Source organism: Oryza brachyantha, chromosome 8 (assembly GCF_000231095.2).
Source record: "Oryza brachyantha chromosome 8, ObraRS2, whole genome shotgun sequence".
Taxonomy (NCBI): Eukaryota; Viridiplantae; Streptophyta; class Magnoliopsida; order Poales; family Poaceae; genus Oryza; species Oryza brachyantha.
In genome coordinates this window covers 6,212,018-6,283,808 of record NC_023170.2, presented here as the reverse complement: position 1 = coordinate 6,283,808, position 71,791 = coordinate 6,212,018, and the positions used below count along the sequence as shown (strand labels likewise).

Sequence of the window (71,791 nt, the reverse complement as noted above, 5' to 3'; positions counted from 1 at the left end):
GATTTATTTATCTTGAAACAAAATCTTGCATCCATTGATTCTAAATCCTTATGTTCTTTAGATGGCCAAACACCCCTTGTTTTATCGAGGACTTGGAATGGCTGGATTTGTGGCAGAGTTGGCAAGTGTCCTTCACGGCAGGATACCCCTATGAGCCAGAGTACATCACGATCCACCCTCTCGAAGGCGAGTTCCCCCACCGTGTCAGGTTGGAGCTATACGGAATCCCCGGTTACCTTCCAAACATGGAAGAAAAAGGAGCCGGAGGCTCGCATGAGCATGCCTGCCAGGAGGCCGCCTACAGTCTGATGACAACGCTTAGGGCCTGGCACAACCTAACGTTTCGGCACTCGGCATACCGGTATCACCCTGGTCATGGACTCAATTCCATGGTCAGTAGGTTTCGGTCTGCTCAGTAGGTTTCGGTCTGCTCGGAGTGAGCAAGACCCTACCTTCGGTAGGATGTGCACGGTGCTGCAAGGCCTCGACCAGATGCATCACGACCTCCATGAAGCGTCCAAGGCCTTGAACGATGCCAAGCTCACTCAGATCGTCCGTCTGCAGGATGAGATCGACCGTTTGAGAAGGAGAACGCCAGGCTCAAAGGACTCCCAGAGCCCGGTGGTGCAAGGCTTCACACCACGGCAAGTAAGCGAACCCGTGGGCCACCAAGAGTTCAGTCTTACCCTGGTGCCTCGGATGAACCAAGACCACTAACGCAGATGGTGCCGACGTCTCCGACCCCGGTTCCCGAGGAAGGTGTCTCCCCTTTCAACACTGCAAGAAACCGCAATGGTACCGTCACAGTCTCTAGCAGCAGTGAGTCCTGCTCTGGTCAAGATGAAGACGGCGTCCCCAACAACTCTAGGAGCCCGAAGACAAGGAAGAAGATCCGTCCCCTGCCGTCGATCGTCGCTCCCCTTCCGTGCACTAGACGTCACCTTTAACTTCGTTCTTAGTCGTTATGTGCTAGTTTTGGTGTGTTAGGTTTGCTTCGCTTGGGGATAGTGGTGAACCATAGCAGTAGTGGGGTTATGGTTGTACCACCAGGAGTTGTGTGGTTGTTAAGCGTGTTTCTTAAGCAAGACAATTACAGTTCATTAATTAAATAAAGCCCCTGTTTGCTTAGCCGTTTCTTTTTCTTCTTTCTCTTTCTGTTCCCTCCCGCCCCTACAGATGGTGAGCACCCGCAACGGTAACCGCGACACCGACCAGTCCAGCACCGAAGCACCACCTCTACCTCCTCCACCAGAGAACCCATCACTCGCTAAGATCCTCGCTAGCCAGACACAGATGCTCACCCTCATGATGCAGCAGATGCAGCAACAGCAACAGCAGCACCAGCAAGTGCTACAACAGCTCTTGAACCAGCACCAGAACAACCAACAGCAGCATGGACCACCCCTTGTGCAGTCAAAGTTACTAGGGTTCCTCCGCGTCCGTCCCCCAACCTTCTCAAGCACCACCAACCCCATGGAGGCAAATGATTGGCTCCATGCCATTGAGAAGAAGCTCAACTTACTATAGTGCACTGACCAGGAGAAAGTCTCATTTGCTACGCATCAACTGATGGGTCCCGCCTCTGCTTGGTGGGATAACTTCCTGGTTACCCGCACCGCTACCACAGAAGTGACATGGGCAGAGTTCTGTCTCAACTTCCACAAAGCTCATATCCGACGGGATAGTCACACAGAAGAAGCGTGAGTTCCGCGCTTTGCAACAAGGTACCAAGACAGTGACAACGTACCTTCATGAGTTCAATCGCCTAGTGCGATATGCCCCCGAGGATGTCCGCACTGACGCCGAAAGACAGGAGAAGTTCCTCGGAGGTTTGGATGATGAGTTGAAGAAGCAGTTGCTTTCGGGTGATTATGCTGACTTTGAGAGGCTGGTCGACAAGGCCATTCGTCAGGAAGACCAGCACCTCCAGATGGATAAGAAAAGGAAGGCCTCCCGGTTCAAGTCCAACCAGCCGCACCCGCAGAAGCCCCGGTTCCACACCGGCCCCCATCCTCGGAATCAGCAGGACGGGCAATCGACCTTTGTTGTCCGCCAACACCGTCCCTACAACCCCAACAGCTTCTACAGTGGTGGCTCGTCCCATCGTGCTCCACCTCAGCATGCTCTCCCTGCACCAGCTCCTCAGCAACAGAATGCACCTCCACCAACAGCTCAGCCTCCTCCCGCTAGGAAGGATACAGGTTCTAAGCCTGGGGTGTGTTACAACTGTGGCGACCCAGGTCACTTTGCCGACAAGTGCCCGAAGCCGAAGCGCAGCGGGCAGAGGTTCGTGCAAGCCCGTGTCAACCACGCCACTACAGAAGAAGCACAGGCTGCGCCAGAAGTAATACTGGGTACGTTTCCTGTCAACTCCGTACCTGCTACAGTACTTTTTGATTCTGGTGCTACACACTCTTTTATTTCAAGAAAGTTTGTGGGATTGCTTGGGTTAAGAAGGGAAGAGGTAAGAAACCCGATGCGGGTTAGTACTCCAGGGCATAGTATGATTTCGGACCTTTATAGCTCTAATGTGCCCATAGAGATCCAAGGGACATCCTTTCTAGCCAATATCATCCTTCTCGAATCCAAAGACCTAGATGTCATTTTGGGAATGGACTGGCTTACCAAGTACCAAGATAACTAGTGAAGGTGGTGAAGTTGTGACATATCAGGCGCCGGAGTCAGTGATAATTGGGACCAGTTTGAATCAGATGGAAGCTGGAGAGCAACCCTCGGAAACAGTCAAAGATCCGAAGAAGTTGGAAGACATACCAGTAGTTTGTGAGTATCCGGAGGTGTTTCCAGATGATCTCACAACGATGCCGCCAGAAAGAGAGATCGAGTTCCGTATCGACTTGGTACTTGGAACTGCACCGATCTATAAGAGACCCTATAGAATGGCAGCCAATGAGATGGCAGAAGTGAAGAAGCAAGTGGATGAACAGCTTCAGAAAGGTTACATCCGATCGAGTACCTCGTCTTGGGGTGTCCCGGTTATCTTCGTTGAGAAGAAGGACAAAAACCAAGAGAATGTGTGTGGACTATCGTGCTTTGAACGATGTCACCATCAAGAATAAGTATCCTTTCCCAAGGATTGATGATCTGTTTGATCAGTTGGAGGGAGCCAAAGTCTTCTCCAAGGTCGATTTGAGATTAGGGTATCATCAGTTGAGAATTCGAGAAGAAGATATTCCCAAGACAACATTTACTACCCGCTACGGCTTGTATGAATGTACAGTAATGTCGTGTCACTAATGCCCCGGCATTCTTCATGAATCTCATGAATAAGGTGTTCATGAAATACCTGGATAAGTTTGTGGTTGTCTTCATCGATGACATTCTTATCTACTCCAAGTCAGAAGAAGAGCACGAGCAACATTTGCGGGTCGTGCTAGAGAAGCTAAGAGAACACCAGTTGTATGCCAAGTTCAGCAAGTGTGATTTCTGGCTTCGTGAAGTGAAGTTCTTAGGTCATGTGATCAATGCTCAAGGAGTAGCAGTAGACCCCAGTAATGTGGAGTCAGTAACAAAGTGGACCCCGCCTAAGACGGTTTCCCAAATCAGGAGTTTCTTAGGACTTGCGGGCTATTACCGCCGGTTCATTGAGAATTTCTCGAAGATAGCCAAGCCAATGACATAGTTGTTGAAAAAGGAAGAGAAGTTCAGATGGTCTATTGAGTACGATAAGAGTTTTGAATAGCTCAAGCAAAGGTTGGTGTCAGCACCCGTGTTGATTTTGCCAGATCAAACGAAAGACTTCCAGGTTTACTATGATGCCTCCAGATCAGGACTTGGATGTGTACTGATGCAAGAAGGAAAGGTGGTTGCTTATGCCTCTCGTCAGCTGAGACCACATGAGGGTAACTACCCGACCCATGATTTGGAACTAGCAGCCGTAGTGCATGCCCTAAAAATCTGGCGACACTACTTAATTGGCAACAGGTGTGAAGTGTATACGAACCATAAGAGCTTAAGGTATATCTTTACACAACCGGATCTGAATCTCCGCTAGCAAAGATGGTTGGAATTGATCAAGGATTATGACTTAAGTATCCATTATCACCCGGGCAAAGCAAATGTAGTTGCAGATGCTTTAAGCCGAAAGAATTACTACAATGCCGCTGTGGCCACGGAAGTTTGTGAGCAGTTACAGCAGGAATTTGAATGACTAAATTTGGGTATAGTCGAAGAAGGTTTTGTGGCAGCCCTAGAGGCGCAACCAACTTTGGTGGATCAAGTTCGCCAATTTCAAGCAATTGACCCGGAGATAGCTGAACTAAAGAAAAATATGCGAGTTGGTAAAGCTCGAGATTTTTCAAAAGATGAACATGGAACAATCTGGATTGGAAACAGGTTGTGTGTACCGAATAACAAGGAGCTAAAGGAGTTGATACTTCAAGAGGCTCATCAAACCCAGTACTCTATTCATCCCGGGAGTACTAAAATGTATCAGGATCTCAAGGAAAAGTTTTGGTGGGTCAGTATGAAGAGAGAAATTGCAGAATATGCCGCCTTGTGCGATGTTTGTCAACGAGTCAAAGCAGAACACCAAAGGCCAGCAGGACTATTCCAGCCTCTTCAGATTTCAGAATGGAAATGGGAAGAAATCGGGATGGATTTCATCACCGGTTTACCGAGGACCGCTGCCGGTCATGACTCGATTTGGGTAATCGTTGATCGATTGACGAAGGTCACCCATTTCATACCAGTTCACACTACCTACTCAGCAAAAAGACTAGCTGAGATTTACTTGGCTAGGATCATGTGTCTACATGTAGTACCTAAAAAGATCGTTTCTGACCGAGGAAGTCAGTTTACCTCAAAGTTTTGGTAGAAGTTGCAAGAAGAATTGGGAACCCGACTGAATTTCAGCACAGCATATCACCCGCAGATAGATGGTCAGACGGAAAGGGTAAACCAGATTCTTGAAGACACGCTCAGAGCTTGTGCTCTCGACTTTGGTGGAACTTAGGATAAGAATTTGCCGTATGCAGAGTTCTCATACAACAACAGTTATCAAGCCAGTTTACAGATGGCACCTTTTGAAGCTTTGTATGGTCAGAAGTGTCGTACACCCCTCTTCTGGGATCAAACCGGAGAACGTCAAGTTTTGGGACTGATGTTTTAAGTCAGGCGGAAGAAAAAGTCAGAATAAGCCCTGAAAGGTTGAAAACAACCTAAACCAGACATAAAAGTTATGCAGATAATCGTCAAAGGGACTTAGCATTCGAAGCAGGAGACTATGTGTACCTCCGCGTCACACCTTTGCGAGGAGTACACCAGTTTCAAACCAAAGGAAAGTTGGCACCACGGTTTGTGGGACCATACCAAATAGTGGAACGCAGGGGAGAAGTTGCATATCAGTTAGAACTCCCTGCTAACATGACCGGAATCCATGACGTGTTCCATGTGTCGCAACTCAAAAAGTATCTACGTGTGCCTGAAGAGCAAACCAACTCCGAGCACATCGATCTGCAGGAAGATCTGACCTATGTGGAGAAACCAGCACGGGTTCTAGAAACCAGTGAAAGGAAGACTCGAAACCGTGTGATCAGATTCTGCAGAGTTCAGTGGAGTCACCACTCAGAAGAAGAAGCGACATGGGAAAGAGAAGATGAGCTCAAGGCCGCCCATCCGCACCTCTTCGCCAGTACCTCCGAATCTTGGGGTCGAGATTCCGTTTAAGGGGGTAGGTTTGTCACACCCGGAGTTTTATCCCAAGCCTAAATTCGTAAAAGAAATTCGTAAATAATAATTGGCTTAATCAACTCAGGAAAAAATCCCTCTAAAAGAACTTAATTTAATTAAATTGAGGTTCCAAATCAATTAACTAGATTTAAACTCAGATTGAAGAAGTATAAAATTTGGCCAAACCAATTAATTTAAAATTTGGCAAAAGTAGGGCTTTCCTTTTTCTCTTCTTTTTTCTTTCTTTTTCCCTCCCTCCGCAAATTGGGCCGAAGTCCAATTTTCCTCCCTCTTTTCTTTTTCCTTTTCCTTCTCCTTTTTTTCCTTCCCTCCTCCTCGGGCCAGCCCAGCCGAGCCGGCCCAGCTCCCATCCTCGTCTCGGGCAGGCCCAGCCGACCGGCCTCCCTCTCCCGCGCGCGCCTCCTCCCTCCCTCCTGGGCCGCCGCCTCGGCCCAGCTTCCGCGCCCGCTCGCCTAGCCCGCGCCGCGCGAAGTCTACCGCCCCTCCCCCTCGCGCCACTGACAGGCGGGACCCGCCTGTCAGTGACCCATCCGGGCGTCGGCCGAGTCCGCCTCCGCCCCGCCTTCGCCGCGCCGCCGCAACCGCCGCCGCCGAGTCCGCCTCGTCGCTGACTCGGTCTCCAACTACCTTGCCGCCCTAACCGCGCCACCCTCCCCTATAAAACCCCCTCGCTCCCGCACCACCGCCGCCTTTCCTCCGCTCGACCGAACCATCGCCGCGCTCCGCAGCTCGCCGCCGCCGTTCGATCTCGCCGTCGCCGTTCGATCTCGTCGCCTTGCGCCGGACGTCGCCGCCTCTCCGCGTCACCACCGCCGCCTCGACCTCACCGACCTTCCACCGGTTTCCGTCGCCGCCGGTGGGCACCCGAACGCCCTCGCGCCTCTTCCTCCCCTCCGCCACTGCGCCCGACCTCCTCACCGCCTTCGAGCCATCTCCGCTGCCACTGCCAATCGACCGCGCCACCGGCCGTCGTCACCTGTCGCGGGTCCCCGCCGACTTGCTGCCGCCTTCCATCGCCGTCGGTGAGCCCTCCCCTCCTCTCTCCCTCTCTTTTTCTGTCGCCGTCGGGTGTCCTCGCACCCGCGCCGTCGCGGGGTGTCGTGCGCTGCCGGCGCTCGCCGCCGCATCTCCGCCCGACGTCGCCGCGCGGTCGCCAAGTCGCCGCTGCCAGCGCCCGCCGTCATCTCTCCCTTCCACGTCGTCGGTATCCTCGTCGTGACTCCGCGGTCCACCGCGTTCGTCACCGCCGGCCATGCGCCCTCCTCGGTCGTCGCCCTCCGGTCGTCGTCGCGCCGTCGCCGCAGCGCCGTGCGCTGACACCGTGCGCCGCCGCTGTTGCCGCCCGCCGGTCGCCGCCGTCAGCCGAGCGCCCCCTCCCGCGCTCCTCTGTTCTCCCTCTCTGACCGACGGGCCCCACCCGTCGGCCACCCCTCCTCCTCCTTTTCCATTCCCCCTCTCTCTGCCGTGCAGGCCCCAGCCGTCAGCCCGGCCGACCCCCCCTCTCTCCTGCCCTCGGGCCCGCCGGTCAGCCCCTCCTCCCCTCTCTCCCTCACCGATAGGTGGACCCCACCTGTCGGCGCCGCCTCCCTCTCTCCTTGCTGACGTCAGCAGCCCTATTAATTAGACAATAATTGATTTAGGACTTTTCTGTTTAGTTAAAAACCTAGAAAACTTCTAAAATTCATAAGTAATTCATCTAGTCCCCGTTTAGGTCCATTCATATTTCATTAAATTCATAAAGTTATCAAAAATCCATTAAAAATACTTTCTTTTACTGTTTCAGTAGAGTTTGTGCCAGTTTTATTTATTTTTGTGCTTTGTCGCTTAGATTCGGACCCCACCGAAGAGCCGATTTACTTCGAGATCATCGCCGAAGTACCCCAGGGGCCAGAGCAAGGCAAGTGGCACTCATCTTTGATCATATTGAACCTATTATTGCAAATCCCCCGCTTTATTTATTCAAATATGCATTGTTTTAATTAAAGTATTTACTATATTTATCTCTCGAGTAATCCTTATTACTATGCCGTTGATTATCCAACTTTATTCATGCTAGACCAGGGGTAACTTGACTAGAGTTAGGCCTAGGTTAATGCTTAGCCGTGCTTAGATCAAGTAGCTCATGGGATCATTTAATATTCATGATTAGCTCTGAATAGCTGTAATAATGATTCATTACCCGGTTCGGGTAAATGGAAAATAAAATATTGCTAATGGTGGGCTGTGGGTGCATGGTTTTGAGAGTCGCACCCATGGCAATTAAGGACCGGTTCACGGGAAACCCTGGAAGTAAGTTAGTGCTAACCACATGCCGAATGGGTAAGGTGGGATTTGAAGCATGGCTTCGAACTATTTGACGTACCAAGGCAAGGGTAGACGTGATGGAGTATGGACGGGCAATCGTGGTGTAACGAAAGCCTCTGCTGCTTCCGGATCTACCAAGGCACAAGAGGGGACTGCCCGACTTGGTGTAAAGGAGGGGTGAAACCTGAAGTGCGGTGCGATTAAATAGGGAGGGTTATGTGATGGGTCCTATCACGGTCTCCTTTCCGGTATGCCATGGTGATATGTCGGCGCACGTTCAAGTGTAGTGGAGTCGTGTCTTGTGGGTACAGTAGTACACTTCTGATCAGAGTATAACCTATTCGAATAGCCGTGCCCACGGTTACGGGCGAACTCCTAGCTTCACTGTGATTAGTGAACCTTTAATGACTTGGGTAAACTGGTTTTCACTTGGGACTACTGCAACGTGGTGTAACGTTGAGTAGTGGTTGGGCCTGTTTCAACGTGGTGCAACATTGGACAGTGTTGTGGTATTTTACAACTGTTATTTACTTATCTTTTAATGTATTTAATTATCTTTATTCGGTTTATTCTCTGTTATTTATTTAAGTGCTCATTTGTTGCAACTAACCCTAAGCCTATCCTTGATGATTCTTATGCATCATTTATTACCCTCTTTTCCGTGCTACTTGTTGAGTACGGTAGTTTTTACTCAGCCTTGCCCAATTTCCCCCTCCAGAGTTAGAAGTGGAATCCGATGGAGGTGACTCTCAAGAGTGAGCTGGTCTGCCGTCGAAGCTTTGCCCGTGGAGTGGAGCCGTACCCGCTGCAGCTAGCCTACATTTCTTTCCACTGCATTTTCGTTAGAATAAGTGTTATTTTCAGTTGTTTCTAAGAACGATGGTTATGTAATCAACATTGTCTTTTTGTGTACCCTGGCTGGTTCTAAACAGGGATTTTAATACACAATTAAGTTCGGAAATTCGTGTGAGGAATTTCTAGGCGTGACAGTTTTGCACCTCATGGTTTTATCAAGCAAAATATGACAATAAGAAATTGACAAAGAGAGCTTTGTTTTGTATATATGGTATTTCATGTGCATGCTTGCAATACTATGAAGATTTATTTGTCTCTAGCATAGTCTGTATGTATTCTAGTCTTTTTATGAAACTTAGATATTGCTTTTAAGGGATATGATGCATGACACTTGAATTCTAATTGAATTAAAAAATTATGCAATATTGATGCTAGCATATGGTTTGATTTATAAATGCTTGTATATATACTTTATTGTTTTGTTATTCCTCAAATAGCTTTTAAGTTGCTCCTTGTGCAAAAGAATAAAAATATGAGAGAAAAAAAAGAATATTGGATCCTTGGACAGTCTTGACAACAAGGACATATTCGATGTGTGAGAAAAAATGGGTGCCGAATCCTTGGAAACAGTCTTGAAGACAAGGACGTACCCGAAATAATTGAGAGAAAAATATGAGCAAAAAGGCTCATACAAAGAAAAAATATGTAAAAATTCTCTTGACAATTTTGTGCTAAGGCTAATTTGAGAAACAGTGATAAATGCAATAGGTATATATGTCTAGTTTTATTCTTCAATCTATGTGCTTGTAACAGTGTTGCATTATAAATCGTTTGAAATCATGAATTTTGATTGTTGAGTTGAACTTAATTGTAAAATCTTTGATTCATGATTATACTTTAATACATGCTTGCTATATTATAGATGAGTTCTCACACATCTTCTTTTTATTGCAACACATGACTTGGTATGTTGTGTGTATGCTAAGCTCTTAAACATTAATGGACATAATTTCTATGCTTGATGAAATCATTGTCAAAAGGGGGAGATGAAATCATTGTCAAAAGGGGGAGAAGAATTTTGGAAGAAAGAGCATGTAAGAGCATGTTTTTGGAAAAATTTGGAAATTTCTTTCTTTTCAAAAGTGAAAGATGTTTCTTTTAAATGCTTTTTGGAGTTGCTTCACAAAAACATCAAATAGTTTTGAAGTGTTTGCCAATGTATTCATCAAGTGGAAGATTGTAAGATCAAGGAGTGATCTACATGTTTTTGTGATGAACAAATTGGTGGTTTGCGAGTTAAATGTTTTTGTGAAAAATGATCGGGCGGTCAGACCGCAGGTATATGGGCAGTCAGACCTTTTAGATAACTGCGGTCAGACCGCAGGTATCTGGGCGGTCAGACCGGCAGGTCAGCCCCGAAAGTTTCAGCTTTCGGTTTTCTTTTCGGTTTCGGATTTGTTTTTCGTGAATTTGACTTTTAATTGGTTTCTATACGTATGGGTACTGTTGTTTTGCTAATCATGAGTCAAGTTGGAGATGGCTTGGTCTTGGAATATGGTTTCTTTGTTTGATTTATGTGTAGGTGATTTGATGCCTCGGGAGAGTGTTGCCGGTGATGGATCGGGAGTCAACTTGGAGATAAGTTGACGTCCGGCGGTCGAGATATCATGCGGGATACTTAGGCTAGAGTTCAATGCACGTGGTGGTGAAGATTCCATGTGGCATACGATGGAGATATTGTGTGCGTATGGGATATGGAAGTTGAGTTTGGATAGAATCCGGATTTAAGAAGATTTGTTGTATTAGAGATAGAGATATGGTTAGTTACGAATAAGGATTAGTTTTCCATGAGATTGGGAGTCCTAATTCTTATCCGTAACTAACCATATCTCTATCTCTAATACAACAAATCTTCTCAAATCCGGACTCTATCCGAACTCAACTTCCATATCCCATACCATCAGGATCCTAGAAAAACGCCGATCGACAAAGCTTTAAGATGTAGATTGAATCTCTCGACTTTTATTGATCAACCAGTGTTTACAAAGTGCACAGAAAGCACTCCTAACCAAAACTTTCGATCTATAATCGAAATAGTGTCAAAACCCTAACTTTTTCTCTCAAACGGCACAAAAAAGCTCACCGGGAGCATACCGCTCGGTACCTATTTATAACCTCGACGTGGGTATGCAAGGCCCACGTATCTGGCATGAATTAGGACTCCCAATCTCGTGGGAAACCAATCCTTATCCGTAACTAACCATATCTCTATCTCTAATACAACAAATGTTCTCAAATCCGGACTATATCCGAACTCAACTTCCATATCCCATACGCACACAATATCTCTATCGTATGCCACATGGAATCTTCACCACCACGTGTATTGAACTCTAGACTAAGTATCCCGCATGATATCTCGGCCGTCGGACGTCAACTTATCTCTAAGTTGACTCCCGATCCATCACCGGCAACACTCTCCCGAGGCATCAAGTCACCTACACATGAATCAAACAAAGAAACCATATTCCGAGACCAAGCTATCTCCAACTTGACTCATGATTAGTAAAACAACAGTACCCATACGTATAGAAACCAACTAGAAGTCAAATTCACGAAGAACAAATTCGAAACCGAAAAGAAAACCGAAAGCTGAAACTTTCGGGGCTAACCTGCCGGTCTGACCGCAGTTATCTGAAAGATCTGACCACCCATATATCTGCGGTGTGACCGCCCGGTCATTTTTCACAAAAGCATTTAACTCACAAACCACTAATTTGTTCATAAAAAACAAATAGATCACTCCTTGATTTTACATTAATCATATACGGAACTCCTACGTATGGGCCATTCTTATTATTTCGTGAAACCATCAGAACATTACAACACCGGCCAACCTGTACTGTCTGCACAACGTAGCACTCAATACTACCACAATAGAGAAAAGAATGAAAGAAAAAATGAGAAGAAAAAAAAGCACAGGGCAGCCGGATTTTCTCCTGTCACCTAGGCTGGATGCCACCCCTCACTCTCAACCTCTCCCTTGCAAACTCGCCGGAGACCGGCGTCCGGCGGTGCCGCGGCGCCGCCGCCCCAAATGCTTGTGCCTCGTGGTCCTGCGCCTTGGCCGGGCTTGATCTCGCCGGAGTTTCTACCTGCGGTGGCTCATCGTCGCCGGCCTCCTGTGCATCCTCTACCGTGCTGCTCCAGCCGTACTCCATCATCCGCTGCTGGTAGCACTTCATCGCCACCACTAGCATGAACACTGCACACACCGTAGAGTTGACGTTCGAAATTTGGTCATTTGTTACCCAGTGCGAAGTTATTTTCTAGGGCTTGAGAGGTATTGTCAGTCCTAATTGTTGTTTCGATATGTTTGATTTTTAATACAATTTTTTACGGCAATTTTGTTTTTACCACTGTTCCGATCTCTAATATTAATTTTACTCTTCTTTTTACGATTTTTATTTTTATCCCTATTTTTTTTAACTCAATCTATAGTCTGCCTCTATTTTGGATGGAGTATACCTAAAGTATCATTTTACCATTTGTCGGGAATTTTATTTTTATCCTTATATTTTTAATGGTGCTACTATTGATGTACATACACTGGTGTGATTTAGAACCGAGGACAAAACTAGTAATGATAAAAATAAAATTTCCGACAAAGGGTAAAATTATACTCTAGCGGCTGACTTAACACCGTTAATACCCTCCATCCAAAAGAAGGGTTGATCGTAAGAAAACAAGGATAAAAAAAACAATAAAAAGGGTAAAAATCATATTAGAAATCAAAATAGGGGTAAGAATAAAATTATCCCAATTTTTTTAGGACATGATTTCTCAAATGTCTGTTCATTTTCTCAATTAGGCAGTATTTTGCATGACAAAACTGTGTATATTTTGTATCTCTTAGTCGCTTGTCTCAAAGTATAAGTATTATTATCCGTATTATAGTTAGAAATATTTGTATTTTGATACTTATCTAAATTTAGAATAAAAAGTACTTATATTCTCAAACGAATGTGGTACTTAACACTTGCCATGCCATTTCATTGGATTTGTTGCATCAACTCATTTATTTGTTGGCTAGTTGGTGCAGTAAATCCATAGAAACAGTTATGAGTGCATTGGTAAGATTTATGTACAATGGATGCATTGGCGTACGAAGAAAAGGAGGAATATATACCAGCCCAGACACGAGCAACCGTGGAAGAGACGTTCCAGACGAGGGTGAAGACGGCTGCCACGACCGCCTTCTTGTGGGAGCAAGACTCCCATCCATCCCTCAACCTCTCCAGCCAAAACCTGCCTGCCATGGACACCAAAGCACACCTCAATTTCGTTCCAGAAAACACATTTGAATTAGTACAACCAAAAAAGAAGAAGAAAATAGATCTTAAGCTCGTGTTTATTTTTGCATTATAGTAGTCCTGTCCTTCAGCCACAGGGGTTGCATCATGCTCAACTAATTGTTGTCCGCTTACTGCGCTATTTGTCGGGTTCCTGACACCTTACCCTTTTCTTATTTTTACTTTATTCATCAGAAGGGACTAGACACTATGATTAAGGGTAAGAAAAGTTGGGTCTAATTAAATGACCTCATCAATGTCCTGAAAAACAAAAGATTTAGATAACCGAGAATAAAGCTAGCCATGCCTTTTGCCCCTCCTTTGAACTTCTTTTCGTTTGCAAAGCAAAAATGGATTGGTGGCACTGTTGCTCCATGGCCTAACCAAACAATGAAAGAGATGTATTTCTCCCATTTTGTCACGCATGTCTGATTCCAGTTACTAACAGGAAACTCTGTAACATCAAATGAAATGAGTCTTTCGGAAGGAAGAAAGAAATGTCGACATTAACCTTTGGAGAGTGACAAGCTATCTACCAGCCTCACTATACAGTCCAGAGAAATTCATACATTTTGTACTACCTCTGAACACCCCCCCCCCCCCCCAAAAAAAAAAAGCTTCACTTTTCTACACTACAAGAAAAATGGTCTAGATATATCCTTGTTCAAATTTGTGTAGAAAAAGGAAATCTTTTAAGACTGAGTTAGTATACTATTTACTCTGTCCCAATATAAGTATATTTCTACCACTGTAGCTAAAAGTTAGTTATAAGAATAGATAACTTAAATACCTCTTATTAAATACTCCCTCTATTCCAAAATAACTTTATTTTTCACCCGTCCCATACATACCAATAAAAAAGCTAAAATACTAAAATACTCTTCACCTTATCAAATCTCAATATAATTATTCCCTACTTTATGTATTACCAATGCATTTATTTCTTGCTTTCACAAACTCAAATGCAATGTTTGCTTAAAAATGAACTTATTCTTGACAAACTAGAATGGGTAAAAATAAACTTATTTTGAGACGGAGATAGTGAGTAGATTGAATAGAATGAGAGGTATGTAGTGTAAAATAAATAGAGATATGAATATGAAGAGATTGATCGGACAACTACTAATCCATGAATATACTCTTTGTAGAACAAATTTAAATTATAGAAATGAATTTATTATGCGACAAAGGCACTAGTAAATTTCTTGCATGAGGTGCACCTTTTGATCATAATCCAGAATCAACATCATGACATGATGTCCCCCACCGAATTATGGTTTTTAATTGGTACAGGTACCAGAAAATCACCTAAAGCTTTAATCAAATTAAAGAAGTGTCAGATATGGTAGCAAAACATCATCATGTTGTTTAGAGCGTCCCTGATTAGTTTTCAGAGCTGCATCTGGTGTGGTTGGTGGGTTGGTAAACAAACATATGCAGGACCCCACAGAACAGTCACGTATGGGATTTGTGGAGGGGAGGGAGAGTGATAAAGTGCCCAATACTTCACATGCATAACAGAAGCTAGGAAGCTTCAGTACTGACGGGTACATGCCTAGATCAAAGGATCCCAATGAAAGCAGGCACCAACAGTTTTTTTCGTGTAACAGTGCAGTTTCACCCTTAATGATACACATGGTGACATAGAACTGTCCTCGGCTAGAAATTTTTATTATACACTTAGAATCACACTTAGCTCTCTGCCATACCTTATTTTTTTCCCGTGTCCTCCGCCACTGGCTAGGATGGTTCTCACGGTTAACTACCAGGTTCTCAACAATCATACGAAAGGGAGAAAATGCGTAGTATACTTGAAGGTATTGAGCTATTCATTTGAGAAGTTCAAGAGTTCGAGAAGAGAAGAGAAGTGGGTCCTCGGTCCTCACATGACCATGTGTCATTTTTTTCTGGCTGTAGTGGACAGATTGATACTCTTAACCAGCAACCCTCGGGATGTGACTACTAGAGAAAACTAATGACTAATTCAATGGTAATTATCTGCACTTTACAGTGCGCAAGCAAGGGTTAATGTCTACTCTAGCACGTCCCATCAATTCATGTTTAATTTGGTCAATAAAGAGACAAGTCTATGTTCCAAACAGAGAGGTCAAGAGTAGTTAAGCTAGAGCTCTGGTTCAAATTGATTTTGTTGTCATATCCCACAAGGTGACAGTGTATACGTTCTAGTATAACTTTAGGACACTAACCTAAGAATAGAACTCTAGAAAATCAGTTATTATGACAGACTCGGTGTCCAGAACAATGGCCCCACTAATCCACAATCAATTGCTTTTTATGCTAGTTGGTATTCTTTCTCCATTTGATAGTTCTTTTTTCTTTTCCAATTACACGAAAAACACAGGACGTCGAATAAGTAGATATTGAAATAAAGGTAAAATACAAATAAACATAGGAAATTATTTCAAAAGAAGCTTGAAAATAGCCCCTCCCCTTAAGCCAGCCTTCCAAAAAATTGCAAACACGAGCAAGACGCCAAAACTAGTAAGAATGTGAGCAAGCCTATATTCCTCCATGACACCACTGTAAGACTCTTGTAAGATTGTTGTAACTTTGCCCTTGAAAAGAGGACAATCAAGCCCATGTTGACCACGCGACATCTCGCACGTGCAAAAGGTAGGAGGAATAACCGTGCATGCTCTGCATCCAATGTAAAAGTCACCACGGCGTAATTTACCTTTCCTACAAAGCTTAAAGTTACCGGCTTACTCTCACTTTCTACCGTTAGTCACGAAACCTAGGTCCAATTGTAGCTTAGTTTATTAGCTAATGTATTATTAGTACTAGTACTTGGTTCCTAAACAGAAGTCACCGGTTTACCATTTTACCATAAGTAACAAAGACCTAGGAGTAGCCACATTCTTATCCTTAGTTTATGTCCCCAAAGTGATTTTTTTTTACTTTACTATTACCTATATGTAGGTTAAGTATATACAAAATAGTCTTGGTAAGGTCAATTCAGCTATTCGTATTTTTTTCAATCAACTTGAATTTTGATGGCATGTGAGAATCAGTTGTAATCACTAATCTCTCAGCATGGTGACAACCTGATGGACTAGTTTTGGAATAATCTTATTTGACTTTATTGCAGATCATTCATAACCCAGAAGATGCAGGAAAAGGACTAATCTTCAGACAAGGGATGGCTCACAACCCTGATGTACTGGTACAGTGCGGTACTGCTGCTACTCAGTACATATATATGTACCAATGTACTGTCCCAAATACCAATGTCCTCAGCTGAATAAAATTCCCCTACCCTGCTCCATAATTTACCTAGTTCATTAATTTACAGCGATACAGTCTCGCTAGTCCTTGCCCATGCACATGCCCAAGTACCTTGGGGGACCAGTAAAAACAGTGACCAATGTTATCAGATCCAACAACCTCAACTCTAAAAAACTCCAAATAAATTAAATAACTTATGCTTATAGTATGAACAAAAGGCGTAAAAGTGATGACTCACTGATAAGTGGGTCCCACTGATGGTATAATTCAGAGGGACCACTTTGTCGGTGACTTAAGCTATTCTTGCATGCTGTCTTTGTGTGCATAGAACTTCGGAAGAAGATTACAAAGGAATACGCAGTTAAAATGAGAGAGAGCTTGGACTTACCATATCTTGCAAGCTGGGTGGAGTAAGAGGAGCACACCTTCGGAATGATGAAGACCCCAAAGAACACTGCAAACAAGGCCAGATCAAAGGTACAAAATGTCAGTGTGTGCCAGTGTTGCTATAGATCTTTAACCTTTATCTGTACAATCAACAGTACCTGCTGCATGTGGTCCTATTTAAGCTAAGTTTGTGCATAAGATACTATTTACCACACCTATTTCCTTAAAAATGTTCATATAGACATCAGTTTGGCTGTGATTCACGCACCATGAGGTTGTTGAGATGAAGAAAGAGATGAGGCTCTAGAGACAAGGATATGTACAAACTAGAGAGATAATGACACTGCATGTGTGCATTGTTCCATTGGCGGTACTTACCCAGCTTTGCCAGTGTCCAGAGGGTGACAAAGTTGCCACACCGGGCCATTGCAAACAGCAGCAGTGCCAGCTGCAGAGCACATGTAGTACCTCTGTCAGTACAAATCTAGCTAGAGATGTGTCCATGCATGCATCTACTACTACAATTCTTTTGCCAAACAGTGGATCATTTACAGAAGCAGACAATGCCTCCTTTTTTACCTTCATGGTGGTTGCAGGCTCACCAGAGAAGAGAGACCTCAGATTCAGGAGCACCTCATTGATGTAAGGCAGCACAAGCCTCAGCAGCCAGATGGCCTCCTCCTCCCCCACCAGGTACCTTTCACCACTTCTCTCAGCATCATCACAGTCCACACTCTCTCCCCTGAATTGATGATTAAATAAAGATTAGCTCACTTTTGCATGCTGGTTAATTATGTGCTTATGCAGGCAATCTTGATAAAATTATTACCTGTTAAGTATGGACTTGCTAAGGAATCTTAGGCCAAGGTAGACTAGGCCAAGATACGAAGCTGCAGTGATTGTGCTGCATCGTTTAGAAATTTGAAAGCCAAGGTGAGGTAATTTTGGCAGTTAAACTTCTTTGTAAATTCAGACTATGTTGGGTCATATTGCAGTAATAAAATACTGAATAATTGCTTACTTATAGTTTAGGTCTTTGGCATAGGAGGAGGAGATCAGCAAGAAGGTCCCTAACCCAAATACAAGTGTAGACTTGGAGACATCTCTCCACATCACCAAGTCCACTAAAACATCAAGGCAAACGAAGAAGAAAACAACCCCATCAATTACAATTTTATCAACTAAAAACATCTTTTCTGTATGAACAAATAAAAAACTGACCAATATTCTGCATTCTTCCATTGCTTCTGCTGGGTGCTGATGGCCTGCCCTGAATCTCCTCGTACTCTTCTTCAACTTGAGGAGAGCAAAAGACAACTTCAATTTGGAAGGTCGGAGAAGATCAAAAGACCAAGAACAATGCAAGGAACAGCAGAAACAAATGGGCACTAACCAGGAGGTGCAGTGACTGGCTCTTGCTTCGGAATCCGGCGGCCGATCAGCGGCGAAGCTTTTTTCTCTGATAAAACGAGAAAAATAAAAAATATAAAAAACAAATGGAGTAGCATGACGCGGGAGATGACAAGATTGCATTCAATTTTTATCCGTTCTTTCCTCTCCAAAAGTTTCCCAAATAAGACGAACGATTGCATCAAGGTTACCTGGAGAAGGTTTAGCTGGCTCTGCGTTCGTCATGCGGTGAATTATCACTGGCATAGCCTTCTTCTCCACTGAATTTTGGAAACATTGAGACTGATGGTGAGAAAGGACAAAATTCGCCCGAATTTGGGCAACTTTCGCATCCATGGAAGAGGAATTTTCACCTGGTGGAATGACAATTGGCTCTGGGTTCATCGCCCGGAGATCGATCGTCGCAGCAATCTTCTTCTCTGCATCACGGAGAAATATTGGCTTGAACAAAAGAAATAAAGTGTAAAATTAAAGTGAGCCAAGAACAAAGCAGAGCGCTACCTTGAGGAGGCTTGACTGGCTCCGGATTTGCCGCTCTCTCATCCTCCACGGAAGTTTGGATAATCTTAATCCCTCCTAATTTTTTTTTCACAAGAATGATCGCACAATGAGAGGAGGACAATTCAAGAATGAACAAAAAGAAATGCGAATGCAAGTGGGGAATTTGGCTGAATTCGCACTCACTTTTGGTTGGTGGCTCAAGATCTTCTTCATCCACTGCAAATTGGTGTGAGAAAAAAAAGAAGAGATCAAGACCAATACAATACAATTCATCAAGAAATCGGGGGTGGTGGGCAACGTCGGAATAATTTGAGTCTTGCCTTGATTCGGAGCTGTTGATTTGGCGGCCTCGTCGCCGTCAATGGCCATGTGATCTTGGTCCAGCACCTCCTTCTCCTCCTCTTGGTCGTCCTCTGCTTCTAGCTCTTCTTCTTCGTCCAGTTCTTCGTCGTAGTCCCCCTCTGCTTCGTCCTCCATGTTGTTGGTTTCCGGCACTTCCACCACCACCACCTCCTTCACCTCGGCGGCGGCAGCGGCCGCGGCGGCAACCTTCTTCTCTGGCGTGGTGACCCTCGTGACGGACCGCTTGGCGGTGGTGACCACCCCAACCGCCGCGGCGTCGGAGCGCGGCTTGCGGAGGTCCCCGATCGCGGTGACTGGCTCGGACGCCTTCCAGTTACGCCTCTTCTTGGCCGCGGCCGCCGACGTGCCGCCGGCGCCACCCTGGTCGTGCCTGAGGCGGCGGTAGACCCGCAGCCCCTCCTCGTCCGCGTCCTCCCCGCCGGCGCTGAAGACCTTGACCCCTCCCTTCACCTCGTCCATCTTCATCCTCGTTTCCCACACCGACGCGCCCGTCCCCGCACCACCAGCACCGCCGCTCCTCGGCACCGACAGCCGCCTCCTCGTCGCAGCACCGCCCCCCTGCTGCTGCATTATTCTCTGCTCTGGGACTTTTATCTCGGTCGCTTGCGCTTGCCGCCGCCTTGTCTGGTGCGGTGCGCAATGCGCTCGATCCCCACCACGACTGCGATTCGCTGCTCTGCTCTGATCTGGACTCCAGAGGAGGAAGAAGAAAGCTGTGTCAGCTGCTGCTGCTCCTGACAGTGTCAATACTGCCTTGCGTTGCACTCAACCCCTCCCCCTCTCTCTCCTCTCAGTTCCAGGCAGTGCAGGGGAGGGGGGAGTGAACAAACGAATCAATCTGAGGAGGTTCCTTTGAGGGAAGGGGGGTGGGGCTGGAGCAGGAAGGGAGAGGAAGCTTTTGGTGGTGGCGATGGTGGAGGTGGGTGAGCAGAGCTCCTCCCCCACTCTTCCTCTGCTGCTGCTCTGGTTCTGGTTGATGGGGCCAGCAAGTGTCGCTCGCTGCCGTTTGGGATCTGGGATACCATCCCCTCGGTTGTGAAACTTAATTATTTATTATAGAATTGAAATTTTAAATTACAATATAATTATTTCTACATCATTCATATTATTTTAATTGTTACAATAATTTTAAAAGCAACCAGATGTAATGTGTATGTAGATTATAGATTTATAGCCAGCTATAGCACGAACTATATATAGTAATATATGTTTTACACAACTTGCTCTCATGTGACTGCGTCAAACGGCCCACCTCCTGCCTCGTGTGCGCATGAGGACGTTTATGACCTGTCGGCGGCTGGTAGGGAGTCGTCCGATGGACCGACGTATGCTCATCTGACGGCTCCAAGTGGTTTGCTCATCGCGGCAAGATACTCTCCTCTCTTCGTAACGGTGTGCCTGGTCGGAACACCAGAGTGGTACCTCCTGCATACGGATGAACACCCCGTTTCAAATTCTAATACTAAGCCCTGTATTTTATTTTTACAAAAAAGTTCTATATGAAATTGATTTAAAAAATCATATGAATAAATTTTCAAGAATTTAAGCTAATATTTAATTATTATGTACTAATCCACTGCTACGTTCTACGCACCGGTTACCATACCGACAAAAAAAAGATAGTAAGTTTCATAATTGTAATTATTTCGAATAAAGGTGTGAGCATACTTTTAAAACTTTAATTATTAATTAATTTTTAATATTTATTTTGAAAACAATAGGACATTATGTATAGATAAGTCTAAATAATACTTTAACAAAATTAAACATCTATTTTTATTTATTTATTATATATTTTAATATAAAATACAGTTAAAAATAGATTTAGAGGACCGTGTCTTTGTCCAAAATAATAATAATTATCAAACTGGAGAGTAACTTTTCGATTAACCAATTAGATGCACGTAAAACGAGAAATATGATTAACATATGATGAATTGAGTATTAATTATTAAAACTTAAAAACTAGATTCCTTGGATTTTTTTAATACAATTCTATATAGAATTTTTTTCCATGAAACAAACTTCTCAGTAGTTTTTAAAATGTGCTAACAGAATACAAGTAGTAGCTTAGCCCAAATAGCTGAAAAGAATGGGCCCAAAAAAACATCATGTCACTTAAAATTATCAAAATGGATATAGTTGAAAAGTATATAATATAACACTCAAGAGAAGAAAAAAATATAAGAAATGTGTTGGTACCAGCCCCTCCTTTCCATCCTATTCGCCCCAAAGTGGGGCTCAAAGTGGCATGTTCGGTCGAGATGCCTTGGTATTCAAGTATCATGCCTCCGGTGGCATGTTCGGTCAAGATGCCTTGGTATTCGAGTATCATGCCTCCTGTGGCATGTTCGGCCAAGATACCTTGGTATTCGAGTATCGTGCCTTCTGTGGTATGTTCGGACAAGATGTCTTAGTGTTCAAGTATCGTATCTCTTGTGGCATGTTCGGCCAAGATGCCTTGGTGTTCGAGTAAAACACTTAGGCGCTACCGGCACCTCCTCGACGATTTGGACCAGGTCAGAATACGGAAGCTTGCCTGTCACGACTCCGAGAGATATTCTAACCAAGATGCCTGGGGACCAGCTCTCAAGTGCACTCGAGTGCTGAAGACAGCTGGTGTGGTGGTCCCTAAGAAGCTACTTATTTTAACCTTTATCCTTAGGCTCTATTAGTAACTACCCAGGGGTATTTGGGTCATTGTATAAGGGGTTTTCCGGGGCTATAAAAGCCCGTACCCCTACCCTGTTGAACTCAAAGTTAATGAGATATACAAAGCCGAGGCATCTTGAACATTCTTTACTTGGACTTCTTGTGTACATGTGCGACTGATTTTTTCATACTTGCATATACATTTTCATGTTCGTAACATAAAATCACAACAAAATGTTAGAAAAATATTTCTTGAACTTAATCCAATGATGGGCTCATGTGCACAGAAACAGCCGATAGGCTGGATCGGAGACTGTAGAAGCACTTCCGTGAATTTGCCGAAAATTTTCGAGAATTATCGGCTAGATAAGGTTACCGAAGAAATGTTCACAAAAATATTTCTCCCTTTTTGCCATAAATATTACCATTTATGTTTCCGTTTGCGAAAATTTCTCATACTGACTTTGAACGGGCAGAAAAAAAATGAAACAACACCATAATTTTTTTTTTGAGGGAACGACGGGCTTTATTGATAATCAAGATACAGGAATATAATCTTGCGGCATCGTTCGCAAAATACCGTCCAGTGCACTATTCCGCCAAACCGCAATGTACTGTCCGTTTTGCAAGTTGAGCAAGTTCATCAGCTACCCTATTACAATGAATAATTTTGATTTGCTGAATAATCGCCGCCGTCGCCGTTATCTCTTGCAGAATGAAGGACCATCTACACCGGTCTTGAACACGAATGAAACAGCACCATAATTGAACGGGATTTTTTCATACCATTTAGAAACCTACTCCTACATTGTAAAATAGCAATTCCTATACAGGAATTAAGGATGTTAAAAAATTATTATCCACTCCGTAATTTAATAGATGACACTGTTGATTTTTTGTCACATATTTGATCATTCGTGTTAAAAAAAATATATAAATATGTGAAAATCTAGCCTATAATTAAAATATATTTAGTAATAAATGCTATCAAAAAATAAATTGTAATTACACAAGTATTTTTTTAATAAGATACATGGTCAAATATATGACAAATAGTAAATGACGCATCTATTAATATACGGACAAAGTACACCTCTAATTAATACTACCGTTGTTTCACAATGTAAGATGTTTGACTATTTTGGTTGTAATGTTTGACCATTCGTCTTATTCAAAAATTTAGTACATATATAAAAATTGATAAACCATGCTTAAAGTTCTTTTGATAATAAAGTAAGTCACAAGCAAAATAAATGATATTTTCATAATTTTTTTGAGTAAGATAAATAGTCAAATATTGCAAGCAAAAAATTTAAACATCATACATTATGAAACGTAGGGAGTACTAAAGTAGTACCAATGATTTGTGGATAGGTGAAGTGTATCAAAGAGATAAAATTGCTCCATTTGTGGAAGTGGGCAAGTAAGAATGTAGCAATTTGTTTATTTTAGTACAAAATTTAAAAGGTAGGAGTTGATTTACTCCCTCGTTCTATAATTCTTATTATTTTAATAATGGTGTGATCAAAGTTTTAAAACTTTGACTATTAATAAATTTTAAAATATTTAACTTAAAAATACTAGAGCAACATATAGATAAATCAGAAATAGTATTTCAATAAAAATAAATAGTTATTTATTATATATATATATATTAATAGAAAATCACAGGCAAACATATACTTAGAAACATGTGTCATTGTCCAAAACGATAAGGATTACCCAACTGAAGAGAATATTTGGTAGTGAGTAGACCAAGTATATGTGCTTTGTTTCTTAAGATGAACAGGCATATTAGCTAGTTATGCGGAGGAATATATCATGAACGCAGGGCAATTATCCACACATAGAAGAGGTAGAACGAATCTGCTCTCGGGTAACAGGATTTGCGAATTCAGTAGGCCGGAAGCTGGTCTACTATACGACCGGGACCGTTCGCGCGCTGGCCACGCGTGAATCCGTCTCCTTATATATGCGTTAATTTTTCGGTTTTAGCAGCCAAAATGTGGCCTGCCCCTTGCGCGATTAGCCCGTGTGTTAGGCCTAGTTTTGGAACCCACATTCTAAGTTCGGCGGCACCATGCCTGCCTGCTCAACGTGAACGCCAGTTGGTCACCCATGAGGTATTTCGATGTTTTATCTAACGTCTTTCCATATCTCTTTATGTTAGATTAAGAGATTTCACTGGATATGTTGATGTTTGTTTCATGGCCAGAGGAGAGAAGGCCGCATATATTGAGCGATATCTTTTTTAATTTTTTTTCATTGTTTCAGTCAATATATCTTTTATATACCTTTGTATCAAATCAAAATGTTGCGATCCTATGCCGTGGAGAACAGGCCAATTCTGTAGTCTCATATCAATTCCTCTGTTAAACAGACAGACTATCCTAACCTAAATGTCTATGAGATTGTATGGGCTTGATTTTAATGTAGGCGCTCTCCAGTCTTGGAGTTATGTAGCTTGTGTATTTCTTTTTGCTTGTCCTTTCCTATCTGGGAGGTCATTATATTTATACAACACAATTCTTGATTTTTTTTAGTATGACTCATGTATTCCCTTGTCAAATGCGAGCTAGGTATCTTTATCCCGTACCCGAGTCGGACAAAGGATAGTCCTATCGTAGCAGCATCATTTTCCTTTTAGCTGTGTCCAACCTGGAATATATAGATTCTCATATAGAACCAATTGGATGCACAATATTCCTGTATATATGCGAATGAACTATTATAGGGTATATGCCATACCTATAACATTGACATATGTTTAGATTCATCACCATCTGTATGGATCTAGATAATATTAGAAACATAAATAGAATAGGAAGGGAAAATTAGAAGACTGCTATTATAATTTTGCTAAATTGGATATATGTTATCTTGGCCCACGTGTCATTGATTCATGTGCCTCACATGTCAGTGAGATACCAATGACATCTCTCTAACTTTGCAAAATTATAATAACACGGTTGTAAATTTCTCTATTGGGAAATATTATTTTATTGTGAAATGGAGGCAATGTGATTTATTTGTTGTGAGCAGGGTTCCAAATCTCTGGCCCGCTATAGTTGTTTGAGAAGGATTTCGCTAACCGCTATAGCTTCATTTAGCCGCTATAGCTCCATTTAGCCCGCTATTAGCTGTTTGGAAGGGTCAACCGTTAAATGTGTTAGCCCGCTATTTAAAACCTTGGTTGTGAGTGGATTTATTATTAAATAAGTTTTAATTATAACTTTTTTATAATTATATAAAAACCTAAATGAGAAGAATAATCAAACGTGTATCAAAATCAGTAACGGTCATCTATTAAAATAATAAAATGAGGGTGTACATACAGTTGACTTAAACAATCCTTGAAGCAACTAGGAGGCGCGTAGTGTTGTGAGGAAAGCGTCCAGCTTCTGGTTCTGAAAGCGAGACAAGAACTTAACGCAGATCGGAGGCCGCGCTCCGAGCAGCGTCAGCATCGACGACATCAGCGACCCGAGCCCGTCCCCGCAGATGAGCCCCGACGCCACCACCGGCGAAAGCAGCCCGGCGCCGCCGGCGTCGACGCGGGTCCTCCACACGTGCAGCGCCAGGCAGCCCGCCGCCATGCCCACGGGTATCCTCGGTGGCACGAAGAACGCCACGGCCACGCCGACGGTGCTCGGGATGTACCGCACCGCGCGCCAACGCCTCCGCTCCGCCGCCTCCCTCGCCGCGCTCAGCACGAGGGCTAAGGCGAAGAAGAGCTTGCAGAGGAGGAGGCTGTGCTCCGGCAGCCCGTGCCGGCCGACGCTTAGCATGGCGATGCCGCGGTATGCTCTCGCGTAGGGCGCGACGTCGTCGTCGTCGGCGGCGGCGCCGCCGCCGGCCATGTTGTACACCTTGTAGAAGACCCAGAAGATGGCAGGATTCACGACGCAGCCAAGCGCCGTGCCGGCGACCTGGCCGACGAGCACGGCGCGTGGCGAGGTGAGCGTCAAGTAACCCGTCTTGAAGTCCTGCATGAAGTCGGACGCGCCGGAGACGGCGCTGACGATGATCCCGCACGCCGCGAGCCCCGCCACGACGCCGCCGCCGTCGATCCCGACCCACGAGCAGTACACCAGCATGGCGATCTTGCCGTACGTCGCCGACAGGTTCATGTCGGTGACCCCGACGCTGTACGCGTTGCAGAAGGCGAACACCGGCGCGGCGACGTAGGCGGCCGCGACGTGGCGGTACCCGAGCTGCGGGTACAGGCGCGGCACGGCGGCGGTGGAGATGGCAGCCAGGGCGACGTATGCCGCGACGGCGACCCAGGCGGGCAACCTGTCCCGGAGGAACACCTGCGCCCGCCGCCGATCGTCGAAGGTCTGCATGGTCCGCTCGGTGGCGCTGAGGCACTGGAACGGCGGCGCCGCCGCTGACGTCGTCGTCGAAGCTCTGGCGTGGCCACCGCAGCCGCGTCGCCGCTTGCGCATGGCGTTGGCCGTGCGGACCAGCGAGGAGAGGAAGGTGAAGAGGCCGTCGGCGAGGATCATGGAAACGCCGACGAACACGCGGTAGCCCATGATGCCGCCGAGGTCGTTGGCGTCGAGGTTCTCCGGGAACCACCTCCCGGCCTTCGTCTCGATGTACGGCCAGAGGATGCCCCACGAGACGACGGAGCCAGCGAGCATGGAGGCGGTGATCATCGGCGGGCAGATCATGCCGATGCCGACGTTTGTCGTCGATAAGTCGAAGTAGAACCTGGTATGAATGTTAGCACCAGCGGCTATTGTCATTTCGTAATGGAAAATTTTGGGAACAAAAAATTTGGAACTTTCGACAATATTTTCAGAAAAGAATAAATAGAGTTTAGCTGATTTTCAACTTTTTTCCTACATTCAAACAATTAAAATGCTGGTCTAATACACTTAACTACAATCACTAATAGATTCAAAATTTGAAAATTTCCTTATGAATCCAATGGAACCCAAGGATTAGAACAACTAGATGGATCGTTGCTGCGGGAGAACTATGTGATAACATAGTAGATATGAATTTTAAAAAAAATTCTTACCTACTATACGATTTTTTTTCATGTGTTTATATATTTTTGTGAATTTATCAATTATCCATAGGTTATAAATGGTTGTATAGTGTGTTTTTGGGGGGAAGAGATGCAATTTGCACTCTTGATGAATCATCCAAAGGCTAAAAACAATTGAGGTGTTGTGAAGAGATGTAATTTATACCCTTAATGTATCATCCTAAGGCTAAAAATAATTGTGATGATGTGACTTAATTTACACCCTTAATGTATTATCCTAAGGCTAAAAATAATTAAGATGATGTAACTTAATTTATACCCTTGATATATCATCCTAAGACTATAAAAATAATTGAGGTAATGTGGCTTCATGAGAGAAGAGAGAATGACATTAACTTTAAAGAAAGTAGTAATTAGTTACTATTGTAGTGAAATGTGTGTACAATTGAACGGTTCAAATTTAGTCAATAATGTCTTCAAAAATATTTAGACATTTCAGTTGTTGATTCCATAATACAAAGATTGTATATTTAAGGGTTTTTATAAATAAACATAAATGTCATTTTACTGGTGTGTACGCTGGGCATGGCAATGTCAAAACCAACACTTATTTAATGTACATGTAATGGTTACCACCAAACTACAACCTAATAAATCTGACTTACCCACGCTGATATGCCAACATGCCAAAGGTAGGGAAGGCCTCAAGGCCGCAGTTCTTTCCTCCTGTGAATAACCACTGGAAAAGAGGCCACAATACTGTTGCACCGAGGGACTTTAATAGCGTCCCTACTTGTTGTCTGTCAATGTAGAGTCAAATGATTCACAACTCAACAACTTTGCTATATATGATCAAATTATTAACTTTTGAAATACCAAGGTCCAAACATTGTTAATTTGTCATGATCCTCTTGGCTATTTATTTGGTTATTAGATAGGTACCTTGCTTGCTTGGCGCCATGGGGGGTGTGGAAGCTATTGATGAGGTGAGCCGTTGCGGTGCCGCTTGGGAATGTGAGCCGGTGGCGGATGATCATCATCTTCCTGAGCGGTATTATGATGAACAATCCGGCAAAGTTGACGAGGAAGAGGAAGGCAATCAACCGCCCAATGTTTGGCTCATCCATGTTCTTGCCTTCATTGCCAATGTGCCGCTCAGTGGCTGATTTGGCACTCATCCCAAGAATGTATGTTCCAAATCCACCTAAAATCAACATAGTCACATCAACAAAAATAGGAGAATCTAATAGAGTAAGATAGAAGTAAAATTCAATTTTTATTAGTCATGTAAAAGTAGGAAACGAGGTTTAAGAACAACGTTTCTAGACCATTGAATGGTGTACTGTGGTAGGAATGAAATTTACATTATCACCTTATAAAAACCTCTTAGAAATAGTGTATCAAGTTTCTTAGGGCATTTTCAGCAGCTCATTTAAATTTCATCATCCATATTATTATTTGTATAACCATCCAAAATAGATTCTCTATTCATATCAGTTATCAATCCAACAGAACATCTATATTACATCATTCGTATATATTTTATTAATATTTTGTAACTCCATACTCTCATGTTGTTATTGCTCTCTCCTCTTCTGATTGGATGTTGCGATCTGAAGGAAGAAGAGAGAATATCTATATTTAGAGTATCTCTTTTCAATATGGATGATTCTCTATTTTTGGATGATGGGATCGATGACCTACTAAACCATTTTTTCCTCACATCAATTATTTTTAGAATGAATGATAGAACAGATAATCTGTTGGGTTTGCTCTTAACCCCATTTATTGACATCCATCGAACCAGGAACTTAATTTGTAAACTGTTGTTTAGAATAAATGTAGTTATATAAACGATGATTAAACCCAGTAATGTGAACATGTACCAAGTTATTGCTAGTATAGATATATTTTCAAAGATCTTTAAATGTCCGCATACCTTTAATTTTCAATGATTTGTTTTATAATATCATAGTATTCTTTCTATTATGAATAAATATATTACAGTACATGTTATTGTCCAAGTTGTATTTTGTTAACAATGTACATGTCTACGACAACTTTTCTTCCCTTTTTTTCCGTTTGCAATAGGAGAGAATATTACCACATAGCTGCATGGTTTTGTAGGGGACAATAGTAACATATAGCCACAAGGTTTTGCATTTAGGAACTCTGCAGACAAATTAATTAAGGTATAGCCTGATATCTAGATAAGTAGATATATACTAAACCTGATAATGCCAACATGTATCAAATCCGGTACCAATGGAGTGCCATTGGAACAGGATGCCACTCACTAGTATTTCTAAGATTAAAGCTCAAAGTAATTTCAAAATTCAAAATTAGCATATTCCACTGTTCAAACAAGCAGCCCATGTGGCCCATTTGGGTTTGTCGCCAGAACATACTTACAACGTTTGTATTTAACTTTTTCAGATACTATTTTGCAAACACGCTCCCTAACACACTCAAAAATACGAGAAACCAGTGACACATCCATAGGGTCACTAAATTTGTTTTGAAAACTCGCTTGCGTGTGTGTAATATTCATGGTCACCAGGATTTAAACCCTGGTGAGTGGAGTCATGCATGCACCCATGGCTCCGTCACCACACATCCACACCACATACAGGGGCGGAGCTAAAATAAAAAAGAGAAGTGTGCCATCTATTTCTTTTTTTAGTGCTTTGAACTAGGTTTAGATTGCTATGGGTGTTTGAATTTGGATTGCATTAATGAATATATGATAAAAATTAATAAACTCTAGCTAAATTTTTTTCCGAGGGGTTCCCTGGAATGAAGCAGCTCCACCCCTGACCACATGTGCTTCTCTTATTTATCCTCAAGCTTTGAGTGTTCATCTTTGTAAAAATATACAATAAATACTTAAAATTAAGTTTGTCATATTAATGAAATGTGTTTGTTGTATCCTCATGAAGCTTTTTTTTCTCATAAATAATCATATAAGCATTCCAAACCCATTGACGTATTTCTGGAGAGGAGGGGTAGAGTGAGTAATGAATGAAATATATTAGCTGAGGCAAGAAGCAGCATTTATATATAGTTATATACCGGTGAAGGCGATGGAGGAGCAGGAGACGACGGCGGTCTGGATGAGGGCGTTCTCCTGGCGGGTGAAGGGCAGGTGCGGCACCCCGAAGACGTCCTGCACCCGGATCCACGCCCGCGCCATGAAGAACCCGAGGAGCCCCGCGGGGACGCCCAGCGACGGCACCAGCCCCGACGTCAGGTTCAGCCTCATCGCCACCACGCTCACCACCGCCCCCAGCGCCACGCTCACCGCCGCCGACCGCGCCGTCACCGTCTCCCCCAGCGTCGGCACCGGCTCCCCCTCGAACGCCCGCTCCGACGACGACGCCTCCGCCGTCAGCTGCTGCTGCTGCTCCTCCTCCTCCACCGACGGCGCCATTTTAATTACTAGCTTCTGCGCTTTCCGGTACGCGCGTGGTGGTGAGAGAGTGGGAAACGCGACGATGCGAGGGCGGGAGGGACGACGAGGTTGGGTTTTGGAGGGAGGGATGGGATGGGAGGGTGCATGCATTCATGGGTTGCTGGTTGAATTGGTTGGAGCTGTCGTGTGGTTGCCGCCAAGTATAGTAGACTCCCGCCGTTTTCAGTTCTTGCTTGCTTTGCTGTTGTCCTCAACCTCGATGAGTCCTCGACCCCAACAGATTTGACAGGCGGTTCACGCACGTTCAGGTATAGATGGCCGGAGTTCTCAAAAACTAAAAAAGGTATAGATGGCCAGATCGGCTGCATAGCCCGGCACGGCCCATGCACGACCGACCTATGCACCCGGCCGGGCTGTGTCCGTCTATGGGCTGCACCAATGGTTTAGAAGGGAGAAAATATCATTTTTCCTCCATCACCTATTGGCCGTATCTGAATCACATCGCTTAACCGTAAAATCGATACTCCCTCGACTATTGAAACCATAACTTGCAAATTACCTATTTTAATGGTTTAGACAGTGGTTTCATGGTATATGGCGCCTACGTGTCATCTTTTTTTTTCCCTTCTTCATTTTAGGTGACGTCTATGTTGTATATCAGCAAAAAAATAATTAAAACAAAATCTCCACTCCTCCCCTCCTCTCCATCTCGCTGATGCTGCTCCGACGAAGCTTGTCAAACACCCGTACCCATCCCACGAGAGAGAGAGAGAGTCGCAAATCGACGAGGCGCGCTTCTGCATCTTCGACCTCATGCTGGCGTGCATTCACGTGTGGCCTGTATGCGCGTACTCCGCTCGTCGGACACAGGCTCTCCCCGGCCCTTGCAGCTCCACTGCCAGCGCCTTGCATGTGACGTCGCTGGACATGAAGGGTGCCGACTGGCTCAGCGACTCCCGTCGCACATTGAGGATCCTTGCGGCCTCGGCCTCCACCGATCGCCCCGTCACTGTGTCCCGGTAGGTGCAGCCTGCGCCTGTGGTGTTGGCTCTCGTCACGTGACAGGGCGGAGCCACAGTGTATGTATTGGTCGGGGTCAGCCGACTCCAAGGACGTCTGACGAAATTCATTGTTATATTATTTAGGTAGCTAAGATAATATTAAGTAAAATTAGTGTATTCTGATCCGGTGATCCTGATAATTAATTTTCTAGCTCCGCACCTCTCGTCCAACAAGAGCTGGAACTGCCTGCTAGCGTGCTTGTGTGCTAGCTAGCTTGCTGGTCACGAGTTACTGCAACCAACGACTGACACCGATAATTCTAAAAATATTTTTTTCTTATGTTCTTCGTGATTCGTGACTAAGGAGATAGCTAGTTGTTGTTCTTGTTTGAGTTCATGCTTTCCTTTTATTAGTGGAGTGATTTGCTGTTGTTCTTTTTATTTTCTTTTGCTGCTATTTGCCGGCGTGAGGAGCAGCATACCCCCTGCCACCTGAGGGGTATGTTGTGATACTGTGATAGAGAGAGGAGCGATGTGAGGAGGGAGGTGAGTGCCGCTTAGTTTTTTTTTCTAAAAACAGTGCCAAGTAGGCTCCACATATGTTCCACATGCTGCGAAACCGTCTTTCAAACAGCCGAGGAAATTTATTGGCCTAGTATTAATAGTTGAAGGACTATTTATATCCGGTTTTATAGTTTGAGGACGACAATCAAACTCACCACGTAGTTGAGAAAATGACCTTTTCTTGGCTGAATAAGACTCAGGCCATGCTGGAATGGCCTGAAGGCATGAGGGCCTATCGTGTTTCCTTATTAAATAAGTCTAATTTTTCTTCTTCACCTCTTTGGATCATGTCTTACTTAACTACAATAAGTCTATTTTTTGTCCCTCTCCTTTAAGTTGTGTCTTATATGGTTAGAATAAATCTATTTTACGTATACTCTTCTCTCTAGGCTAAGTCTCTTAACTATTTTTTTCATACTAATTCGACCAGGTTAACCTCGTGCCAAAGGATCGGCCCAACCACGGCTCAACTGTTGAGCCAGGCCAGCACAGGTCTAACACCAGTCATACCTTGCCATGTGTGTCTTGACAAATGGCCATGCCGTGGCCGGGCCATTGTGCCTTATGGCTATGCTGAGGAAATGATCTTTTCTTGGCTGAATAAGACTCAGGCCATGTTGGAATGGCCTGAAGGCATGAGGGCCTATCGTGTTTCCTTATTAAATAAGTGTAATTTTTCTCCTTCACCTCTTTTGACCATGTCTTACTTAACTACAATAAGTCTATTTTTTGTCCCTCTCCTTTAAGTTGTGTCTTATATGGTTAGAATAAGTCTATTTTACATATACTCTTCTCTCTAGGCTAAGTCTCTTAACTATTTTTTTTCCATACTAATTCGTCCAGGTTAACCTCGTGCCAAAGGATCAGCCCAACCACGGCTCAACTGTTGAGCCAGGCCAGCCCAGGCCTAACACCAGTCATACCTTGTCGTGTGTGTCTTGACAAATGGCCATGCTGTGGCCGGACCATTGTGCCTTATGGCTATCTATACGGTCAGGCATATATGAATGTATTACAATAACTAACGAATCATTCTCAAGTGGAGAAACCGAGTAATTTACTAATTTATTCGCTGGCCTTGGAACAGCACAATGGACACCACGACACGGGGCCTAAAATTTTTCGGAACGAACCACACATCTACCACTTATGGATGGCCTAACCATATATTTTCTTGTTTTTTAAAGAAATTTAAAACCGTTGACTATTATATCTATATTGTACCATTCATTTTATTCATAAAATTTACATGCGCTCTCTTTTTTATTTGATGTCATCAACATTTTGAGTTTACCTTTGACAACTCCTAATCCAAAAATTGACATAATTATTAATTATTTTTAATTTAATTTATTAATAAATATACTTTGAACATGCATTTGTATATTTACATAATTTTTTTAATAAGACGAATGGTAAAACATAAATCCAAAAGTCAACCTTGGGCTAAAAAACTGGTGGGTGGGAGTAATTATTATTTTATTATGATTTGATTTACTACTAAACATGATGTGTAGTTTTACATATTTGAACAAACCATTTGAATAAGACGAACGGTGAAACATAGATGTAAAAGTCAATAACATCGAATACAAAAGCCATAGGTGTAGAAACACATGGATAGGTAGGCCCATTTTGACTGCCTGCATATGATTTTTCTACTACAGTAGCGAACAACACTAACCTGAGCAGATGACACCAGCGTATGTGGTCACAACACAAGGACGTGCACATGTAGTCAGGGAGACGAGAGAGGACGAAAACCGAAAGAAACCATATCTAAAGAAGCAGGCTCTTTGTGTTGCTTTTGATGTTTTATGGATTTTACTGGGGGTCATGATATTGCAATAAGTATTTCGACTATTTTGGAACATATATTGTCTTGAATGTTGCGTCTATTTTACACATTTTTATTGAGCGATCAAATCTTTTTCACTGAGTGATGGAATATCTAAACCAATTCTTGTTGAAACAATGTTCATAGAACATTAATAACATTTAAAGCATTTTCTTTTTTTTTTGCATATGTTGAAAGATGTAACACTGCCTTTTTTTTTGCTAAATATCATGTGTCTGATCTATAGCTACATCTCAATATTACCACTAGCGACTAGCCTCAGCTTACATTGGTACTTAGGACTAGGAGGACGTACTGGTGATTGTATACATGTGGTTTGCATGACTCCATGTGTGTCTTTCATGTATCCAAAAAAAAAAACATAACTGGGCAAAATATAATTAATGCATATCAGATGCAACGCTTATGGTTAACAAAGGTAAATAAATATTTATAATCCACAAGGAGCTACTATAGCCGACAGATGCACACCATCCAAATAACATATTAGAATAAGTTGCAATGATAATTTTTTTTGTTGCAGGTAAAATTTACAATTACAACTTGTAAATATCCATTATATAAAGCATAACTTAATTGTGATACTACATGCAAAATAGGCCAATGACAACAAAATAATATAATTCCTACAGAAATCTTCGATGCGTTTTCATGTGTGTTTTCTAGATCTAATTAAAATGTCTTAACTCTTTAAAATATTTGCATCCACACCATGTCTCCAAACAATCCTAGGTTCCATCATTACAAGCACTAGTAGGCCAACCAACAAAGAGAAGACAAGAAATACAATAAGCCTTCATTTATTTCTTTTTACAACAAAACCTACAAATCTACTCACCTAAACAGGATTCTAGTGATAAATTTTATTTTATGTTAGAATGAATATTACCTAGATGTGATGGAACAAAATAAACATAATTGCAAGGATGCTTCTGATCATTACTATAATTAAGTTAGAACTGTACAGTTTGTCTCCAGTAACCTTTCCTCAGTACTAATTCTTCTGCTACATAATATCTGCAGAGGAGAGAATTTCAAATGAGTTGTTGGAGATGTGGAATACTTTACTAAGACAGAGAGAAATACAAATATATATAACTAGAATAATACAAACCTATATTCTCCAATGTATTCAAAAGAAATTAATGTCTAGAAAGACTGCAAAATATTAGGATACTTACCCATTCATTCTGTGACTTTCTTGTTGCAGCTGCCTCAATCCATTGGCAAGAAAACCCAGTGCAATCTATCATGTACATTTTCATCTGAGGGAATGAGGGAGGGGTGAGAGAGGAAAAGCTAGTCTTGATTGGTTCATCTGTTAAGAGTTATCATTTGGCACTGGCAGTTTGAGCTGGTGACTGGAGTGAGATACCCAACTCTTTGATTGAATTGCTGTGCTTAGTTTTCTCATTTTCTTGGTCCTTAGTTGTCTTTGCTCCTGCTTCCTTTTGTGCCCTTTCAGGTTCCTTCTTGGTTTTCTCTGCTTCTGCTTCCTTATGTGCTTTCTTCTTTTCTAGATCCAATTGCTTGCAATTCTCATCATGGGAACGTGCGAACAATCTCACAAAGTTTTGGAGTGTTATGACCACTAGCAAGAAATTGAGGACAAGAAATAATTTGAGAAAAATACTAATGTTAGCATGTTTCACAAACTCCCAATTGAACTAAAAGTAATTTTGAAACAACTAGAGAAAATAGAAATATACTGCAAGTTTCTTTCACCTTGCTCAAATGGGCAACGTGCTGGGTCTTCTCCAAAATAAAGTGCTAATGCATCTGCGTTTCTTCCCTGGAGATATATAACATATTTGTAATAAACATAGATGAGCTCCTAGATAAAAGGAAAAGAATTCATCACTAATACCTTGTAGCACGACATTGTAAATATGATCAACCAATGATATGGTTACCATAAATATTGGTTAGGTGGTATAGTTCAGATATGAAATTTGATCAAAGTGATAAAACATACCACATTAGAATATAGTGAAGTCAAGGCTCTAACGTCAGCTTCAGCACCACTTAGAAAATCCTTCAGTGTCTGTTAAACAAGGAAATTAGCCTTATACATTTCCAGTGGTCGTGGTACTCTTTTGTATGTTAAACAACATGCTGGTGCCTAGATTTACGCAATATAGTAGCGAAACAGTTGAACTAAATTACTAAAAATGCTTAGAAAAAAATTAAAATAGTTGTAATTACCCTGCGAAATATGTCTGACACAGGGCCATCATTTTCTGATGTAGTTAGTTCTTGCTCCACCTTTTCGAGTCCTTTGTTTATGGCCTGCATTTCCTCTGCTAATGACTTTAATTGTATCTGCATCAAATCAATTTCACTTCGATCTCAATCAACAGTTGACAATAATATTATAAGTTGTTTTAGTTTTCATACTAAGTAAAACTTTGAGCAAAATTATAGAAAATGTATCAATATCTATGACATTTAAATAGTTTCATTATCCAATACTAAATATATCTTGATAATGCATAAATTTGTAATTGCACATATTGTTATATTTTTATAGATTTGGTTAAATTAAGAAAAAATTAACTTGGAACAAAATATGAAATGACATATAATATGGAACGAAGGGAGTACATCAATAACTGATTGAATCTAATACCTTTGAAGCCAAATCCAAGCTAGCCAAATCTTTAGGAAAATCAATAAGTTCTGGAAGTTTCTCGCAAAGTACCTATAGATCCTAACTTTGTAAGCAATGGATAGTTCAAGCATACCAACTGTAATTAAAACTTAATCACAAAATTTAAAGAAGCAAACATAATGCCACCAAGCAAGGCTCCACTTTGAAATTAGAAATATTATAGACTTTGCACCTCAAGAAGTTAATATTTAAAGTGTAAAGGAACACACAAAAAAGAGTCCAATCTCTGCACATTTGAGAATATACAGGATGCCAAGTTCAAATATTGGATAGTGAAGTAGGTTTCTACTTTGTGGATAGTATTAAGTTTACTGTTTACTAATAATCCAACAAAGTGCATCAAGAAATGAGGAACTAGCTATAGATTAACAAAATACAGGTTAAAGGAAGAATCATTAAAACAATAAATCCAAGTAGTGGGCATAATAGAATCACGTTTATGTTAGTCCATAACATGTTCTATAATTCTCACCAAGTTACATGTTTTTGCTCTTCCAGGTTTTCAACAACATCATACAAATTACTCATTACTTTTGGCTTACATTGGTATTGTTAGAAGATAAGAAAATTTAAGATTGGGTCACTTTTTATTACCAAAGTTTCATGTCCAGAATCCCCTTTTGACAACCTTTTCTTACCTTTCGTTTAATTTTGTACCCTTTTCCTCAACACCACTGCCATCTCTAGGTAAACTGAGGACATAGGCATAGTGGTGGAGACAAGAGGAATGGAGCATGGTGCACATCATGGTGACAAGAGTAAAAGGGGCCCAAAGTGAAATAAAAGGTACTAAATAGGTGTTAAAAGTGAAACTTCTATCGTAAGAGAAAGTCAAACATAAATTCTTTATTAGAACCAAAATAACTTCAAAGGTTGAACAACTAATGATCATAACCATATAACAACAACATTTGAAGTTTACACTAGAACAATGTTTCATCTTTCTTTTGGGTATGTCATCCTACCTATATCGACATTATATATCTCATAGAATTGGCATGGGCTTTAGAAAAAAAACATAACAAAATTATATCAACATGATAACGATAAATAGAAAGATACCTTTGATAAATAATGCATTAAAGTCATCTTATTGTTACGTGCACGAGTGTCACTTAGTTTGAGTAAGCTATCCAACCTAAACCCAACAGCAGAACCTATAGAAAAACAAAAATAAAACTTCATAGTTTAGCAATGAAAACTAAGATCGACTACATAAAATACTAGTATCTCTAGTATATGCAAATCTCAGATAAATAATCTAAAACAAAGAAGGAATGAGAATTGATGAACATGCCAAATTATAAAGGAAAATTAACAAAGTGACATCTAATTGGTGTTTATAAAAAGATTAATAAATAGCAGTTGGTTGCTCTTGACCAAATGTTTGATGGATAACTAATACTTCTAGAATTTTGATTACCTCTAGCAGTTCCTTGGTTTAATGCATTTCCCAATGAAAGAATTGTTTGCATAATCCTTTTCAGCTTAACTGAACCCCTTATCTGTGAAGTGTGAACATCACATAAATTATATGAAATGCATGATTTTAATTGTTATACAATAAGGAATTTGAATTAATAACAATAATTGCCCACCTCTTCTGCAGAAGAGTTAACAATGTTCAGGCTCCTCTTAAGGTCAGAAACCTGAAAAACAAATAGTTTGGTAAGAAAGAAACTCAAAATATCAAAAAAGCCAAGCAAAACATCACAATTCCTAGTAATAAAATAAATAAATCATTTGTGCTACCTGAGAACGGAATTGAATCTTAAATAAGAAAACTCTCAGTTTAGAATCCACACGAGGTAATTTCATAAGCTCCATGAAGAACTGTAGAAGAAAGCAGTGTATCCCAAATCAGATAACCAATAAACTTTTCTAAAGAGTGTTATGGAAACTGTCGATTCTGAAATTAATGCAATAAGGAGTTGTAGTGGAATGTCTTCCCACTAAATAGGGTTTATAGATCACAAGTTTAAATTTATATGAGGAATTGACTCAATTTAAAAGAAACTAAGAATGAATCTCACCTGTTCACATTCTCCAAGTACTTGCTTATCTCCTTTATAACCCTGGTAATCAAAGCATAGTAACTAAACTAAGAATTCAAAGAATGTCTTTAGAAATAAAATAGTTTAGACCCCTAATCAAATTACCTTTAGAAGTTCAGTTTCCTCTTTAGTTGGAGTGAACTTAATGAGGTTTTCAACTTGATCGGCATCTAGGATAGTATCATCCAAAGTAAGAATTGCACTCTGTGCTCAAAAGAAAATAATAATCAACACATTAACAATGCAAAAATACAGAAGTAACATTCTAATAAGAAGAAACACTTTTATCATACATATCTTAATTCCCATTATTTCTACTATATGTCATAAACCATTTTGCATAGGAAGCACAATTGCGACACCCAACACTTCTAACTAAAAATGGGTTGATCACTATTTCACTTATTCACCATTCAATAAAAAACCATACAAAGTATTAACATACTATCTATTATTGGCATATGTCCAACAATACCATTACCTTTACATAATAACAATATAGTTATATAAAGCATACTAAATTTTACTGTTTTTCATCTTACCATCAGATCAGACAGGGGCATTTTGACTTTTGTTAGCATGATTCCACAATTATTAGCACGACGAAGATCAATCTATGTATATAAGAAGTAAAAAAATTAGAAGGTAACATATTGATATAAGAAGTAAAAAATTAGAATGTTAAATATTGTGGCATAAATAGTATATAGAACACTCTTTACATTAAATTCACTCTAACAACATGTAAAACCAGTAATATCCTTTTTCCATTGAGGAAAAGAGAGCTTAGAAGGCAGCAATCAAACTTAAAGTATCGTCATAAGTGAAAAGAAAATTTCCTCTAGCATATATATGCCACAATCACTTCTCAAGAGAGAAAATGATGAAATGGTGAAAAATAGCTAGCATCTTAGAGTCAATATATTGCCCAAGTTACCGATTCAATGATTAAGCTACTGCACATTAGTTAGATGACTTATATAATGGGTGTAAAGCTAATAGTTTTTTATGTCCCTTCATCCATATTTTTGACAACCTGACTAATTATGATGTTATAGAACCAAAGTAACTTTCAAAGTGGATAGTAACTATTAACATTGCCCTAGATAAAATGTAAATGGTTACATCCACATGCCACTTAAGCATCTGTAACAATTAATAGTACAAATGAGAAATGTTTAATTACATAAGCAATACTAAGCTAGAAATTAACAATATAATTCATTCATTCTACTAACTATAACAACTAACAATTTGTTATAACAATTACGAACATAGGAGAATATACCGTATGAATTATTAGAGTCACAACATGTCTTAACTTTATTAGTGAATTTAGCAAGTGGCAATCATAAATTAAAGTCATGACCAAATAAAAGAACTATATTTAGCTGGTGTGGTAGACAAATACTAAAAATACTATGAAATCTAACGGTTCAGTTTAGACTTATGGCATCGATACCCATTAGTATAAGTCTAAACAACTATTGAGTAGAACAGGAAATGATAGAAACATTGTGTTCTACTGCTATAATGTGGGAACACATGAATATCTCTCAATTAAGCAATAATAAGGATGTTTGGAGCATTTTGCAGAGACTAAGGTTGAGACAAGGGGTGGTTGTGATTGCTTGAGACAAAGAACTATGTGGGAAATTAAATAATGTATGACTGCAACTGGTTGAGATGACTAGATAGTTGGGAATGTCCTTATATTGTTGGACAAAATTCAAACTCTTGATATCCTTATAATTTGGACAGATGGGTTACTACTGAAACCCCATATAGAACATCATAAATACAATTATGGAAGCTAGCATGAGAATGCACTAAAAAAATCAATGCAAATTTCACCCAAGTAACCAATATGCCTCAAACCAAAACATTTTTCAACAAATAGGAAATATTCTCCCTTGATTGGCCAAACCAAAGAGAATAGATATATAAAGAACATATGTGCATATTTTGAATATCACCGGTTAGTGACTCACAAAACCCTTATTTATATATGAATTCAATAATGAAACATGCAATACAAGAATTCATGTTAGCATTTTAGATGACTAATAGAAGAAATAATAACATATGCTACATTATTAAGAAAAACTCACAAGGTGAATCTTTTCTGGTTTGGACCCAGATGCACGACTTCCTGACTTATCTGAACGCTTCCCATCTGAACTTGGTAGCACGGCGGAGAAGAGATTTTCAAGTTCTGACATGTCGAACACTGGAGCTCTACACAAGTCATCCAAAAGATGAATTAACATTGAACTCATAAAGTACATGCCCATCTATTTGTGTAGTAGTGCTATTAGGTTAGTACTTTGAAGCTTCGTCGGTTTTTTGTGCCTCCTCCCAGAGACTGCCATGCATTGCTCTTGTTACTTTCACCCAATGTAGGGGCTTCAGATTAGACCTTCTAGATGCAACCTGACCAGACTGAAGGCTTCTAGACATTGGACCAGAAGGTGGTGTAGGTCCACGCCCCCTTATACCAGGCAATGTAGAATTAGCACCAGGAGGTGCTGGCGGAGGTACAACATTGCAAGAAGGTCCTTTGTTGTCCTTTGAGAAACTTGAAGGAAGAGGTGGTGGTGGAGCAAATGAGTTTCCCATCGAATTTGACAATTGTTTTACTGAACTACATGGTGGTGGTGGTGGGGGGGATGGTGCAGAGGTAGCCCTAGGAAGTGGGGGCATCGCTATTGCTAAACACGCAATAGTAGATAATGTTTGTGGAGGTGGTGGTGGTGGTGGTGCAACTAGTTGCAAAGGAAATGAAGTTGAAGCATGAGATCGACATGGCAATGTTGCAGCAGGTCGGACATGAGATGAAGTGGAAGCAAGTAGTGGGGGTGGAGGAGGGGGAGGTGAAAGTCTACTAGGAGGGGAGTTGGGTGCAGGTGCAGGAGGTGGTGGTGGAGGTCCTAGAATTTTAATAAGCGGTGAAGTAGAAACAAAAGGAGGAGGTGGAGGTGATACAAGTAATCTAATAGGAGAGCAACTCGGAGTGGATGGAGATTGGGGTGGTGGTGGCGGTATTGGAGGTTTCAACAAAGTTGTTGATGTGGAAAGCATGGAATCGACAAGGAGACAATTACTACTAGTGGAATGTGAAGTTGACGATGGAGTAGGCAATGGAGGTGGAGGGGGAGCAGGAAAAATTTGTGATGGCTCTTGTGCATTGTTACTTGAGGATTGCTGATGATTTTTGGATTGAATAGTTTGTTGCAACTGCAATGTGGATTGTTTATGCGAAGTAGGAGATGGGGATGGAAATGATGGAAGGTCTGCCAGAAGTAAAGAACTTCAATTATATGAGATAACTCTATAAAATTTCATATATTAACATCCATAATTTAAACGTAGATAGTTTTGAGCTTGTTGAGGCATACCTTTTGCCTGAGACATCATAATAGCATCAAGCGGTACTAGCACTACTGGAGCCAGTGGAGGTGGTAGCGGCGGCGGGGGTGGTGATTGTGTACACTTTGGTAGAACATGAGTAACTATTACAATATCAAAAGACTAGCATAAGATTGATTATAACAAACAATAAGAGTATTTAGTAAAAGAATAGTAATTAAATTAGACCTTTTATAGGATGTTGTTGTGTTGATTGTTTTGATGGAATTTTGACCACAACACAAGGAACTTTCATATGCTTCTCATTCTCTCCAAATAAAACATGGTCTTCCAAAAGAGTTGTAATTCCAAGGGCTGAAGGTGCACTGTGAAATCTTGGGTAGGCTGAAAGTGATCTAGGACTAGAGTTACTAAAAACAAGAGAACTTGACCTAGAAACTGGAAATCGGTGTGGCATAATCATCGTGGGTGAAGAGCGCTTTACTGAACCAGATTGTTCATCAAGCTTACCATTTTGATCCTTCAGAACTGGTCTACTAGAGTTCATAATTTTGTTATATATTGGAGATTGCATGTCCGTAGCAATGCCAACTACATGGGTTGTCCCTTCGTGGACGAGAGAACTTATCATTTTATCAATGCTAGATATCCTTGATTTGTAATGAGAAACCGTGGCTGGATCTAAATCAGTGGTTGGTTCTTGTGGGTTCAACCCCTGCATGTCATCATTTTCTTGTCTGTTCACATAGATAGTTGAGTGTTGAACACTACTTGATTTGTCCTTAATATTGTCAGATTCTTTGTTGGTTGGAGATCTCAAATCAAGATTCAATTGCCCTACCTCTTTCATAATACTTAAGTCCTTCTTATTTGGAGATAACAAACCTTTTCTCAACTGAATGTTTTCTGATGAAATAAGTTGCTGAAAAAGTTGGGCTGCAGCTTCTCCTGTTGGATCTAACCAGTCTACATTGCTAAACATCTCCTGAACCTTTGCAAATGCTTCAACTGGGAGTCCCTCTTTCTCTCCTATATTACCCACCTCCATGGAATCTACTTGATTTACCGTGTCCATTTCTGAAAGAAGAACCTTTAACCAAATAATAAAGAATAGATATTATATATTGTATAGTTTTAGAAGGGAGTGTTTAGTTCAAAAAGGACTACATACCTCAGCTCTAAACTCCTTCGGGAACAGGTCTTTGGCATCCCATAATATGTCAATTTCATCACGATTTAACATCAGAATGTTAGATCTAATAAATGATGTATTGAACATAACTCTGAACATCATCTCTTCCCGCTCTTGATCCGCATCAAGGCTAATGCATTCAAGGACAACATCACCTTGAATATGACAATGAATGTCTATTTTAATTAATTCACAATCTACCTGAGTAAAATGAAGAAAATGAGATGTGATGATAGTATATATTATAAAAAGATTGAGCAATATTACTTGCTCAACATAGTTTAGAGAACAATTAGTGTTGTACATTCTAGACACAATGTGACCAATCTACCAATTGTCAACTTGGGAAGTAGTTCAAAACCAACCTTCTTGTAGAGACGAACATATTTGCTCCTTTTTGGTGTTGAGAAAAGCACCTTGGGAGTGTTGCTTGTAGCAAGTAGAGGATCTTTTCCATAAATACGGAATATTGGTCTACATCCACCCTCTCCATTAAAGCCTGGAATATTTCTTAGTATTACACAATCCAATGTAAGTGCTCGATCACTTGGTGGCCACTGTGAGCTCACATTCCTTCGAGATATATAATGTAAGTATCGTATCTGAGAGGGCATGGGATTTAATGGTGACAGCAACTGAATCAACTCACGAGGTGCTTGCCTATAGATCATCTCCAATGTCCTCTGTTCACCTATGAATTGTTTTCTATATAATAGTAGTCCTGCCAACATAAATGCAAGCACAGCCCAGCCACCTCGTTCACAGTGCATTATCAAGACATTTTGCTGACCTAAAGATAACCAACTCTCCCCCGACCTTAAAAAATGGTGAATTATTTCAATAGAAACAAGTGGGCATCCCTCGTATTGTCGTGGATAATCCATCACAATCATATCATAGTTCGATAAGATATTTGCCAACAAACTTTGACCATCTCCCTCTCGAAAGTTGAACACCATAAACGAGGCATCAGAAAAGTGGATTCGAAGTTGTGAGACAATGTCCCCAATATAGTCTTGATATTTATCATCATCGAAAACATCCGTAGTGAAACAAGAATCAAATACTACAAAAGGATAAGACCATAAGTACATGATGATAATTTTTTTTGTGACAAAACAAGAATAGTTTTGCACATACATTTGAAAGGCATAAATGGAATCTTAATCACCAAGGAAAATAATGAAACAATGATCTTTAGAAAAGGCTGGACAATAGAACAATATCATTATCTATCATCATTAGAGTAAGACCAAATGATTAATCAGCTAGATGATCTAGGTATAACATAGCATATGAGACAAATCAATTGCACCACAAACAATAGCGAAATGAATACTCATAAATAGATATAAGCCTGCCTTTACTAAGTAAACTCTAATAATAATTTAAACCTATGAAAAAATTTAATAAGACAGAAAAATCAATAACTCGGAAATAATGTTACCATTTCCAGTTGTATTTATGTCAAATAAAACTACTGAATAGTGCAACAGAATTAGATTTGATAGTAAAATGCCAACAGAGTTGCATTTGCTTGATCAACAGGATGTATATACATAGTAACACAAAAAACTACATGGATTTGACATAGTTCAACCGAAATGTAGGTAAGTATAGCAAGAAACAAAATAAAATCTACAAATCACTATGTTAAAAAGCAAATGGGAGGTCTTGGCTTTCGCGACCTTGAAAAGTTCGGACGAGCACTGAGACTACGCTGGCTATGGCATAAATGGCAGGATGAATACCGTCTGTGGAAAGGCTACCCCACGGCTTGCGACGATACCGACAGAAATCTATTTAGAGCTTCAACCATAGTCTATCTAGGGGACGGTTCCAAATGTGCCTTTCGGCATGACAGATGGCTGCAAGGAAAGGCGCCAAAAGACCTAGCTCCACTCCTTTACAACCTGGCCACTAGGAAAAATAGAACGGTTGTGCAAGAGCTACATCAAAACAGATGGCTAAGAAGCTTGCGACGCATAGAAACCCCGCAACAAGCAAGACAATTCCTAACCCTGTGGACTGCAATCAGGCAAGTCAACATTCAACCTCAGGTCAAGGACAAGGTTAGGTGGAACTGGACCGCAAGTGGGACATACTCGACATCTTCAGCATACAGAATGCAGTTCGCAGGGGGAGTTATAGATAATAGACTTTTCCACATATGGAAAGCCCAGCCAGAAGGAAAATGCATGTTTTTCGCCTGGCTATTGGCTCATGAAAAAATCTTGAAGGTAGATAAACTGCAGCTCAGGAACTGGCCAAACAATGTCCTTTGTCCGCTTTGCGGGGTTTTCAATGAGACAACTGACCACCTCATCGGAACCTGTAGTTTTGCGCGGCAAGTTTGGCGTCAAGTTTTTCAAAGGTTGTGGCCCACGTGCCCCCTTAACTTGCCGACGTAAGGTGAACTCATGCACTGGTTGAGCGAGTGCAAGCGAAAATTCCCAAAGGAGGTGAAGAAAGCGTTTGATGGCCTCGTGGTCTACACTGTCTGGGCAATTTAGCTAGAGAGGAACAATAGGATTTTTAATCACATCTATGACGCTCGACCGACCGAGTGATATTGCCTAGAAAGCATTGGATCTGTATGACGAGAGACACTTAGCCTTTGCTAGAGTGTAAATGACCCCGTCTACTTCCTGGGGGATGTACTGAATATTTCTCCTCCTTTTATTGATCGGCAGCGCTCCTGCCTCTCTTCCAAAAAAAAATTACAAGAAAATATCTTTCAAAAAAAAATTACAAGAAAATATCTTTAGATGCAACATACAAGTAGTAGTAACTGAAACATCCCTACGATCTCCAAATCAGCAATGTACCAGTTCTCTCAGATGGGTATGCTAGCTAAAATTGCTTGCCCTACTACACAACACCTTATTACAATATATTTCAAGTTCAAGATTTGGTGTGTGTTGTTTTTTTACTTTAAAATTACAATATATTTCAAGTTCTTGAATGACATATCTGCTTTGAAATTAAAATACTTTGTGGCCTGGCTAATTAATAGTTCAATATGCCATGAGAATATTCTCGAGTAAATTGCATAGAAATGTACACATTTTATTGGATCTATTGCCCTATACCACAAGTACACTTCTCATGGAGAAATTCACAGGTACGTCACTCGTTGAATTACAGTTCTTCATGGTAGAATGGAAATTCATTTAAAATTACAGTTTTGCTATATGTACATCTTTTGCACAAACATAAGTGGATAGATTCATTTTTAGAATTTATTTAATCTTCCATAATTAGCCAGAAATGTGGTTTTCTATAGGGCAAAATCCTGGTCACGTACACATCAGTTCACACTATCCAGGCCTGTTATTTTTTTCTGTTTCTACCGTGAAGGTTTACTACTCGTACAGAGGAGTTGGGTGATTCTGTTCTACGCCCATCCGCAATGCAGATCATCCGTTGCAAGAAATATTTAGACATGTACACTGTTTGAATGATCTCATATAATCATGTATGGTACAACTTTCCCATTGAGAATACGTTTCTGCATTTTTTATATTGTATAGAATATAATTCGTTTATTTAGCGCCCTTCACAAAGTGCAAGGCACTACACTAGTACATTGACATGATGATTAGCTTTGCAAATCATTTACATTTGGACCTACATGCAGTTTATTATTACATCTATATTTCACTTCCTTAGTGATTGATTGGATGGATCGTAAAAAATATCTGGAGATCGCAAGAAAACAGAGAAAATATCTCGAAATGGGTTCTCTGAACAAATTATTTTGAATTGCATGTAACGTCAATAAGATTGTAGAGAGAGATCGAGGAAAACTCTCGACAATTGTGGTACATGCACCTCAAGAATGGTCATAATCGAATTGATCCTTGATTGAAATAGTATATAATTTTCATTTGTAGCTTCATCTCATCACATTCGGCTGTTCCAATCTCAAATAATTTAATGCATATCATGGAAGCTTCGTTTTATCTTTTCTGAATGTCTTTCACATTTTTCCATTCTGTGGTATTGGTAACATGTTCTTCAGGGTCATTGATTAAAATAGAGATTTGCTCCGGTTTAACAAAAAATAACTCGAGGTATCAAATTATTTCCCACCATTGGATCTAGATAAGTAGGATGTGCACTATTAGATCCAATGATCAGAAATGATTTGGTATCACGAGGTACCGGTACCTCGAGGTACTTTTTGTTGGACCGAAGCAAATCTCATTAAAATAACGTATTTCAGTTGATAGGCTTTTGTTCCTTTCTGATATTGTCAGCTAACGACAGTTTGCATTTCCTTCCATTGCCCTCAAACAATTTATAAAGTTTTAACTACAATGGAGTTTCAGTGTAATCTTTATAGTGTGCGAAGTTACTGTGGGGTACAAATGTTTGGTCGCAACAATTTCCCATATTCAAGTGGATCTAAAATTGAAAATAATTGTGCTATTTCAGCATAATAGAATTGGCTCCCTATTTTCTATACTTTCATAACAGTTAGTTTCTTCCAGCGGCATATACCCACCTAGCTAATAGCCCTGGCAATGCAACTGAATGATTTCATCTTCCAGAAGAAAAACAGGTTACCCGACTTATTCAGCAACAGGTGACATGTACTTTTGCAGAGAACTTATGGAAGCCAGCTTTCATATCTCACTGTGCTTCACTGAAAACTTCCATCAGTGGGCAAGATTAAATGGAAGATCTCCCTTAATAACTAAAGACACCAGCAAAATAACAATGACAGCGATCACTCTCATGACAAGTTCGACTCCTGGTAAGCTATTCTTAATACACCAAATATCATGCATATAAATTAATATACATCTACAATGAATGGCAAAGGTGTATATATATATAGCTTCCATTGGACAGTATACGTATTATGTACGAGCCTTAATGATGACATAAAAAGCTACGACGTTTTACTACTATTTCATCTCAAACAGTCCAAAAATCTCTGCCGTAACAACTTTTACCCAATGAACTGGATCGCTGTCCCAACTGTAATTTCCTTAAACCATTTATTAATTCCACCAAAAAGATGGGCAGGGAAATCGCGAATCCAGCATGATCCTAAATGCAAACACGCCAACAAAGGGACCAAAATGGCGTATGTATCCATCCCCAAAATTGACAAATCAAATAACATACAAATCCCCTTTATACGACACAGCAAATAGGATGAACCAGCAGGTTAATTAACCTCCAAAATGGCATGGAGGCGCAGGGGTGGGCAGGGGCAGGGGAAGGGAAGGGAACACGCACCGTAGACACGCTCGGTGATCTCGAGGAGCCCGTCGGGCGGCTTCCGGTAGAAGAACTTGCGGAACAGCGCCATGCCGCCACCCCCAGATCCACACACACCGCGCGCGCAACCCTTCTACCACCACCGCCGTGCTCATGCCATGCATGGATCGGCGCGCGGCACCCCCGGAAATGCGGCAGCTCGCTCGCTCGCGCGGCCGGCCTGATCGATTCGCCGCCGGGGCGTGAAGGGATCTCGCCAGTGGCCAAATGCACGCGCGCGTGTGCGCTCCTGGCGCGCTAGCTAGGGCGGGCACCTTGCATTGCAGCCTTCCGCCTCTCTCGTTCCGTGCGAGACCTTTTTTTTTTATTTCCTTTTTCTCTCTCGGTTTACGAAAGCTACCTCTGCATGTATCTGTGCAGACCTTTTTTTTTCATTCCTCTTTATTTAAGAAAAATACCTCTGCTGCATGTATACCACTGTACATGCATGCAGGGCATATTAGTAAATCTATATGTTTTTTCTCCTAAACTACGGGCCTGTTTGGGAGCTGCTTCTGCCAGAAGCTGTCCCAAACGGTACATACCTTCTGAGAATTTGTAGTTACAAATTCTGAAAAATGAGCCAAGAATCTAGAAACCGGAGAAGCTGGGTTTATAAACTTTTTCATATTCTCAGAAGCTGGCTACCAAGCAGTTGCTTCTTAAAATCTAAAGTTCCCCAAACATGCCCTATATATCTGATATACGATTCAATTATATCATTGTGTTTTTTATACTCGATTTTTTATGACAATATCTCATACGACTATAGTCCATAAAAATATAAATTTCTAGTATTTTTTTTGGAATGGCATTTAATTTTTAATATTACACATGTTTTTAATTATTTGAATGCCCACTGTTCGAATGTTTCAATAAGTATTTTCTTTCATGTTTCACTAGATTATTAACAAATGTTACACGTGGTATTTTTTTATGTTTCCCTAAGTGTTTTTGCGATGTCACAATTACATTTTATGTTTCATATTGATGTTTTATATTTCGCTAGTTGAGACTCAATGTTTCATACAGTGGTTGACGGTGCTGCAGTCAGTATGTTTCGAATATTGCATCTCTCTGAAAAAATCCCATGAAGTGGGTTAAAACCTTTGACCTAGTAGTGAAAATTCCAATTTTTTTGGATATATGTTCTCTATCTGAATATAACCCTGTCACTGTGAGGTATCATTCTACACATTTAATTGAAATGAACGCAACACACAGCAGTGTAATCGGACTGCGTATTATATAGATAAGTAATATATGATATAAGGTGGTTTCCCCGCAAAAAAAAAATATAAGGTGGTTTGAAACTTATTAATAAGTTAGTTTTCTGCGTTGTAAATGAGAAATAGGGGCAATGTTGTGGGGCATCAATGGAGCAAAGCCAAGTACAACAGTTCATGCATTTTCAGCCATCCAGATGGAAGGCCTAGGGGAAGGTGGGACCAAAAAAGCATCTTAGCAGTGGGAGGGTGTCCGAAATCTCTACTACTTACCAACGGAGTAATCCGTCCTCCTTCTCGTCAGGTAATATAAAAACCACCGCTTTGAGAAACATAAGAAAAGTCATATGCTTTCTTTAATAGAATTTTTTCTTTTCTATGTGGGTCTATATAGTCATCATTAGTTATTGTTAACAGAGAAATTTGGATTTAGCCGTTAGAGAAAAAAGCGGGAAGAATAGAGATTGATTAATCGGCTAGAGATAGAATCAGACTGAATTACGGTTATTGGATTAATCGGCTAGAGATAGAATCGGACAAGCCGATAGGAAACGAGTTGGATTGGACAATAAGTTTGATTGGGTCTGGAAAGAATAGAGATTGATTCGGGAAGAAAATAAAGTCCATAAGATACAATATATGTAAATAATAGAGTTTGTTTTAAGTATCTATTTAAGATAGTATCTGTGTGTAATATGTTAAGTAATAAGATACGAATATGTATCTATTTCAGATTAGTTTTAGGGGTATAAATATTGTAACCCGTAGCTTGTAAATCTATCAACAATCATACTATCAGTATAACTTTCGGTAAATCGCCACAACGTTTGACAGGAGCGAGCTCTCGGCGTGAGGTTAGTAAACTTTGCAATATAAGTTTGTAATTGTCGGTCCGTCGGATCGGCTAGATAGAACTGTCTCGATTTAGTTCGATCTTCTATCTAATTTATTCGATGGTTTATCGGAGGTTTTCTATTGTTTTGATCTATGTTCTAGTTTGGAGTAATAGTTTATCCTCGATCAAGGTTTCTACTTGTGTTTTGTTGAGTTTATCGATATAGGTTTGGTTTGTATGATTCTGTCTCGATTTAGTCCGATCAATCTTATATGTTGAATCTATGTTTATAGATTAGATTGAATGGTTGCATGTTACTTTTGCTGAAGTTCTAGCCTGCATTATCGTGAGTGATCTGTCAGCTTATTCGTTAAACTCATAGATTGTCATGTCTTCTGTAATTATATCGGTTTAGATTGCATATTGATCCGATCTATGTCCATCTGGTCCGCTCTGATTCTGGAAGCATGTCTGATCTACTGGGTTTAGCAAACAAGTTGATGGATTACTCTAGTTTAATAGTTAATTATTAGTATTATGCAATTTTGTGTTAACTTATGAGCTGCCTTGGTTTAGTCAGATCTTATGTGTTTAGTCTAAGTATGCATGAGATACTTAATGACGCTATGTACTGACGATTAATCTAGTAGTTCAGTTTTATCATATTTAATTTACATTGAACCCTATCGGCTATTGATTGCATGTGCGATAATTGCTAAATTAAGCCGATTAGCTGGTTGATCGTGAAACTGCCTTGGTTTAGTCCAATCTTTTAGGAGTGACTAGTTTATTAGTCTGTTTTGGTAATTATCATACGCATAATTTAGCTAATAAGGTATTTTAAGCTTACATACATTGAAATTCGGCTAGAGTCCTGAAGCAATATCGGGTGGCCAATAGAGTGTTTAGGTTTAACATATTATCCATGTTTTTACATCTTGTCAGTTACATGATCAAACTAACTAGCAATCCCGTGTTATCTAAGAATTTAGGTCCTGCACTGAATTGATCTTAGAAGGACTTCTAGGTCTACGTGTGTGACACATCATCAGATCCACTTTTAACGTCTAACATATTTTTGGCACGCCCAGTAGGACATGTGCCAAGAAGATCCAAGAGCAATCGTTTGAAGCTTTCATGATGTCATCCAAGGATGTAAACTCTGGGAACATTTTGTTGGTCGGACTTGAGAATTTGACTGAAGAGTAACAGGCCCTGGTGCAATAGCACCTAGAGAATAATTAGAAAATGTGGCTTGAGTCCTTCAGCATGACAAGGAAGGGTCCGATATAGAAGTCTCAGTTGCCAAGGCCGTCAATGGATGCATAGTCGAGTTCCCCACCTCCTGACAATCAGCCCACACTTCAGGAGATGGTGGACTCGGTTGTGCACCACGCCTTGATTAACCAATCGAGCATTCCGGTTAACACTCTTCAAGGGCTGATCAAGAACGTGGCAGATAGTATGGCACATTAGGAATTACCCAAGGGGCATGTCTATCTACCAGAAGGGGCTACACATATGCAGTATCAACCAATAAGAATTGAAGAACCACGAAGAGTGATCAAAGAAGAGGAGCTGATACCTAGGGTGCCAGTAGGGAGCTTCAACAGTATCGTGTCATGCCTAGAAATGGAGTAATAAATGATGCAATGGATCTCAAGGGCAGGCTAGGGTTATTTGCACAAACAGCATTTAATAAAACACGGAGATTTAAGTAAAATTGCATAAATAAATACATAAGTAAATAATTACTTATAAAGTGCTAACATCTCTTTTCAATGTTACACCACGTTGCAACAGGCCCAACCACTCCCTAACATTACACCACATTGTGGTAGTCTGAAACTCAAGTTTAGATTAATCAAGTTATTCATGGTTCGACTAATCATAGTGAATCTGGCAGTTCTCCCATAATCGTGGGCATGACTATTCAAATAGGTTTACTCTAATCAGAGGTGTACTACTTTACCCACAAGACACAGTTCCACTACACATAAACATGCGCCAACGTCCACCATGACACACCAAAAAGGAATATGTGATAGGACCTGTTGCATAACCATCCCTATTCATTCGCACCACACTTCAGGTTTTGTCCCCTCCTTTACATGAAGTCGGACAGCCCCCTCTTGTGCCTAGATGAATCTAGAAGCAGCATAGGCCATCGTCCACCACGATGCCCATCCATACTCCATCACGCTCACCCTTGCTTAGGTATATCAAATAGTTCAAAGCTACACTTCAAATCCCACTTTGCCCATATTGGCTTGTGGTTAGCACTAAATTACTTTCAGGGTTTCCTGCGAACCGGTTCTTAATTGTCATGGGTGCGAATTTCAAAAACATGCACCCACAACCCACCATAAGTAGTATTTTAGTTGGCATTTACCCTGACCGGGTACCAAATCATGATTAACAGTTATTCAAGTCTATCAATGATTAAGGTGTTCTCATGTGCTACTTGTTCTAAGTAAAGCTAAGCATGACCTAGGCCTAAATCTACTTCCATTTACCCCTGGTATAACATGAGTAAAGAAGGATAAACAATGGCATAATATTAGGATGAACCCGGAAAATAAATACAGAAATACTTTCAGTAAAACAATGCATGTTTAAATAAATAAAGCGATAATTTTATAATAAATGGGAGCAAAATGATCAACATGACTGCCACTTGCCTTGCTCAGCCCCTTGAGGTACCTCTGCGACAATCTGGAAGTAAACTGGTGCTTCGACAGGCTCCGAATCTAAGCAACAAAGCATAAAAAAAAGTAAAAAAAGGCACAATCTCTATTGAAGTAGCAAAACAAACTATTTTTAATGGATTCTTGGCATTTTTCTAGATTTAATAAAATTTGAATGGACTAAAATGGAGAATAGATGAATTAGTTATGAATTTTTAAAGTTTAACTATGTTTTAAGCTAAACAAAGAAACCCTTAATTGAATTATTGCACAATTAATTAATGAGGTTAATGATGTCAGCATAGAGGGGAGGCTGGCGCCGATAGGTGGGGTACACCTATCGGTGGGAGAGGGAGGCCGACGGGTGGGATCCGAGGGGAGAGTGAGGGAGGAGGGGGTTGGTGCGGCTAACCGGTGGGCCCCTGGTGCAGAGAGAGAGGGTGCAGCGGAACGGCTGGTGAGCGGGCCCAGCCAAGAGGGAGAGGAGAGGGCGCGCGGCGGCTGACTAGCGGGCCTAACCGAGAGAGGGAGCTAGCCGGCTGGCGGGTGGACCCCGTCGATCGGTGAGAGGAAACAAGATAGAGGGGGAGAGAGTGACAACGCTGGGGATGATCGGTCTGCACCGATGGGCGATGACGACGCAGCGTTCGGCAGATGGCGAGGACGACGAAGTCGGCGCGGGGAACGGCAGTGCCGAAGTGCGGGCGAAGGGGAGCGGCAGCGTCGGACTGACGCGGCGGCAATGGAGCGCGACGAGCGCGGACACGCTCGGGCATTGGTGGTGACGGCTTGGTGGCGGCAAGGCAAGGGTGACGGCTGTCACGCCCAGAAATTCCTCACACGAATTTCTGAACTTAATTATGTATTAAATCCCTGTCCAGGACCAGCCAGGGTACACAAAAAGACAATGTTGATTACATAACCATCGTTCTTAGAAACAACTGAAAATTACACTTATTCTAGCAGAAATGCAGCGGAAAGAAAAACAAAGGGGTAGACTAGCTCCAGCGGGTACGGCTCCAGTCCACAGGCAACACTTCGACGGCGGAACAGCTCACTCCTGAGAGGCACCTCCATGGACTCTGCTTCTAGCTCTGGGTTGGGAAAGTTAAGCAAGGCTGAGTACAAACCACCGTACTCAACAAGTAACACGGACAAGGGGAAAAATAAATGATGCAACGGGATTTACAAGGATGGCTATTCGAATAGTTTATACTCTGATCAGAGGTGTACTACTGTACCCACAAGACACGACTCCACTACACTTGAACGTGCGCCGACATACCACCACGGCATACCGGAAAGGACACCGTGATAGGACCCGTTACACAACCCTCCCTATTTAATCGCACCACACTTCAGGTTTCACCCCCTCCTTTACACCAAGTCGGGCAGTCCCCTCTTGTGCCTTGGTAGATCCGGAAGCAGCAGAGGCTTTCCTTACACCACGATTGCCCGTCCATACTCCATCACGCCTACCCTTGCCTGGGTACGTCAAATAGTTCGAAGTCATGCTCCAAATCCCACCTTACCCATTTCGGCATGTGGTTAGCACTTAATGACTTCCAGGGTTTCCCGTGAACCGGTCCTTAATCGCCATGGGTGCGACTCTCAAAACCATGCACCCACAGCCCACCATTATCAATATTTTAGTTGACATTAACCCGAACCGGATAGTGAATCATTATCTCAGCTATTCAGAACTAAGCATAATTAAATGTGATCCCATGAGCTATTTGTTCTAAGCGTGGCTAAGCATTAACCTAGGCCTGACTCTAATCAAGTTACCCCTGGTCCAGCAATGAATAAAGTTGGATAAACAACGGCATAATAATAAGGTTTACCCCAAAATAGCATAAAGTAAGTGCTTTAATTAAAACAATGCATATTTGAAATAAATAAGCGAGGAATTTGCAATAATGGGTTCAATATGTTCAAGGATGTGTGTCACTTGCCTTGCTCTGGCCCTTGGGGAACTTCGGCGACGATCTCGAAGTAAACCGGCTCTTCGGCGGGGTCCGAATCTAAGCGACAAAGCACAAAAATAAATAAAACAGGCACAAACTCTACTGAAACAGCAAAAGAAACTATTTTTAATGGATTCTTGATAATTTTATGAATTTAATGAAATTTGAATGGACCTAAACGTAGACTAGATGAATTACTTATGAATTTTAGAATTTTTCTGGGTTTTTTAGCTAAACAGAAAAGTCCTAAATCAATTATTGCGCAATTAATGGGGCTGCTGACGTCAGCGAGGAGAGAGGAGGCTGACGGCTGACAGGTGGGGACCACCTGTCAGTGAGAGAAGGGGAGAGGGAGAGACTGACACGCGGGTCCCACGGGAGGAGAGAGGAAGGAGGGGCGCGGGGTGACTGACGGGTGGGGCCCACTCGTCAGCGAGAGGGAACAGAGAGGAGGGGAGCAGAGCGCGGCTCGGGCGGACAGCGGCGGCCGGCGGGAGCGGCGGGCGACGCGGCGGCGGCGGCGCACGGCGACGGCGGCGCGATGGCGACGGCGCGACGGCGACGACCGGCGACGGTGGAAGGACAGCGGCGACGGCGACTGGCGAGCGGCGACGGCACGGCACGCGCGGGCGCAAGCAACGACGGCCAGAAGTCGGCGACGCGGAGGCGACGATGACCACGGCGGCCGACGGGAGCGGCGAGCTTCGGCCTCGTCCGGCGACGGCGCGCGACTCGACGGCGGTCGGCCGGAAAGGGGGAGAAATAGGGGAGGAGGGTGCGGGTGCTCACCGGCGGCGGCGGTGGCGCGGGCGGGTCGGCGAGACCGAGGCGGAGGTGGCGACGCGGGCGGGTGAGAGTGATCCGCGGTGGCGGCGGAGATCGATTGGCGGCGGCGAGGCGACCGGGCGCGACGGCGACGACGCGTCGGAGGAATGCGCGGCGCGGGGACGTTCACCGGCGACGACGAGGATGGCGACCAGTCGGCGACAGTGGCACGGAGGCGATGACGCGGCTGGACAGCGGCGAAGGCGTCCGACGGCGAAATTGCACGGCGGCGGCGAGAGGCAGCAGCGCGGCGGCTCGGGATTTATAGGGTGGCGGCCCCGGCTAGGGCGGGCGGAGGTTGGAGACCGAGTCGGCGACGACGCGGTCTCGGCGGTGGCCGTTGCGGCGGCGGCGGTTGTGGCGACGGCGCGGAGTCCGGCTCGGACGCGGCGCGGCGCGGCGCGGGCGCGCGAGCTGGCGGAGAGGCGGCGAAACGGTCACTGACAGGTGGGCCCCACCTGTCAGTGGCGCGAGAGAGAGGAGGGAGGCGGCGCAGACTCGCGGCGCGGCGCGGGAGCGGGAGCTGGGCCGAACGGCGGCCCAGGCGGGAGCGCGCGCGGGCGGAGGGAAGCGGCCGGCGCAGCTTGGCCGGCCGAGCGGGAAGATGGGCCGGCTCGGCTGGGCCGGCCCGGGAAGGAAAGAAAAGAAAAAGAAAAGGAAAAAGAGAGAGGGAGAAAAATTGGACTTCGGCCCAATTTGAGAAGGAAGGGAAAAAGAAAGGAAAAAGGAGGGAAAAAGGAAAACCCCACTTTTGCCGAGTTTTAAATTAATTTGTTTGGCCAAATTTTATACTTCTGCAATTTGAATTTAAATCCAGTTAGTCGATTTGCGAGCCACGATTTAATTGAATTAATTCCTTTTAGAGGGATTTTTCCTGAGTTAATTAAGCCAATTGTTATTTACGGATTTCTTTTACGATTTAGGCTTAGGACGAAACTCCGGGTGTGACAACGACGCCGGGAGAGAGCGGCGGCGCGACGGATAGTGCACGCAGCGACGGCGTCGCACGGGCCGGCAACGGCGATGGATAAATAAAAAGAGGAAGGGAGAGAGAGGAAGGGCTCACCAGCTTCCGGGGAAGGCAGAGGCAAGTCGGTGAGGGTGCGGCAAATGCCGTGACAGGACTAGCAGTGGCGTTCAACGACGACGCATCGTTTCGGGTGCAGGCTCATGTGGCGGTGGTTGGGCAGAGGTGGGAAACCAGTGACGACGGTGAGGGGAGGGGTTAAATATGGAGAGGGAATGTCGCTAGATTGGAAAGGGCAGGGATAGGGGCAAAGCGGAATCCGAGCGGGTTTCAATGTTGCAATCGGCGGCGGCGGTTGTGCGGAGCCGGTGGCGGGCGCGGCCGAGTCAGCGACGCACGGGAGGTGGGAGGCAGGCCGAACATCGGGCGTGAGGAGGAGCTTGGCCGAGGCAGCTCGAGGGCCCAGGCAGGAGGGGAGGTGTGCGCGGGTGCGGGGGGAGCTAGGCTATGGCTGCGGGATGGCCCGAGGGAGAAAACGAGGGAGGGAAAAAGAGAAAAAGCGGAAGAACCTCACTTTGTGTTGACGTTGAAAATGATCAACAACGTGTCGCACACGAAGGCTTAGGAATCACTTCTCAGAATGTTCTAGTGCAGGACCAAAATTCTCCGAAAACCGGGCGTGCCAGTCAGTTTGATACTGTAGTTGACAAGATATAAACATGGAAAACAGTTAAACCTAAACCGTTATCGGCCAATTAGCCGATACCGCTTTAGGACCCTAGGCGGATTGCCGATACCGCTTCATGATAATGTACGAAAATATGCCTTATCAGCTGAATTACGAGTAGGATAATCACTAAATAGCTCAATCAACTAACTAATCTTAAAAGATCAAACTTAACCAAGATCAACTAACTAACATGTGTTTTAAGATTAATCATCTGATTGGACCGATCTGGTGCTTATCGCACATACAATCAGCAGCCGATAGGAGACAAAACATGGAATTTGAAGTAAAATTAGATTGCTATGCTAATTACTAGCACAAAGCAATAACAACTAAACACATGTGTGCTCACGCTAGACCTACAAGATCGGACCAAACCAAGACAATTCAGATCTAGACATAACCACGGATGAGATAAGTATAATGTTGCAATTCATGAGTAATCAAATACCAAACTAGCGTAATCTATCAATCTATCTACTAATCTTAGTCGATCGAATGAGCTCCTACAGCCAAATCAGACCAAACTTACATAGATCGGACCAAATCGAGACAGTATGCAGTAGGGCTCGATATAATTATAGAAAGCGTGAAGATCTATAAGCTTAATAAATAAACCGATGAATTACTGAAGACAATGTTGGCTAGAACTCCAGCGATAAGCGCTAACGAGTACTCAATCCAGTCTAGCAATACAAATCCAGCCAATGAGATTGATCGGACTAAACCGAGGCAGAATCAAGTTGAATAGGTTCATATTGAAGGTCACATAAAGAACTCGTTAGGACTTGATTGAGAACCAATTACTACTTTAAACCACGAATGGAATAAAACAACAAGCCTCAGATAGGCCATTGACCAGCTAGGTAGGAGATCGAACTAAATCGAGACAGTCTTGTTCCAGCCGATCGATGGATTGACGAACATGAACTACATTGCGAAGCTGACAAACCTCACGCTGAAAGCTCGCCTGTCGAAAGGGTTGGGGATGCGCCGAAGATGTATTGGATGAACTCATTGTTGTTTTTACAAAGATATGAGATACCCTATTTGTATCCTCGAAATTAACTAACCTAACCGGATACGGATCCGTATTATAAACTAACCTATTACACATGGACTCTAACTAGATAAAAAATCCTAAACAAACTCTAAGTTACAGATAAACCTAATTTACACGGACTTAGTTAGTTTCGAACCTATCTCTAACCATCTGGGCCCAATCGGACTCCAATCCTTGTCCGATTCAGACTCTGTCAGCTGAACCTGTATCGCCTTTAATTTATTCTTCTAGTTGATTTTCCTTTTTCCTATTCGATTCGGTCTCTAATCGTGTATTAATCCATAACGGCTATCTACGAAAATCCGGTGTTAACACTTTGCCAATTTTTAATTTGATTTTTGGAGCATGTTTTTATACTCTGCAATTAAATTTTAAGTCTAGGTAATGATTTCACTAGGCCCGAGATATTTTGGAATATTCTGGCGAACTTCGATTTAATTAAATTATTTCTTCTTGGAAGGATTTCTACTGAGTTAATTAAGACAATTATTATTTAACAATTTATTTTAATGATTTTGGCTTAGGATAGAAACTTGGGGTGTAACATATCGGCAGCCACCACAGTACCAGAGTCCCAATCAGTATCAAGCACCTCCAGGTTGGTCCCAGGCTAGAGGGGAACTAGCACAGCCGATACATCATAACCAGCCATGTCAGATGCACAGGGGCAGTTGTCACATCCGGAGTTTTACCCTAGCCAAAATTTAATTAAATAATGTATTAAAAATAATTTGTCTAATTAAAGTTCAAGAGAAAACCCAGTGTAATTTAATTTAATTAATTCGAAACTTTTCGGAATGTTCTAAAATGTCCCGAAAGCGTTTTAAATTATTAACGGGATTTATATTTAAATTTTAGAGAATAAAATTTTGCTCAAATAAACAAAATAAAAATTTTCATTTTTTTCCCTCCTTCCTTTTTCCTTTTCTTTTTCCCTCCTTTCTTTCTTTTTTTTTCCTTTTTCTTTCTCTTTTCCTTTTTCCTCCCTGGCCGATTTGCCTTCTGCCTCTCCCCCTCTACGATCTCCTCCTCTCCCCCTTGTGCGTGCGGTCCTCCCTCTTCAAGCCGTGCAGCACCAACTCCTTCCTCCACGGCCAAACAACCAGCCCTATTTCTATCTCCACCTAAAAAATCAATTCCAATTAATTATGACTATATTTCTTATCCCTTTGAAACCTTATCTATCCCTTTTTATAGGAGATGGATAACTAGATTTATCTCTAGTTTTCCCCTATAAATACCCCCTAGAGCCTCGCCTTTTTTCCCTGTCTCCCTCTCCCGTGCACCTCCTGTCCAGCAGCGAGCAACAGTGCAGCCGTCTGCCGGTTTCTTTCCACCGAATCTCAGGTTCGCATTATTCTTGCGAATCAATCTAAATTCATCTACCGTTTAGTTGTTTAGGTTTTCTAGCCAAACAGCGAGGTACAACATCAATCCGTCGCTGATCTCTCCACCAAATATTAGGTTCGCATACGTTTTACTCATGCGAATCAATCTATTATTGATCTACTGTGTAATTGCTTAGATTTTCTAATCTAATTAGCTAACGTGAGATTGATCTACAGTGCGGAGTTTAATTTCGTGCACGTAGATTGGTTTAACGTTAAACTCGTTTAGTTTCCGGTTTAGCAAGTCGTTAAATCTCGATTTAACGGGCCGTTAATTCCTCTGTTGTTCCGCTAATAGTTCACGGTTTCATGTTTCGGATCTAATTCGTCGTGCAAATCTCTAACTCGTGCACGTTTTGGATTTGTTTTGTGAATACGCATTCTGTTCACAATCTATTGAGCCGTGGCCCAACCAGCGCTCGAAGTCCCCTCTCCTCCCCGCCGGGCCAACAAACCCGGCCCACTCCTCCTTTCCAGCCTCCACTCCCTCCTCTCCTCCCTTCCCTCCCGCTGGGCCGGCCCAGAGGCCGTAGCCCACTAGCGCCCCGGAGTCCGGCTCACCTCCCCCTATCCCGGCTGCCGACAGGTGGGGCCCACCTGTCGGAGGCGTCCGCCTCCTTGGCTACTGCCCTTCGCATCCTCCCCGCCTCCGTCTCGCTGCGCCGCCTCGCCGTGGCCGTCGCCACCGCGTCGCGTGCCGCTAGCCGCGCCGCGCCCTCGTGCCCGTGTTGCCTCACGGCGCCGCCCCGAGCTCGCCGCTGCCATCCCTCTGCGCCGCGCCGCCTCAGGCTCGCGCGCCGTGGCCGTCATTCCGCCTGCGTCATCGTGCCCATCGGTGCGCTCCACGCCGCACCGTCGGCCTCACACGTTGCCGCCTCACCTTGCCCCTACTTGCGCCGGTCTCTGCCCACGCTCGTGCTACGACGCCGCGCCTGTGTCGCCGACGCGTCCGCCGATCGCGCCGTCGCCTTGTGCCGCCGCTTCGCCGGGTCGTCGCCTTGCACACCACCGCTCTGCCCCCGCACGCCTGCCTCGCCGTCGCGCGAGCGTTGCTGTGCGCTTGCTGAGCTGCACCACCGCCACCGCCTCGCACCTCTCCGCTACTCTGCCATGCTCGTCGCATGCCCGCTCTCGTGTCAAGCAGCGCGCCGCTCGCCCGCATCTCGTCGTGCAGCCGCGACCGCACGCGCACACCACTCACGCCGGAGTAAACACCCCAGCACATCCCGGTGCAAGGTCCCGCCCGTGCCGGCTAACCGCCGTCACCCTATCCGCCCGCTGCCAACAACCCAGCAACCACCAGCCACGATCCACTCGTTCGCCGCTAACTACTTCCCCACCCTACACGCCGGCCGCCACCTTTAAATCGCCTCCCCGGCTGCCACTGCTCCCCTTCGCTCCCTTGAGCCGCCGCCACTAGAGCATCAACGCCACCGCCCCGGGACGTCGACTATCTCGCCGCCGCGCTCCTTCCTCCTCCCTCGACCGCCGCTTTCCTCTCTCCTCTGATGCTGACATCATTACCTCCAATAATTGCGCAATAAATTAATAAGGCTTTCCTATTTAATTTAAAAACACAGTAAACTTCTAAAATTCATAACTAATTCATCTAGTCTCTGTTTAATCCATTCAAGTTTCATTAAATCCAGAAAAAAGCCAAGAATCCATTAAAAATAGTTTCTTTCTCTGTTTCAGTTGTTTTATAGTCTGCTTTTGCTTGTTTTGCCTTGTTTGTCGTAGGTTTTGACCCCGTCGCAACGCCGTTCATTCTCGAAGTCGTTGCCGAAGTTCCTCGTGGGTCTGAGCAAGGCAAGTGTCACGCCCAGAATTCCTCACACGAATTTCTGAACTTAATTGTGTATTAAATCCCTGTCCAGGACCAGCCAGGGTACACAAAAAGACAATGTTGATTACATAACCATCGTTCTTAGAAACAACTGAAAATTACACTTATTCTAGCGGAAATGCAGCGGAAAGAAAAATAAAGGGGTAGACTAGCTCCAACGGGTACGGCTCCAGTCCACAGGCAACACTTCGACGGTGGAACAGCTCACTCCTGAGAGGCACCTCCATCGGACTCTGCTTCTAGCTCTGGGTTGGGAAAGTTAAGCAAGGCTGAGTACAAACCACCGTACTCAACAAGTAACACGGACAAGGGGAAAATAAACGATGCAACGGGATTTGCAAGGACAGGCTAGGGTTAGTTGCGATAAAGCAGCAGTTTAAATAAATAACAGAGCTTAAAGAATAAAGGTAATTAAGAACAGTAAAGCATAAATAAAATAAGCAGTTGTAAAGTACCACAACACTGTCCAACGTTGCACCACGTTGCAACAGGCCCAACCACTACTCAACGTTACACCACGTCGCAGTAGTCCCGAGAGATAACCAATTTACTCAAGTTATTAGAGCTTCACTAATCACAGTGAAGCTGGGAGCTCGCCCGTAACCGTGGGCACGGCTATTCGAATAGTTTATACTCTGATCAGAGGTGTACTACTGTACCCACAAGACACGACTCCACTACACTTGAACGTGCGCCGACATACCACCACGACATACCGGAAAGGAGACCGTGATAGGACCCGTTACACAACCCTCCCTATTTAATCGTACCACACTTCAGGTTTCACCCCCTCCTTTACACCAAGTCGGGCAGTCCCCTCTTGTGCCTTGGTAGATCCAGAAGCAAGAGAAGCTTTCGTTACACCACGATTGTCCGTCCATACTCCATCACGCCTACCCTTGCCTGGGTATGTCAAATAGTTCGAAGTCATGCTCCAAATCCCACCTTACCCATTTCGGCATGTGGTTAGCACTTAATGACTTCCAGGGTTTCCCGTGAACCGGTCCTTAATCGCCATGGGTGCGACTCTCAAAACCATGCACCCACAGCCCACCATTATCAATTTTTTAGTTGACATTAACCCGAACCGGGTAGTGAATCATTATCTCAGCTATTCAGAACTAAGCATAATTATATGTGATCCCATGAGCTATTTGTTCTAAGCATGGCTAAGCATTAACCTAGGCCTGACTCTAATCAACTTACCCCTGGTCCAGCAATAAATAAAGTTGGATAAACAACGACATAATAATAAGGTTTACCCAAAAATAGCATAAAGTAAGTACTTTAATTAAAACTTGAGTAAATTAAAGTATTGCGCAATTAATGGGGCTGTTGACGTCAGCGAGGAGAGAGGAGGCTGACGGCTGACAGGTGGGGACCACCTGTCGGTGAGAGAGAGGGGGAGAAAGAGACTGACACGCGGGCCCGGGGAGGAGAGAGAGGAAAGGAGGGCGCGGTGTGACTGACGAGTGGGGCCCACTCGTCAGCGAGGCTGGAACAGAGAGGAGGGGAGAACGCGGCCGGCGGCGGGAGCGACGGGCGGGGCGGCGGCGGCGGCGCACGGCGACGGCGACGACGCGACGGCGACGACGGCGCGACGGCGACAACGGTGCGACGGCGACGACCGGCGGCAGCGCGTGGCGCGGGACCGAGCGCGGGTGCACGGCGACGACGGCACGACGGCAACAACCGGCGACGAGCGCGGGTGCGGACGAGCGTGGGCGGCGGCGGCTAGACGACGGCGTCGCGAAGGCGACGACGACCACAGCGAGTGGCGGCGAGGACGAGCTCCGCACCCGTCCGGCGACGGCGTGCGGCTCGGCGACACACGGCCGGGAAGGGGGAGAGAGAGGGGAGGAGGGTGGGGATGCTCACCGGCGGCGGCGAGAGCGCGGACGGGTCGGCGAGACCGAGGCGGAGGTGACGACGCGGGCGGGAGCGGGAGATCGGCGGTGGCGGCGGAGATCGACGGGTGACGGCGACGGGGCGAGACGCGGCGGCGGAGAGGTTGGAGGAGCTGCGGCGGGCGCGAGGCGTCCACCGGCGACGACGAGAGTCCGGGAAAGGTCGGCGACCCCGAGGCGAAGACGATGACGCGGCTAGGCGGCGACGACCGGCGTCCGGTGGCGAGATTGCGCGGCGGCGGCGAACGGCAGCAGCGCGGCGGCGACACGAGCGACGGCGGAAAGTGAGCGACGGCGCGCGGCGACTCGGGATTTATAGGGTGGCGGCACCGGCTAGGGCGGGCGGAGGTTGGAGACCGAGTCGGCGACGACGCGGTCTCGGCGGTGGCGGTTGCGTCGCGGCGGCGGACTCGGACTCGGCCAGCGCGGGCGCGGGCGCGGGCGGGCGAAACGGTCACTGACAGGTGGGCCCCACCTGTCAGTGGCGCGAGAGAGAGGAGGGAGGCGGCGCGGACTCGCGGCGTAGGCGACGCGGCGAGCTGGGCCGAGCGGCGGCCCAGGCGGGGCGCGCGCGGGCGAAGGGGAGCGGCCGGCGCGGCTGGGCTGGCCGAGGAGGAGTGGGCCGGCTCGGCTGGGCCGGCCCGGGAAGGAAAAAGAAAAAGAAAAAGAAAAGGAAAAAGAGAGAGGGAGGAAAATTGGACTTCGGCCCAATTTGAGAAGGAAGGGAAAAAGAAAGGAAAAAGGAGGGAAAAAGGAAAACCCCACTTTTGCCGAGTTTTAAATTAATTTGTTTGGCCAAATTTTATACTTCTGCAATTTGAATTTAAATCCTATTAGTCGATTTGCGAGCCTCGATTTAATTGAATTAATTCCTTTTAGAGGGATTTTTCCTGAGTTAATTGAGTCAATTGTTATTTACGGATTTATTTTTACGATTTAGGCTTAGGACGAAACTCCGGGTGTGACAGCAAGTGGCACCCTTCTTTGATCATATTGAACCTATGTTTATAAAATTCTCTGCTTTACATTCAAACATGCATTGTTTTATGCAAATCTATTTATTTTATTTATCTATTGGGCAATTACCTTTATATCCGTTGGTTCCCACTTATTATTATTGTCGTCCCAGGGTTAATTGACTAGAAATAGGCTTAGGAAATGCTTAGCCATGCTTAGTTCAACTAGCTCACCAATTACCATTTAATTATTGATTAGACTTTGATAGACCTTTAATGGCTGTGATCATGACTAATTTCCCGATGTGGATTAATACAATTAAAATACTGCTTATGGCGGGCTGTGGGTGCATGGTTCTGAGAGTCGTGCCCATGGCAATTAACGACCGCTTCTCGGGAAACCCTGGAAGTCTTACACGTACTAACCACAAGCCAGAATGGACAACGGTGAGACTCGTAGTCTAGCTTGTCCCTATTCGACGTACCGAGGCAAGGGCGGGCGTGATGGAGTATGGACGGGACGTCGTGGTGTAACGATGGCCTATGCTGCTTCCGGATTCACTAGGCACAAGAGGGGGCTGCCCGACTTGGTGTAAAGGAGAGGGTGAAACCTGAAGTGTGGTGCGATTGTTTAGGGAGGGTTAGGTGAAAGGTCTTATCATGGTTTTCGTACTGAGGTATCGTGGTGATACGTTGGGGCATGGTAACATGCTTGGGAGCCATGTCTTGTGGGTAAAGTTGTACACTTCTGCAGAGTAAAACTATTCGAATAGTCGTGCCCGCGGTTATTGGGCGAACCGACAGATTCACTGGGATTAGCTGAACCACTTTAATAACTTGATTAATTTTGAACTGGTTGGACCCTGCGCAATGTGGTGTAATATTGGGCAGTGGTTTGGGTCTGTCGCAACGTGGTTTAACGTTGGGCAGAGGGTTGACCCTGTTGCAGTGTGGTGTATCGCTGGACAGTGGTTTGGTCCTGTTGCAACGTGGTGTAACGTTGTACAGTGGCTAATTATTTTAAATGTTATTTTACTATTTTATTCAGTCTATTTTATCTACTGTTTTGCTAAATTACTATCGCTTTTGTGCAATTTAACCTTAGCATATCCTTGTTACCCTATTGCATTCATTATTCTCCCTCTCTTGGGTGATACTTGTTGAGTACGGTGGTTTGTACTCAGCCTTGCTTAATTTTTCCCCACCAGAGAAAGTGTCAAAATTTCAGTCAGAAGGTTGTTCCCAAGGTTGAAGTGAGGTTCAGTCTGCCGTCGAGAATGCCTGTGGTATGGAGCCGTCATCACCAGTTGAAGCTGTAGATTAGTTGAGTTTTAGATTGTTCCTTTCTCCGCTGCATTTCGTAAATAATTATTTTTTATTTGTTTTTAGGTCATGGAACTGTGTATAAATTTGTCATAGTGTGTACTCGGGCTGATTCCTAGACCGAGATTCAATACATGCTATTGTTCAGAAATTTGGTGTAAATTTCTGGGTGTCACGCCCAGAAATTCCTCACACAAATTTCTGAACTTAATTGTGTATTAAATCCCTATCCAAGACCAGCCAGGGTACACAAAAAGACAATGTTGATTACATAACCATCGTTCTTAGAAACAACTGAAAATTACACTTATTCTAGCGGAAATGCAGCGGAAAGAAAAGATAGACTAGCTCCAGCGGGTACGGCTCCAGTCCACAGGCAAAGCTTCGACGGTGAATCAGCTCACTCCTGAGAGGCACCTCCATCGGACTCAACTTCTAGCTCTGGTTGGGAAAGTTAAGCAAGGCTGAGTACAAACCACCGTACTCAACAAGTGACACGAACAAGAGAGCAATAAATGATGCATAGGGATTAACAAGGACAGGCTTAAGGTTAGTTGCAATAAAGCAGCAGTTAAACAAATAACAGAGATTAAAAAGAATACAGGTAATTGAGTACAATAAAGGATAAGTAAATAATAGTTGTAAAATACCACAACACTGTCCAACGTTACACCACGTTGCAACAGGCCCAACCACTACTCAACGTTACACCACGTTGCAGTAGTCCTGAGTGAAAAACCAATTTACTCAAGTTATTAAAGGTTCACTAATCATAGTGAAGCTGGGAGCTCGCCCATAACCGTGGGCACGACTATTCGAATAGTTTATACTCTGATCAGAGGTGTACTACTGTACCCACAAGACACGACTCCACTACACTTGAACGTGCGCCGACATACCACCATGGTATACCGGAAAGGAGACCGTGGTAGGACCCGTCACATAACCCTCCCTATTTAATCGCACCACACTTCAGGTTTCACCCCCTCCTTTACACCAAGTCGGGCAGTCCCCTCTTGTGCCTTGGTAGATCCGGAAGCAGCAGAGGCTTTCGTTACACCACGATTGCCCGTCCATACTCCATCACGCGTACCCTTGCCTCGGTACGTCAAATAGTTCGAAGTCATGCTTCAAATCTCACCTTACCCATTTCGGCATGTGGTTAGCACTTAATTACTTCCAGCGTTTCCTGTGAACCGGTCCTTAATTACCATGGGTGCGACTCTCAAAACCATGCACCCACAGCCCACCATTATCAATATTTTAGTTGACATTAGCCCGTACCGGGTAATGAATCATTATCTCAGCTATTCAGAACTAAGCATGATTAAATGTGATCCCGTGAGCTATTTGTTCTAAGCACGGCTAAGCATTAACCTGAGCCTAACTCTAATCAAGTTACCCCTGGTTTAGCAATGTATAAAGTTGGGTAAACAACGGCATAATAATAAGGTTTACCCGAAAAATAACATACAGTAAATACTTTAATTAAAACAATGCATGTTTGAATAAACAAAGCGGGGAATTTGCAATAATGGGTTCAACATGATCAAAGATGAGTGTCACTTGCCTTGCTCTGGCTCCTGGGGAACTTCGGCGACGATCTTGATGTAAACCGGCTCTTCGGCGGGGTCCGAATCTAAGCGACAAAGCACAAAAATAAATAAAACAGGCACAGACTTTACTGAAACAGCAAAAGAAAGCATTTTTAATGGATTCTTGAAAATTTTATGAATTTAATGAAATTTGAATGGACCTAAACGGAGACTAGATGAATTACTTATGAATTTTAGAAGTTTTCTGGGTTTTTTAGCTAAACAGAAAAGTCCTAAATCAATTATTGTGCAATTAATGGGGCTGCTGACGTCAGCGAGGAGAGAGGAGGCGCTGACGGGTGGGGGCCACTTGTCGGTGGGAGAGAGGGGAAAGGAGAGGCTGACAAGTGGGTCCCACGGGAGGAGAGAGGGAGGAGGGCGCGGGGTGACGGACGGGTGGGTCCCGTCGGTCGGCGAGAGGGGAACACAGAGGGGAGCGGGGAGCGGAGTCAGGCCGGGAGAGGGAGAGGGGCGGCAACGCCCGGGCGGCAGCGGACGACGACCGGCGGAGGGCGGCGCCCGGCGACGAGCGGCGCGAACCGGCGGACGGCGGCGAACGGCGACGGCGGCGGGGAGCGGGAACGTCGGCAGCGCGAGCAGCGGCGTCCGAGCGCGGTGCACGGCGACGACAGCACGGCGGCACAGCGACGGCGGGCGACCGCGGGAAGCGGCTACGCGGGAAGGTGCGGGTGGCGCGATAACAGCGTGACGACGGTGGAGCTGGCCGACGGTCTGGCAGGGACTGCCGGCGACCGGCGGAGTCCGACGATGACAGCGAGGGGAGAGCTCGGCGGCAGTGATGGAGGGAACGGGAGAGGGAGGAGGGGAAGCGCTCACCGGCGGCGACGGAGATGGCGGCGCGTCGGCGAGGGCGAGGCGGAGGTGGTGACACAGACGCGCGGCGGCTGGCGATGCGCGGCGACGAGATCGGCGAACGATGGCGAGGCGACGTGGCACGGCGGTGGAGAAGATGGAGGAGCGGCGATAGGTGCGGGGCATCCACCGACGGCGACAGGAGCCGGAGGAGGGTTGGCAACGCCGAGGCGGAGGCGATGACGCGGCTGGACGGCGACGACGGGCGGCCGGCAGCGGGATTGAACGGCGGCGGTGAACAGCGACTGCGCGACGGCGACTGGCGGAGAGGAAAAGTGGGCGACGGCGTGCGGCGGCTCGGGATTTATAGGGTGGCGGCGCCGGCTAGGGCGGGGCGGAGGTTGGAGACCGAGTCGGGCGCGACGCGGTCTCGGTGGCGACGGTTGCGGTGGCGGCATGGACTCGGACTCGGCGCGGCGCGGGCGCGGGCGCTGGCGAGGGCTCGGTCGCTGACAGGTGGGCCCCACCTATCAGTGGCGCGAGGGAGGAGGGAGGCAACGCGGACTACGCGGGTGCGGCGCGGACGAGCGAGCGAGCTGGGCCGAGGCAGCCCGGCCGGGAGGAGGCGCGCGGGAGGAGGCCGGTGGCCGGCTCGGCTAGGCCGGCCGAACGGGGAAAGTGGGCCGGCTCGGCTGGGCCGGCCCGGGAAGGAGGAAAAAGAAAAAGAAAAAGAAAAAGAAAAAGAAAAAGGAGGGAGGAAAATTGGACTTCGGCCCAATTTAAGAAGGAAGGGAAAAAGGAGGGAAGAAAACCCCACTTTTGCCGAGTTTTAAATTAATTTGTTTGGCCAAATTTTATACTTCTGCAATTTGAATTTAAATCCAGTTGGTCGATTTGCGAGCCTCGATTTAGTTGAATTAATTTCTTTTAGAGGATTCTTCCTGAGTTAATTAAGCCAATTGTTATTTACGGATTTCTTTTACGATTTAAGGCTTGGGACAAACTCCGAGTGTGACACTGTGCGTGACAGCAGTTTAGAGATGAAGAATGGACCGATCAGATAGCCCAAGTGATCAGAGATCAATTTGGGTTACGACCGAAGGAGCAAACAATGATGTATCGGCACCCCTACCCAGAATGGTTTGAGAGAGTACCACTAGCGCATCGGTATTGAGTGCCGGATTTCTCAAAATTCTCTTGTCGAGATGGTGTATCCACAATAGAACATGTCAGCCGGTTCTTGGCTCAGTGTGGAGAAGCATCGGCTAAAGATGCACTCAAGGTTAGGTTCTTCCCATTGTCGTTGTCTGGATCAGCCTTCACCTGGTTCCTGTCTCTGCCACCAAACTTAGTCAGGAGTTGGGCTGATTTAGAAAAGCAGTTCCACAAGTACTTCTTCGCTGGAGTACACAAGATGAGCCTGACTGACCTGACTACAGTCAGACAGTGGATGGATGAATCAGTCAATGAATACATACAGAGAATCAGGGACATTCAAAGTCGATGCTACAGTCTGAACCTTAGTGATGCACAGCTGGTTGAGTTAGCCTTTCAAGGATGCTACAGTCTCAACCTTAGTGATGCAAGTTCTTGTCCTAGGAGTTTGAGAGCTTGTCTCACCTAGTGCAAAAGGTATCGTCTCATGAGGTCCGATACCATGAAGCTAGGAAAGAGAAGTTTCACAGAAATGTTGCTTACGTAACAGAAGCTTCATTGGACTCAGATCAAGAAGATGCCAAAATCAGCTTGCAAAATGGACGACGAATAAAAATCTAGTGACTTGCCCCTGGTTGAAAGGAGGGAAGAACAAGAAAAATTCGACTTCGACATTAATAAAGCTAAGAAAATCTTTGATCTGCTACTCCAAGAGAAGCACATCCAGCTATCTCCAGGGCATGTCATACCATCAGCTAAAGAACTAAAAAGAAGAGGTACTGCAAGTGGCATAAGTTAGTCTCTCGTCACACTAACGAATGCAAAATATTCAATCCAGCTATCACCAGGGCATGTGATACCATCAGCTAAAGAACTAAAAAGAAGAGGTACTGCAAGTGGCATAAGTTAGTCTCTCGTCACACTAACGAATGCCACATATTCAAAAAAAAGTGCAGTCAATTGTAGAACAAGGCCGAGTCAAATTTGAAGAGACCAAGAAGCCAATGAGGACAGATGGGCATCCCTTCTCGGTGAACATGGTGCATGCTAGACTAGGCTATGATAGACTAGTCAGATCGAGGAGACATGAAGATAACCTTAACATTACCTCTATTGCATTGATTGACAAGTACCAACTAAGCAAAGGGCTTTTCTGAATTATTCGACTGTAGTTTTCTGATCTTGATTAGAACACTTAAAAAGACCACACAACTCCTGGTGGTACAACCATAACGCCACTACTTGTTATGGTGAACCGCTAACCCCAAAACAAACCTACAAACACAAACTACCAACCAACGACTAAAAAGACGATGCTAGGGTAACGTCTACGGCTTGAAACAACTGCGTCGGTTTGAAGAAGGGAAGCTTGACTATTGAACAACTTCGCCTTCATCTTGAGAGCGCCGCTTGGAGTTGTGAAGGTCGGACTCTTCACTGCTGGCAGAACTACTCTTTGGTTTTGACACTTGATCAGAAGGAGTTGATGACGACTTCTGCCACGAAGGTATGAGCTTGCGTCAATCGGATGTCACAAATCTATAGATATCAAGGTTCGAGAAGCAAGTATGCTCGATTAGATTTTTGAAAGCAAAAGACTCGACACTTTTTTAAACGACTCAAATTTTGCAAAGGCTAATTCATATGACACAAGGGCTCCTAGGGTATCCATTTGGCTCATCCTACGATCATGATTGGCTCTGATACCAACTTGTCATGCCCAGAAATTTGCACCAATTTCTGAACAATAGCATGTATTAATTCTCGGTCCAAGAATTAGCCCGAGTACACACTATGACCAATTAATACACAATTCCACGACTTAAAAACAAATAAAAACAATTGTCTATCGGAATACAGCAAAAAAAGAAAATAAACTAAACCATTTAATCTTTAGCTTCAGGTGTCGATGACGGCTCCACACCAAAGGCATTCTTGACGGCGGACTGAACCTCACTTCAACCTTGGGAACAACCTTCTGACTCAGGCTCTGGGACTTGCTCTGGTGGGGAAAAATTAAGCAAGGCTAAGTACAAACCACGGTACTCAACAAGTAACACCCAAGAAAGGAACAATAATGAATGCAATGGGGTATCAAGGATAAGCTAAGGTTAAATTGCACAAAGCGACATTTAGCAACGCAGTAAATAAAAGAGACTGAATAAAGAGTAAAGTAAACATTTAAAATAATCATCCACTGTCCAACGTTACACCACGTTGTGACAGGCTCAGACCGCTGTCGAACGTCACACCACTAGCGATAGGGTCAACCCTCTGCCCAATGTTACACCACGTTGCGACAGTCCCAAACCACTGCCAACGTTACACCACATTGTGTAGGGTCAAACCAATTCCATGTTCATCAATTTATTAAAGGTTTGATTAATCCTAGTGAATA

The 71,791-nt window shown here is 43.7% G+C and overlaps 3 protein-coding genes across 6 annotated transcripts; all 3 read right to left on the bottom strand.

Moving 5' to 3' along the window:
• Positions 1-11,584: 11,584 nt before the first annotated feature.
• On the bottom strand, positions 11,585-20,028 carry LOC102707988 (reticulon-like protein B21). 4 transcript variants are annotated; one of them, XM_015840748.2, is made up of 14 exons: positions 19,025-20,028; positions 18,888-18,920; positions 18,705-18,779; positions 18,557-18,622; positions 18,395-18,463; positions 18,187-18,252; positions 18,015-18,110; positions 17,815-17,917; positions 17,623-17,697; positions 17,373-17,535; positions 17,172-17,241; positions 16,795-16,860; positions 12,998-13,120; positions 11,585-12,073 (listed from the first exon to the last, which is right to left on the bottom strand). In XM_015840748.2, the coding sequence occupies exons 1-14, from the start codon at positions 19,635-19,637 to the stop codon at positions 11,811-11,813; spliced, it is 1,881 nt and encodes a 626-aa protein (XP_015696234.1). In that variant the 5' UTR covers positions 19,638-20,028; the 3' UTR covers positions 11,585-11,810. The 4 variants fall into 4 exon arrangements, with proteins under 4 accessions (XP_015696234.1, XP_006659255.2, XP_015696235.1 ...); XM_006659192.3 differs by having other exon boundaries at positions 18,015-18,089; XM_015840749.2 differs by lacking the exons at positions 11,585-12,073; positions 12,998-13,120 and adding an exon at positions 15,383-15,818.
• Positions 20,029-25,081: 5,053 nt separating this feature from the next.
• Positions 25,082-29,995, bottom strand: LOC102708640 (probable metal-nicotianamine transporter YSL17). The gene is made up of 4 exons (XM_040527210.1): positions 29,791-29,995; positions 27,661-27,922; positions 27,384-27,518; positions 25,082-26,435 (listed from the first exon to the last, which is right to left on the bottom strand). Exons 1-4 carry the CDS (start codon positions 29,978-29,980, stop codon positions 25,082-25,084), a joined length of 1,941 nt encoding a protein of 646 aa, XP_040383144.1. The 5' UTR covers positions 29,981-29,995.
• A 4,084-nt stretch (positions 29,996-34,079) lies between these two features.
• LOC102708269 (formin-like protein 6) lies at positions 34,080-48,475 on the bottom strand. The gene is made up of 20 exons (XM_040526789.1): positions 48,093-48,475; positions 43,205-43,905; positions 42,819-43,040; positions 41,876-42,737; positions 41,677-41,790; positions 40,605-41,571; positions 40,390-40,516; positions 38,821-38,892; positions 38,384-38,482; positions 38,258-38,299; positions 37,977-38,057; positions 37,823-37,873; positions 37,648-37,729; positions 37,287-37,381; positions 36,183-36,254; positions 35,759-35,875; positions 35,529-35,597; positions 35,279-35,345; positions 34,735-35,144; positions 34,080-34,570 (listed from the first exon to the last, which is right to left on the bottom strand). Exons 1-19 carry the CDS (start codon positions 48,163-48,165, stop codon positions 34,885-34,887), a joined length of 4,173 nt encoding a protein of 1,390 aa, XP_040382723.1. The 5' UTR covers positions 48,166-48,475; the 3' UTR covers positions 34,080-34,570; positions 34,735-34,884.
• Positions 48,476-71,791: the final 23,316 nt, after the last annotated feature.

Coding starts and splice junctions, on each gene's coding strand:
- LOC102707988 (XM_015840748.2), bottom strand. CDS start 19,637: ATGCAGCAGCAGGGGGGCGGTGCTGCGACGAGGAGGCGGCTGTCGGTG. Junction 18,921..19,024: donor ATCAACAGCTCCGAATCAAG/GCAAGACTCAAA, acceptor ACCAATTTGCAG/TGGATGAAGAAGATCTTGAG. Junction 17,918..18,014: donor TGGAAGAATGCAGAATATTG/GTCAGTTTTTTA, acceptor TTGATGTTTTAG/TGGACTTGGTGATGTGGAGA.
- LOC102708640 (XM_040527210.1), bottom strand. CDS start 29,980: ATGAGGCTGAACCTGACGTCGGGGCTGGTGCCGTCGCTGGGCGTCCCC. Junction 27,519..27,660: donor CATGGCGCCAAGCAAGCAAG/GTACCTATCTAA, acceptor CTACATTGACAG/ACAACAAGTAGGGACGCTAT. Junction 26,436..27,383: donor ATGTTGGCATATCAGCGTGG/GTAAGTCAGATT, acceptor CATTCATACCAG/GTTCTACTTCGACTTATCGA.
- LOC102708269 (XM_040526789.1), bottom strand. CDS start 48,165: ATGGCGCTGTTCCGCAAGTTCTTCTACCGGAAGCCGCCCGACGGGCTC. Junction 41,572..41,676: donor TATGATGTCTCAGGCAAAAG/GTATGCCTCAAC, acceptor TACTTCTGGCAG/ACCTTCCATCATTTCCATCC. Junction 37,730..37,822: donor TTAACTCTTCTGCAGAAGAG/GTGGGCAATTAT, acceptor CACACTTCACAG/ATAAGGGGTTCAGTTAAGCT.